This window comes from Microtus oregoni, unplaced genomic scaffold (genome assembly GCF_018167655.1).
Source record: "Microtus oregoni isolate MIOR12 unplaced genomic scaffold, Mior012 000022F_ref0000154, whole genome shotgun sequence".
Lineage (NCBI taxonomy): Eukaryota > Metazoa > Chordata > Mammalia > Rodentia > Cricetidae > Microtus > Microtus oregoni.
Window position 1 is genome coordinate 35,650,816 of NW_024543081.1, and position 72,089 is coordinate 35,722,904.

General features: G+C 39.4%; 1 protein-coding gene across 2 annotated transcripts; it reads right to left on the bottom strand.

Annotated features, from left to right (window-relative positions):
• Positions 1 to 7,727: 7,727 nt before the first annotated feature.
• On the bottom strand, positions 7,728 to 49,868 carry Colec10 (collectin subfamily member 10). Of its 2 annotated transcripts, XM_041672338.1 has the most exons (6): positions 49,621 to 49,868; positions 27,670 to 27,741; positions 23,384 to 23,455; positions 13,920 to 13,973; positions 12,452 to 12,547; positions 7,728 to 8,769 (listed from the first exon to the last, which is right to left on the bottom strand). In XM_041672338.1, the coding sequence occupies exons 1-6, from the start codon at positions 49,802 to 49,804 to the stop codon at positions 8,378 to 8,380; spliced, it is 870 nt and encodes a 289-aa protein (XP_041528272.1). In that variant the 5' UTR covers positions 49,805 to 49,868; the 3' UTR covers positions 7,728 to 8,377. The 2 variants fall into 2 exon arrangements, with proteins under 2 accessions (XP_041528272.1, XP_041528273.1); XM_041672339.1 differs by lacking the exon at positions 12,452 to 12,547.
• Between the last annotated feature and the right edge of the window lie 22,221 nt (positions 49,869 to 72,089).

Here is a 72,089-nt window from a genome sequence, read left to right on the forward strand (position 1 = left end):
TAGCCTACTGGCCAGTTTAAAGCCTTTTAGAGAGAACTTGTCTCAAAAACCGATGTGTTTGGCTTCTGAGGAACCATACCAAAGATTGTCCTCTGATTTCCATATGCATGTGCTCTCCCTCAACCCCACCCCACCCCTGTGCATGCACACACACACACAAGCACCAGTTTCCGAATGAGTGAAAATATTTCTAATTTGCTAACTCTACCCCTGCACATTGAGAATTTTTAAAAATACAAACAAAAAAATTAATAGGACCCCTTTTCCCCCAGATTATCAGTGTCATTGGGGCAGGGTTGGGCTTTAAACTACTAGGGAATCCTTAAAAGGGCTTTTCTTACATTTTATAAAATTTAAGAATTTGATTTGGCTGGGCAGGGATGGCAAATGCCAGCACTCGGGAGGCAGAAGCAGGCAGATCTCTCTAAGTCTGAGCCCAGCCTGGCCTACAGAGCGAGTTCCAGGACAGCCATTGCTATGAAGAGAAGCCCTGTCTCAAAAGCCCGAAGAAAATGAAAAACAAAAAGAATTAGGTTTTTACTAATATTTGGACTTTACCAATTCCCACACCACAAATTATCAAGATAATATTTGCACAGAGATATTCAGAAAGCAAGGTCTGTGTCCTCTGTAAGCAAGACCTCAGTTCTGAGTGGAGAGAAACCAATGTTTGTCTAGTTCCTGCTATTCGAAACCTCTGGCAGTCTTTGCAGCCAAATTCTTTGCATTCCTGAGTATTTTGTGAGCTTGGTGTTCTGAAGCATTCTTGCTTTGATCATAACTTTTCTTTGCCATTAATTCTTGGACACTCTCAGCCACACTGTTCGGAGTGTAATGAGCATGAACCTGTTGGGATAATAGGCATTTAGTTCCTTTAATCTTGAGGCAACCTCTTTCCTTGTTACCAATTGTGAAAAAGAATAAAGCGCATGCCTGCTAAGGCCTTTGGAAGTTGCCTCCTCCTTCCTCACTTAGTGTATAGCTTTGTGTGTTAAAGGACTTTAGTTTAAGCTTTTGAACTAATGAATCTCCTTCACCACAATTTCAATAAAGTCTACCTTAATTGGTTCACCCAAACCTGGATAGCAGGTACTTTAGCAAGTGTTTGTGTTTGGGGAGTCGTTTGTTTGGGAAGAAATCACATCTCACTTCCTTTTCAGACACCTTTGTCAAACTCCTCCTGGAAGAGCATGGCTGAAGCTTCTGGGTGTAAGGAAGAGTGGCAGGGAAACTACTCCATGCAGTAGTAGATGGCCGATGCCCTCGGGCACCCATGGGGTGTTAGAAGTCTTGGAAAATCATATCTTAAAGATTTTGCTAAATTTGATCCTTTTCTGTATCATAGTCTGTTTGTTCTTGGAAATTTGTTCAGAAACTTCGTGTTTGGCCAACTACGTCTCCATTTAAAATATCTAGTAGGCCCATGATCCTATCACCTACGTAAGTATCAGTTTGACATACATTCCCTTTTGATTTACTGATTGCTACAAGAATTTTTAGCTCCAGGTGATGGTGGGAGGCTGAGTAACCTGTTACTTCCTCCTGCTCTTGTCCCAGACACGAACCAAAGTTCAATTGCAATAAAGCTCATCCTGCGGAACCAAAGTTTCTCAGTGCTACAAGCTCAGGTGACCATAAACAGACACAAGATAGAATAGATATGGAGTATTTTATCTGAATTTGTCAAACGCAAATGGACTAGACATTGTTGATGTGTTTATTGCCTGTGTATATTGTATGTAGTTATTGCACTTATTGTATATAGATTATATTATATTAGTTATAGCCTTCTTTTTTATTTTAGACAAAAGGGGAAATGATGTGGGTTGCCCCTCTAAATGCTGTGAATATGTTTTATTACCATTGTATTAATAAAAAAGCTGCTTTGGGCTATAGAAGGGCAGAATATAGCAAGGCAGGAAATCCAAACAGAGAAAGGGGAGGGAAGAAGGCAGAGTCAGGGAGAGGAAAGAAGACATGTAGAAAATGAGGCAAATGAGGTAATACCACAGCCACATGGCAATACATAGAAGAATAGAAATGGGTTAATTTAAGATGTAAGAGTTAGCTAGAAAGCCACCTGAGATATTGACCAAACAGTGTTGTAATTAATATAGTTTCTGTGAGATTTTTCTGAGCAGCCAGGAAATGAAATACAGTCTCTGTCTATACCCTGGGATGTGTGCAGTAGAATAATCCCTCAACATCTAAGGATGTGCATGCTTGAAAAGACTAGAAAAGTCAAGGATAAACTCTCAGAAGGAATTTGAGGAAAAAGTTTTTAAACATTAACATTTCTAGAAATTGTCCATTTCCAAAACATATCATTTCTGCTGTCTCGCTTTCTCTAGGGTTCCATTATGTGCAGTGGTTTAGTAATAATTGTGTAAAGTTGTGGGCAGCCAGGAAAGAGCCTCTCATCCCTTAATTTCATACCACACAGACTACGCTTCTTACTTTAATATTTACAATCACTTTATTGAATTGAAAGTGAATGCTTCTTTATTTTCTCAAGACTTGGCTATGCTCCTGTGACTTCTTGTGTAACGTGAATGGTAAAAACCCAGAGACAGATATTGGGGTTCAATCTGAAAACCAGAAATGCAAAGCAGCCAAGCCACTAAAGAAGTCTTACCTCTTCCAAGACTGGGCAACTGCAGGCTAAGCAGACTAAGCTGAAAGAGTTGCTCTCCCCTCCCATTTTATATTCCCTCTAGTGTTGGGATTAAAAGTGTATGACTCCCTAGTACTGAGATTAAAGGTTTGGGGCACCACCACCTGGGTTTGTTTCGGCATTGATCTTGTATAGCACAGGGTGATCTTGAACTCACAGAGATCCATCTGCCTCTGCCTCCCAAATCCTGGAATCAGAGGTGTGTGTCAGCATACCTCTTCTAGAGGCTTAGCTTTTCCCTTCTGATCTTGAGGCAAACTTTATTTATTAAAACACAAATAAAATATCACTATAATCTTGGATATTTTACTCACCGTGGTTGAAATTTTGAGTATTCTTTCCATGACTAGAATTTTCTCAATACATAAAAAAGGGTGGACTGTGACCAGTCCCCATCTTCAACCCAGCTCCTGGAGGCACACTGACCAGATACACACAAAAAGCAGCAATTAACTATTGATAAATTCAGTTAAGATCCACAAGAACAACACACATGCCCAAGTGTTACATAATTTTAAATTGTACTGATGTATAGGAATCTTCTTTATTTCCCAAAACGAATTGCTAATAATATATTTGGTTAGCAACAATCACAGTTTAGTCAATTGTAAAATGATGGTATCGCCTCTCTCCCCACTTCATGTTGCACTAGAAAATGGACAGTCTGCAGCAAACCAGAGTTTTACCAACTGCATGGTATAGGTCATGAAAGGAATCCTATTAGCTTAGGACCCCCAAAGTTCTCAGCACAGAGGAGACTTTTTTGCCACAGAGGGACAGAGGGCAGGGATAAGGGATAAAGGCAGCAGATAGAGGAAGATAGAGAAAGGGAAGGGACCAAGGGAGAGGAAAGGAAAGGGACAAAGGAGAGGGGTAAGAGGCATTTGTCCCAGGGAGACAAAGGACTGTCTCTGGATAGAGAGGAAATAGACATGGCACATAGGAAAATATATAAACCCCTATAAAGGTAAAATGGCAAACTCTGTGTTCAGATAAGGTGTTTAACTTTAATTAGGCATGCTAATTAGGTGAACCAATGGGGGCTTTTGATTTCTGAACTTCAATACTTTGATGGTTGGACCTTGATAGTCAGTCTCAGGAGGAGAAAGTGGTCAAATAAGGGAACAGACCTTGGTGGCTAGCTTCAGAAATGTAATCTAACGGTTCTTTAGCAAGGCAGAAGGAATCAGGTAGAAGAGAAAGACCTGCCAGAGGTATGTTTGCCAGGCCCATGCTGGCTAGAGACCCTTCACGTCAGCAGAATGAATACTTGGCCCCTGTCAATATTCGTTCATGTACTAACACAAGGATAGTCTATCTTGTAAGGAAATAGTGTGGGTGGATGTATACAATGACATGGGAACTTCGTGTTCACATGAAAATGAGTGAGCCGAAATAGATGAATTAATATATTCAAACAAATGTGTCATTGTTACTCTTTGAGAAAGGGTGATGTAAATCCTCCTACAAAAATTCTTCAGCCAATTTATTTCAGTGTACTGAAGAAGAGATATTATATTATAACAACACGATGCAAAGGCAGCATGCCTTTATATAATCTTGGCAGTTCCTTCAGTCTTGAACCTCATTATCATAGGCTTGATGTACAAAGGATCTGAAGTCAGTTTTGTTCATGAGGCTGGAAATCTGAGCTTCCATGTCTTCTCCATGTCGTTTCCAGTTCTCACCTCAACACGATACCACCCGAAACATATTAGAATATGGTATGTATGATAGAGGCTGAACTTAATGAATCCTGCTGTTATCCTAAACACAGCCGTTCTTCATGGAAGCTTCAAGCTTTCCTGCACAAGGATTTTGATTTTGACTTCATTATCCCACTGCTCCCAGACACCTGTCCTTGACCCTTCCTGTGGGCTTTACAAGCCAAGAGAATTCAAGAACAATTGCAGTGGGTTTTTGATCCTACTGCACGTACTGGCTTTGTGGGAGCCTAGGCAGTTTGAATGCTCACCTTAAGAGACCTGGATAGAGGTGGGCAGTCCTTGGGCTTACCACAGGTCAGGGAACCCTGATTGCTCTTCGAGCAGATGAGGGAGGGGGACTTGATCGGGGGAGGGGGAGGGAAATGGGAAGCGGTTGTGGGGACGAGGCAGAAATCCTTAATAAATAAATAAATTTAAAAAATAAAAAATAAAAAAAGATAATGATAATAAACAAACAAATAAATAAATAAAAATAAAAAACAAAAAAAATAAAAAACAAAAAAAAACAAGCCAAGATGCTAAACCCATGTAACATACTCACTCCATCCATGAATAAACTACCCATGATTGAGATGTCACAATGATTGAGATGTTGATTACTACACATGCTTTCCATCTCTGCTCTTGTGACTCATGAACGCAACTTAAATTAATTGGTCATGTTGCACACTTTTTAGGATTTGAGACTGTTGTGATACCGGACATCATTTTGATGATGTTTGTCATGGCAAGGCCAGTTCTTTCTCTGGCATCTCCTTCCCTTAAGGGCTTGCTATTGATTCCCCAGCTGATCTCAGGATTTGACATCTCAATTATAAGCATCGAAACATAGGACAAGGGCAGTGGGTGCAAATTAGATGAAACGTATTTTAATTTTCTATAAGAGCTTTTTAAATTACTCAAACATTCAAATACAGACTGTCATCTGTTAGAGTTACAGTGAAACACATCCTTATGTTATATAAAGGTCTATGTATACAGGACCAATGGAAAATGGCTATTCTTCAATCACCATTCAAAATTATATAATAGATGCTTTCCCTCATATATGAAAGGATAATGCTGTAGTATGGAGGCATAATAATAGGAAGGCAATACAATGAATAGTTTTACCTTTAAAAACATTTTTTTTTTACTTTTAAAGTTATGTGCATGTATGTGTATCAGTGTGTGGGACTGTGAACAGGTGAGAGTGGGTGCCCAAGGAGTCCAGATAAAGGTGTCAGACTACTTAGAGTGTGAGTTACAGGCAAATTGTTAGCCACACATTATAGGTGCTGGGAACTTAGCTGCATGGGGTCTTAGCCACTGAGCTATCTCTTCAGACCCTAGTGATTTTACTTCTATCTTTTGAAACTCATATTCTATGTATTGCAATATAGATTCTCTATTTATAATATATCTCTCAAAATATTCTTTGTCTTGCTCATGTATCTCTTAGTGCATGTAGCTAACAGTAATGTCCAAGTCTTGTGGCATGCATATAGTGTGTCTAGATAGTACTTTTCTAAATACCTCACCATAATTCCCCTTTCGTTGTTATGGTTCTCTATGAGAGAAAATGATAAGGACACAGAGATAAAGAATATTTAAATTATCCCCATAGTGCGGCTAGGAAGGGTCACAGTCACTAAGGACATTTAGGTGGTCATGATGCCAGATCTCGAGTTTGAAATTTTGAGCAACGTTGTCACACACCTGTCACCCTAAATGAAACCACACTGCCACCTTACCAGCAGCAACAACACCTGCAAAAATGCAGTCCCTCTATAGACTATTCTCTGAGTGACGCTGCTCACTTAATTTCTCCCTGCCCAATACACACCCTGTCCTATTGCAAGCATGCCGTCTAGGGATCTATCAGCTTGGTCTGGCAGAATAGTAGCTTTCTTTTCTCTCAAGAGCACTGGCTTTGTTAATGTCTTTGATTTCTTGAGCTGCAGTATTTTCACTGGGAAAAAATGGCAGTAAAACTTCTTGCCTTTTGTAAGTCTCATATTTTAAGGATCAAACAAAGAAGGGCAAAGGCTTTTACAAAACAGAAAACACATCCCAATGGTGCGTTTTCAGCTGGGTATGGTGATGCACACCCGTTACCCAGCACCCAGGAGGCTGAGCCAGGAAGACTGAGAGTTCAAGGACAGCCTAGGTCATATACTGATGCTTTAACTTGAAAAAAAGTAAAAGGTACGTATGTTCATATAATTATGATCAAATATGTCATGTCTTAGGAGGTTCTTCCAGGCAAGGTTTCAGGATGGGTTCTATTCGTTGAAGCTGTCATCGACTCTTAGAAGTGTTTTCCAAACTAAAATGAGTTATTGAGAGAACTGTTAGCATTATAACATTTGTAATAGAAAGGATAGCATTTGCCATATGTTCAAAATATTCAGACTTCAGGAACACAGAGCAATTGCGAACATGGATCCAACAGGAGCCGCCCTAGGCTGTGTTTGCTCTTGGCTGCCTCTCTCGTCTCTCAGTCATTTCTTCACCTCTTTCTTTTCCTCTGTGTGTTTCTGGGTGTTCCCATTCTCTGAGATCTTGCCTGGCATTTGGCATAGTGCCCTAGTTTGTAATTGTATCAAACTGATCAGCTTTCCAAATACCCTATGTCACATTCTCAAAAGGGACTCTGACTAGTTTAATAACCTGGTAAGTGTCAAAGGTTTAACAAATTTCTCCTGTTGAGCTGAACTGAATAAGGCATCCACAAGAGACCTGCCTTTGATGTCATTATTTCCTAAGGACACCTGGCACAATTAGAACTTTCCCCAGAGATGGAAATCGAAAGTTCACAATTTGGCTAGCAGACATTTATAAGTCTAAAAAAAAAATCTAGGTTAGATATTGATTAATTGTCAACACTTAAGAATACAGAGTTATAAAGTTGCAGCTGTCTGACTTCTGTTCAAATGTCAGAACACTGGCTGGCAGCGGTGCCGGGTCCTGCGTGGCAGCAACGGCGGTAGCTAATGAGGGGCTGGTTCCTTCAAAGGGCAGGTTGTGCTTAGGGGCTACAGGGCCTCGGCCCTTCAAGTTCATCTATTTATGTCGCCTCTCTGGACTCGGTAGGACATGGGCTTGTGACTCGTGGTGAATTCACCAAACGAATGTCAGTAAATCCCATCTCTCATGCAGTTAGTCACGGGTGACGTCATGAGCAGATGGCTTGAGGAGAACATATGCCGCCAATCTGCTTCTCTTAGCTCACTAATGGCTTTGCCAGCATTTTAAACAATTGCGTCGTGTGTCACAACCTGTGAGTGGAGCATCAGTTTAGAAGGAGATAAGCTGGAGATTTGTTCAACTGTTTATTTTCAAATGCCAGACGAGAACGGCTTCGGGGTTTGATCTGCAGCTCGAGATAGCATGCTGCCAACTCGGTAACTGAGGAGTCTGTACACATTCCAAATGCTGTGCCTGGCATAGCCCTGTGATGTCAAAATAGCAGGAAGGGCGTCCCCAGCAACGTTAACTTACAGAGCGTGAAAGGCCTCCGTGAAATCTCTCCAGGAGTGACATATTCGTTGGAAGGGGCGGGGCCTTGTCGCACTTTAACACTTTTATAGAGTTTTCTGAAGGCTTCCCCCCACCCCTATTCTCTTTGCTGAAGGTGAGAAATGTCTCCTTGAATACATTTATAAAAAAAGATGAAGCCATTAATAGCAAGGGGGCAATTTCACAAAAGGACTATCTAACACATGCTCTTTAGGAATAACACTCCCTTTCCCCTTTGGAGTTCTAGAGTCTTCCTTCATTAAATCAGAGGGCTAAATAGAAGAAAGAGATAAAGATCCCCAACAATATCCCAAACAAACATTATGTACAGAATTGTCACAATTGACACAGAAGAAGCTGCTAGTGGATAAGGGATTCTTCGGTCATCTTAGCAAGGCAGTGTAGTTAGGGAGGCAGAGACGGATAGAACTGCTGGGAAGTCTAGGAAAAGAGCGACTGTGTAATGGGAGGGAAGTTATCTTTTCTTCTTGACAAACTCACAGACAAAATACATGGTAAGATGGCACTCGGTGTCATTCCACCTGCCCGAGCTCAGCATCTCCACACAGTCCTCATGGCCATAGGGGTCACTGGGCTCCCCCTCCTTCCAGTTGCTGTAGTTCTGCAGTGGGCTGTTGTCAGTGAACACGTGCTGTCCCTCCCTCTCAAGGTCATTCACGCCAATGAACACTCGGAAGAAGCCACTCTTGGCGACATAGTCTGCAATAAGTGTATTAACAGCCTCGTCCTTAGGCATGGCTAGCATCCCTCCCCGGATCCTGCAGTGGGTCAGGGATTCCCTGTAGTTCTTCTCCTCCTGCACGATGTAGTAAAATTTCTCCTCAGTTTCTCGGATCCCTGCTATAACTGAAAGGAGGAGAGGAAGAATATCATAATCAAGATAAGAAGATCTTAATGCATTTGCTCAGCTTCAAGAGCTGTTTTTGCAAGGTCATAATGAGGTAGTCACTTAGTTCATTTCTTCTGTGCCTTTCTGTTTATCAAATGAAAACAAAAGTCTACCATTTTGTCCCCTGTTTCCTTCATCCTTAGCTTCCCATACATCTCTGTCCAATAGCATCTCTGGTAACAAAGTTCAATTAACATGAGTTAATACCAGGAGCATCTCACATTTTTTTTTCAACCTAGTTTATGTTTCAGGTATATTTTGTCCCCCTTTCTTCTACATCCACACCTTTCATGTCTGGGAAGACCCTGATGATCATTTAGATCTCAGAGAAAATGAATTTTCCTACATAAAGTTTTTTCAATGCCCCCTGCTGGACATGGAGTCTTCTATGTTCCCATTGTCCCTTCCAATCTCATCTCTTTTATACAACTCAGAACTTTCTACTCTGCTTGCTTGTCTATTTCTTCCCTTGAACTGTGGATGTCTTGAGGTCAGTGTCCATATCTGATACTCTTCAGTCCAGTGCCTAGAACGGTCTAAGAAATGACAAATGCTTATTAAAAGTAAATTCAATGTACAATCTAGGAATGATAAAGTTTTTCCACTTTAGGTCAAGTTTCTAGGATATGGACACACACAATGACTGGGATTATCCACACAGCTGTAAGTGAAACTTAGCTACTGACTGAGTTTCAAGATACAATCAGGTATTGAAAATCATCTTCAACTCATAATATGATCTTTGTGCTTTTGGCTTCATTTTGGGATCTTTAACTTCACCATGAAATCTGTGGCCACTGAAATGTTGGTTCTGATGTGTTCAAGATACTTCTGACAGTCTGAGTTATGTAAGATATAGAATTTTATTTTTAAATTTGTGTGTGTGTGTGTGTGTGTGTGTGTATGTGTGTGTGTGCGTGTACAGGCCATGCTTTGTGTAGGTGCCCATGGAAATCAGGAGACGGTGTCAGATTCTCTGGAAGTAGAGTTACAGGCAGTTGTGAACTGTTTGACCTGAGGGCTAGGTACTGAAATTAGATCCTCTGAAAGAACAGTATAACCGCTGAGCCATCTCTCCAGCCCAAAGATACAGAATCTTATGTGTGGTTTACAACTAGAACTTAAAACCAATTAAGTTGCGTAGTTAAGCTTTAGTATTTCCTAGACCTCTGTCATGTTGCCTTTGAACACACGATGGCATTTATGTGCTTCTGTTAATGTACAACACATTCATCTAGATTACACTAAGTGAAAGTCCAGCCAGCTGAAATCAGTCATAGTAGTCTTTGCCTCAGTTTCTTCAATAAATCCGTCTCAGCAAAGGCCTTTCCAAGTTGAAGACGTTACTGCTTTTTAATGTGGAAAAGAATGGACAAGGGAAAAAAATGGCTTAGTTGAAAAATTTATAGAGACACATAGGACATGTACTGAATGTATTATTGGAAGAGGAGTCCAGAAAACCCTTCTCTGCTACCAGTATCCATATGCATGGCATTCTCCCAGCTTTGGTTGCCTCACAACACTTGCAACACAATAATAAAAAATACTAAATGCTATATTTCCAGTGGTTATGTGCTATTTCAAGGACTCTAATAAGTAGCTATTGCTGTTGTTCATCTTTTCTGAGATGCTGTTTCTCTTTGACCCTTGTCTTCTATTGATGCAATTTTAGGATATATGAATCATATTGTACTATAAATTTTTATCTCTGATCAAGATATATATATATATATAATTTGCATTTTGAGTCTATTGTCCTCATTTTCTGCATATTCGTTTAAAGATTGTTTAATTTTTTTTCATTTGAAGCCTTAGTCTTTAAGATCTAGAGGTATTAAGAATTACAGGTCAATAGTGCCAATGTTTGTCATACTTAGACTGGTCATGTTCTTTAGATGCATAGAGATTGTATTCTGCATAGACAGGTAATCTTCAAACATGTCAAAGAACTGTAGAATATGGCATTTAAATAACTTAGGATTCTGTTGACATGAGACACAATTGCTTCTGGCAGCACCCATCTATTCCTGGGAGAATGTTGGGCACTGAAGATATTCATTCCACTTGGAACTTGTTTCTTCTTGACAAAACTGGCCTTTGGGCAAAGAACTGTTCCTGCCTCAGCTACTGACAAAATCCATGGTGTCCAAACTGGATAAACAGGATACAAGCAAAAGCCAAACTTTGCCAAGACAAGGTAAGACAGATTTTCAAATTTTCCTGCCTTTGAAAATGGTCTGTCAGATACTATAGGCCTTAGCCGAAGTTGATTGCCCCAACATTGCAAATAAGACTTTGGGGGATTGCTCAAGTAGCCAGTTGTCTCTGTAATTTCTTGTGCCTTTTGGAAGTTGTTTGAATGCACTTCCTGTTTACTTAGGTAATATTATTTCCCTTCTCAGGCCTTTGAAGTAGTTAAAGACTAGATAGTCATAGTTACTTTCTTCTCATGACATAGTCAAGCCACTTGCAATATAAGACTTAAATTCCTTAGGTTAAGATAACTATTGAAACATTTAGCATAATTTATTGTTTGATGTTGTTCATTGTGGTTATAATTCTAACTTTTATGTATTTTTTTGCCTATTCTTTTCCCTGTATATTTGTTCTTATTGTATATAGTTTCATATTAGGTTTAGAACTCTCTTATTTAGATAAAAGCGGGAAGTGATGTGGAAACTCCTTCAACCAATAGCCTATAAGATATTGGACCACTTTGGGCATGGTCTCATGTACTATAAGTGCAGATGAAAACATGTGTGGGCTTTTTTATTTTTTTGACTGGATTTGGTCCCAGTTCCTAGCACATTCAAAGGACTGTGGACCGCTACCCTTACAGTGAGTTTATCCCCAAGTAAATAAACCTTCGTTATACTCCATTTCAGACTATTGTGGAGCTCTTTGATAACACTACAAAGGTGTCTCTTTATTCTTTTGGCACAAATTGCCCAATTCTGCTCTTTTCTCCTTTTCCTTGGTGGACCAGCCTGACTTCATTTTAAGATGCCTACTTGTTACAAGGTCAGAATAAGTTCATTCTTGTTTATATATATAACTTGGATTTGACCAGGTCTTGACTCATTTTCCAAAATTTAATGTGTTCAGCACCTTATACCCTAATCTCCACTCTGATAAGATACGATGTTCTGCCACCATTTAAATGCTGTTCTACATAGCTAAAAAAAAAAAAAAAAAAAAGCAAACAAACAAAAAACAAAACAAAACAAGAACAACAAAAACCTTGGAAATCCCCTAGCTTTGGAGTTTTAAGACTATAGAAGCCCTACTTTTTCCTACGTTTGATGCAATTTTCTCAAACCCATTTTATGAAGATAGTCCTGTGAGAAAAATTAAACTTGTTTATTTTGACCAAAAAAGTTAAGGAATGCTCTTTACTCTTGTTTGATGCTATTGACACCCTCTTTTAACAAAGATCCTTTCCCCACCAATATAACACACACACAACATTGAATCTGTGCAGTGAAGTGAAAAGTCCTGGAATTTGAGAGGATAATCAATATTTTGAGAGGCTTTTGAATTGTGATACTTGCTTGAGTCAGGTATTTCCTGCTAAAGAATGCAGTGTTGAAAGACCAGATTGAAAAATAGGAAACAGAGCAAAGAGATAACTGTGTTTACCATTCTTGATGAACTTCATAGATGTCTTGAGACGAGCGACACTAATATCTAGTTGTCCGACCACTTTCCGGTATCTCCCACAGTCGCAGATGGTGCCTTGTGAATGACAAGAGCTGGGAATTCACACTGAATCACACGAAGACCCACTGGAGAGAACTTTTCTTCTCTTCTCAATGTTCTCTAGAATTTTCTAGTTCGGTAGTATCTCTTTATGAGCCACCAAATGTTTAACTTTTCATTTAAAACAGGGTTTCTACTGTATCTTTAAGAATTCATAAAGTATCTCAAAAATATTTGAAATGAGTTAAGAAAAAAGCCAACCTTAAACGAGGGTTTCACAAGGAATGAATGAGACCAGCCTCTGTGCGCTGTGCACACACAACGGGCCATTTGCCATTTTTGTTGAGTACAGAAATGGTCGGCTCAACTTCAGAAGAATTTTTTTGCAGTGTCCTTAGAAGATATTTGCAGCCAGGCCTCTCGCCTGCTACTGCATTATTCACGAGCTCACACAGCTCTCCCAAGATAGAAGAAACTTTTCATGATTCAACCACATGTTAACTCTGATTATCCACGTAAAGTAAAGCTGTCAAGTTTCAAAGGCTACATCTAAATACTGTGAAGAGATGCAGTTTCAACTGTCTAGTTTACGGGGTAACTATTATTTTAACGTGTTATGTAGCTGCATTTATTCACCCAGTGTTCTAACTACGTTGTGTTTGAGCGAAGAGGAACAGAGTCCAAGAAAATGGTGGTCAACTCAGATGACTCTCTCTTTTATTTCTGTTTAACGGGTACTATGTGTAGTTTCCTATTTCTTTATTTCTTGGCAGTATGAGAAGTTAAACTAATCTTATTAGCCAAGTGGAGAAATAGCTCGTTCTTTAATTGATCCATGTATGCAGATAAACACAAGAAATATAAAACAATTCTCTAGGTCTTCACTAGCTCATTGTAAATAGACACAACTGGAATTTTCCCCAAGCAACCTGCTTTACTTCCTCATATCAAACATTACAAACTGAGTTCTGTCCTAGCTCACTCAGGGCAGGCTCTGTATCTAGGTAGCCTAAAGGAGAAGCATAAGAGGCAACTCACAAACTATTGTTTGGTTCAGATTCTTGGGACACAAGGCATGACTGCTGATGCAGCTTCCAGCGTGAACTTTTTCCTTGGACACAGACACTGAGCCCTACTCCCTGTTATGCTGGGCTTGCCTCTCACCATGAGCATGATGGGGATAGAATGTGTGACCTCATTTCCTTCCCTGGGGTTTGGAAAGTCACCAGTGAGAAGACAGGAGAGTTCTCATTCTCCAAATCCTCTATCCCATAGAAACAAGGATGAATGCATGGAAAAGGGTTCTGTTTTCTTCAAAAAACAGGGTAGTTTTGAGCTGGGTACATTTGGAGTGGTGTCATAAATCAACAACAGCAACAACAAACCAAAATGAGCATGCCATTCTTACCTGCCTTGCCTTTTTCTCCAGGAATGCCGAGCAGACCCTTTTCCCCTTTGTCACCTAAAGAAAAACAGCAAAAAAAAAAAAAAAAAAAAAAAAAAAAAAAAAAGCACAATAAATAAACAATGAGGAGTTTGAAGCTGACGAAGCACCCCGGGTCTCTAAACCCAAAGGAAATGGCCTCCAGTGTGTCATTTTCATCACCTCCAACTGATATCCTTTGGCTTTTTGTAACTGATTTGCTTTGGGTTGTTCATAGGCACAGACAATCAGGTGAGCCACAATTTATTAAGATTGATCACTGAAATTCTTGCAGGATATGTAAAGAACCTTTGAGTTTGTGGTGCCCGTCTAACCGCTAATATGGCCTTTGCCTTAGCAACAAGGCCAATACAACGCGCAGCCTAATTTTAACTTTGAAAATACAATTGCCTTGCAAATCTGTATTCACGAGTTACAACACTGAGCCGCCTGTAGTTACTATTTTTCAAGCCATTCTATGTGACTTTGACCTTGGTTTAAAAAGAAAAAGCACAGATTTTTTTTTCAGATAAATTCCACAAATATTTGTCGTTTACTTTGTGCAAGACTAATGGCTAGGCACTTGGAGAAAATGCACAGAAGGACAAGATTAAACCACCGACTTCAAAGCATTCGCAGTTTTTAGTCAAGAAGCGACACATGCAAGTATCTGCCCTGCAAAGTCATTTCGCATTAGACTGAAATGTCAACCCTGGTAATTTTTCTTTCTGTTCTTCTTCCCAGGGGACCATTATCTTACTCATTCAGAGGCTTCCAAAAAATAATTCTCAAAGAAGAAGGCTTTTTGAAACAGAGAGAAAGAAACAAAAAAACAAATGCTTTCTTTCAACTTCAAAATAACTCCTGAAGTCCACATCAGACGCTGTAATTGACAGGAAAAAGCTTTTGATTTACGAGAGAAAATGTTTGGCTGAGGTTCTTGAGGATCAAAAGAGAAGACATTGAGAGGAGTGAAATAAAGTTTCATGCTTCAGTGGTGATCTGGCCGTATAAGAAAAAAAAATTATGAAGGATAAACACAGGCTGAAGGTCACCCAGGCTCAAGGAGTAGGAGTAGAAGTCCTACATGGATAAGAAGTAAGGGAAGGCAGGAGGCTGGGTGTACGATCCAATAGAGCAACGTAAAAGACAATGACATTCTGCTTGATGTCATCCTTCACAAGGCCACTCTAAAGCTCACAGGGTCCCTTATGTCACTTGCTCCCAGGGTGTCACCCATTATTCTCACCACAGGCTGTTGGATGCTTCTCACTAAGAGCTTCTTATATGTTGAAGAAAGTACGTACATTAGGATCCCACGGTTTTTCCAAGCCTTTCTAAACTGATCTGTGCAGACATGTTCTTCACAGTGATATCAGACATCGGGGTGCTTGCCTAACAGAAAGAAAGAGGATCTTGACCTCCTGAGTGCTGCTTAAGTGTGAAAGCAGAAGTCTCAGAACCTGATGTGGATGGTGCTGAACTCTGTGATCACATAGCATGGTAAGTCTGAGAGAGATACCTCAAACAAAGATAACATAGTTAAGAGGGAGTGAGAACAGATAGGACAGTAGGAGTAGGAAAGATGGAGTCCTGTGCGTGTAAGCCTGGCTATCAGTAGCTTCAGCAGCTGTAGATAAAAGAGCTTGGGCAACAAAGAGCGTGTGAGAAACCGGTGTGAAAAGATATCAACTGCTCACATCTTAGCTGTTTTCTAAAGATTCTATTATTTCCTCGAAAATCACTTAGAGAAGAGACTATGTTAGCAGAAGAATGGGAGCACGCATTTACTAAACATAAATAAGTTGCCCACGATTCTGCATACTTCGTTGGTATTATATTAAATCCCACAAGGTGGGTGTACTGATTGCCTCTGTTTTACAGCTGAAGGAACTGGGGTTCATGGAGCCAAGTGAAATGCTCAGCGGTTTGAATGGCTTTGCTGATATCCCAATCCAACTATTTCTGACTCCCCAGTTCATAACGCCTCACAGGTAAGTTGGCCCATGTTTTGATATAGGAAAGTGAAAATGTTATCAAAGAGAAGGAGGCGAGGTACTGAAAGAAAAAGACCCCGTGATCTCACTTATAGAAGAAACTGAAGTCAGGCTTGTCATGATCTCACTTATAATAAGAGACTGAAAAAAATCAGGCTTGTAGATGTAGACAGTGGGATAGTGATTAGCAGCTGATGGAGAGGGTAGGATCAAGGAGAAGTTGGGGAAAGGCTGGTCCAGGAGGATGAAGTTAGCATTAGTAGGAACAAGCACTGGTGTTCTGTTGCACGACCAGCTGATTGTTGTTAGTAATGTGTTCTCTCCTTCCAAATGGCTAGAGGAGATCTTGACTGTTTCACCACAAAAGAAACAGTAAGTGTTGGAGGTGACAGACATGTTATGTGCATATGTATCAAAGTATCACATCACACCCCTTAATTCTGTATAATGGCAGGTAAAAATAAAACAAGAAAAATTTCTGAAAGACAATAGCAGTCTTTGTCATAAAAATATTCAGTTAAAAGATCATGAATATGTATTTATGAAATTCAAAGGTATATCAGTTAGCACAATACTTCTAAAAATGTGCATTTAATACTTCAATGTCTTACAATTAATACTTTGTTTGCACTTAAATCTCTTTCAAATTGATATGGATTAAACGTGGATTCTAATTCTGTTATAGTGCCTCTCCTGAGTAAGTCTTATAGCAGACATAAAATAAATACAGAGAACAACAATCTCCTCTAACTGGCTGTTTTGATTTCCATAGTCCCCCGAGATCAATCAAAGCCCCAAATTATTAAATGGAAACTCCAGAAATAAACAATTCATGAGTTTTAAATTATACACCATTCTGAGTAGCATAAAATAATCTCATTTTATTTTCCAGAATGAATCTTGCAGTTACATTATATCCACTCTGTATATACCACCCAAACATTAGCTAATTGTTACCTCAGTAATCAGATGGAATGCCACATTAAAATATTTTTGAATGATGCTTATTTAAGCATTATGATCCTTTGTTACAATGCCTGTGTATTTGTCTCTCTTAGCTCATGTGTGGCAACACATCTTCTTATATTCCCACAAAAAGGACCCCCTTCCAGTGCGATATTTTTTAGATAAAAATCATTTGAGATAAATTTAAGATATTTTGAGAAAAAAATAGAGCCGACATTCACACAAACTTTCTCATAAAATATTGCAACCATCTTTCCCAATTAAATTACTGTTGCTAATCTCTTATTATTTTACGTGATTTATATATTAAATTCCATCGTAAGAATGTATGAGTTGGGAACAAATTCATAGTAAATAAAGGTTCTGAGTTATTATTTGCAGCTTCAGTGTCCATTGCAAATCTTGGCTGTTTCTGTCAGGATGAAGAGTGATGGGCTTTTAAGGAAATAAAAACAGAACAGAGAACAAAAAGACACGCACTGTGATGTACTAACATTTCAAAATAAACCAAATAAGCCTAGTAGGTGGTCAGAACAGGAAATACCTCTGTGGATTGCAGCAGTAAAGACAGTGTGGAAGCACCCATCTGGCCTGATCGTCATGTGGAAATGGCTTCCTAAGTGAATAGGTGTCTTTTCTTTGAGGAAACTGTAGCCCTGTGACTGCTTCTTTGGTGTTTCGACATGAAGTCCTTTCCTTTTGTGACAAATTGAGAGACAAAGCACTGGAAGTCCAAGGCTCTTGAATTTCCTTAAGTCTACATTTCTTCATCTCCTAAACAGGAATAGTGGTACCTAATAAGATGAAGTCATTAGGGGAGTAAATGAAGCCATCCCATTTTATAATGGAATCCACACTAGCTTCCATTCAGAGGATGCTGAGCCAACCTAAGCCACAGGTCAGCAAAATGCTGCAAGCTGTGTCCTTAGCTCGCTTACAGAGGATTTGGGTTTAGAATCTATCTTTCCAAAACTAATTGTGATTTCAAGTCACCCACAAAACTTCATTTGGGCCTGTGAATGGGAATATGTCTATAACAAGTGTCTTGAGTAAAGAATTGGAGGTCACATTCGGAGGAACAAAAGAAATCAGAATGCTTTCAGTGGGAAAGGATTATTGGTCTTAAGTAAAAACATTTATTTTGCCATGAGATTGGATTTACCTACACTAAATCATTCTTATTTCTTATTCCGAAAATGAAATATTGACATCTGGAAAGCTACCTTAACCATGCAGGTGACAGCATTAAGGTCAGCCTAGAAAGAAAGTTGACATTAATCCAAGTCAATGAAAAACGTCGCAGGGCCATGGCCAAATGAGGATAATACATTTCCAAGTGCTGATTGAAAATGAAATTAACCCAGGTGAGCCAAAACACTGTGTCTCCATTTTTCTTAAGACTTGCTCATAAATTTTGATGGCACGTCTCTATAGGGAAAGAAAATCTCAGCAGTCAATGGTGGAACTGCTTGTGTAGAAAAGTGGTACTTAAGGGAATAAAGAGTAGAAAAATAAGGCTACCCTGTTGGAAATCAAATGTTGTATCATTCTAATGGTTTTTACCCATTTCTATGTATACCTGTGAATACCTAAGTGTGGGTAAAAGTGTGTATTTCTGGGTCTGAAACCCAGACTTTGTGTTTACTAGGCAAGCTTGCTATCTTTGAGCTACATCCACAGAGCCCAGTTTTCTGTATTTTTTATAAAACAAATTACTAGAAAGTTTTTACTATGTTGTAGACATAAATGTAAAATTCTAGTCCTCAGTTGATTTACAGATGTACACACACAGAGAAACTTTGTGGGTGTATGTGTATTTATGTGTGTGAGTATGGTGCACGTATACCTGTTTGTGTGGGTGTACATGTCTGTGTACTGTGTAGATGTGTGTGCTTTCAGAAGCCAGAAAAGGACATTGTGTGTCCTGTTCTATCATTCTTTGCTGTGTTCTTCCTTTTAGACTGGGAATTCCTCACTAGTCCTGGAGCCTTACGGTGACCAGCAAGCCCCAGTAATCCTCCTGTTTCCACTTTCTCTTCTCGTCATGACACCGTCTTTGAAAATTGGACTTTAGGATTTGATCCCTGGTCCTGGGCTTCTCCAGCAAGTGGCATTAACTATCATGTTGTCTTTCCAGTATCTTGTCTATATGCTTCGAGTCAAAAGACCCAGTAAGTATTCATGTTTTAGTCCCAAAAAGCAATTCTCGGGGGCGAATAAGAAGATGTGGCCTGGGAGTGAGTGCAATGATGGAGGTGCACGCTGAACACTGCAGACCGGAGGGTGAAGGGGAATTGGTCTGAAGGAAAGCTTCATTAGCACATCATTTCCGAACTTGATCATCAAACATTTCTGGAAGTCCATCCTCTTTGGGGCGTAGTCATACTGAAGATCCGTCACTTTTTTTTTTCTCGCTGTCGTTTACAGCTGGGTTTCTTAAATCGTGGGTGGTGAACACATTTGGGGTTACATGAGCAAATGTAGGTGTCGTACAAAACGTGACAAGAGAAAAAGGTTTCCGAAAATGCCAAGAGCAAAAGCTACTTCTGTCATATAAAGAATCTGATGTGTTTGTGGCCGTGCTTACCCATATTGCACCCCGTGACGTCACTGCAGCCTTGATTCTGAGCACACAGTAGGTACACTCTGCACAGTGTGTTGTCATATTCTGAAATACCTTGCTTCAGACTCAAAAGGACTGCAAGTTATGGGTTTCAGTGTTTTTATTGTATATAAAAAGTTATATAAACATAATGTTTCAGGTGTGGAAAACAAAGAGCACATTTTCCTATTGTCATTCCTTAGCAACAAAATATTAACTTAGTATTGCTTTTGCTTGTATAGTGTTAGAAGGTTTGATATTTAAAATTACTGTTTGAATTGTTGACTTGAGTTTCACAAAATATCATTAAGTGAAGTTTGGCTTGGAATTTGGGCAAACTTCTCAACAATTCCTGAAATGACTCTAGACATAATTCCACCATTTGTACTGTATATTTATGCAAAACAGCAAGCGCCTTTTCACACGAGCCAACTCAGAGGCTCAATTATTACTTTTAAAACATAAATATCCAACTAACCCAGTACTATTTAGTGTTAGGTTGCAGGTTTTCCATTGAAAATCTGTATCAACCTTGCATAAACCATTTGGATGTTTTTGGATTCTATTCATTTCCATTGGTTTCTTTATTTTAATATTATATCAACACTATAATTTTCCAGTAAGTATTTTAATTTAGTGATTTGTGTCTTCAAACACTTTTTTTATTATAAGACTGTCTTGAATATTCTTAATACTTTTCATTTATGCATATATTTTGCATTGGTTTACTGGTTTTCAAAAGAATATTTCTAAGATTTTGATCAAAAAGCTATTGAATACAAATATCATATCTCCAGACACTAACATATAAACAATATAGAGTTTTGTAATCTGTGATTTTGCTTCCATTTCCTCAGGTAACCTTTAATTTCATTACCATTGCATTGTGTTTGCTATGAAGAGTTTATATAAGTTTTACTAGATTTATTCCTAAGTACACAATAACTTTGATACTATGATAAATGGTATTATTTTAATTTCATCATTTATCATACAGAAATTAAATTGATTTTTATTTGTCTTTCTAAAAATCTTATCTATACAAATAACTTATCTTCAGCTTATTAAAATTTTCTGGTTATGCAATAAATCATCTACATAGAGTGAATCTTAGTCTGTGTTCTCCTCATGTGTTTCCTGGCTCTTTTTCTTGACTTTGTACTCTTGCTAGAAGCTCAAGAGAAATGTTGGTCAGAGTTGATGATGGGGGCCTATACTAATCTTGCTACCAATCTCAAGAGAGACATTTTCATTTTTTTTTATTATTGAACATTTTTAAATAATTTTTTCTTATTGATATTGTCTTTTTGACCAAAGTATTTTCTTATATTCTTGGTTTGCTATGTTAAAAAAGCACAAATTGGTAAATGTCTAATTAAATGTTTTTCAGATTTTCTGGAGTTTTAATTAAAAATATGGAACATTTTCCTGGACTTCCTTCCATTCTTTAGCAATCCTTACGAAACAACCGATTCTGAGCAACTCTCTATTTACACATCAGATTCTTGGCACTTCTTTCCCCTGGAAAATACCCTAGGAAGAAAGTCGTACAGGATGCTCAACTTAACTTTAGTGGGACCCCTTCTGCTCTAGAGCATGGCTGTCATGCTCCTATTAATTTGGGCATTTTTTTTCTCACCTTCAAATGTGTGTCTGTTTATTTTTTAAATCTAGTCAGTTATAATTTTCAGAATGTAACCTGATGCAGGCTGTAAAGTCTTGCCCAGGATTTTTGCTTCATTATTAATTATATTAGTGTGCTTCCATCCTTGCAACTTGTTATTGCCAAGATAAGCATGTTCAGATTATCAGCAAGTTTGAGAACACAATCGGGTAAATCCTTTGTCTTGTGTACCTGAGATGTCTGGTTTGGAATACTCCCAAATATCTCTGCCCCTATGTCTGTCAAACATTTTTTTTTTTCCTAGTCTGTGTCTCCACATTTCTTGTGCTGGATGTCCCTGGGCACAGTCAGTACTTTTGTTTCATGACTCATATTGGCCTGCGCAGTAGGGGGCTGGAGTATTCTTGGAGGCCATCCCTACATTGTACTTGTTAGTAATAACTTAGCTGATTATGGAAGTAACTTCAAACTACATAAACGTATGACCTTAGGTCCAAACTAAATGTTTTTCTTCATTTAAGACTTAGTTCACTCCCTGAATACTTGTGTCCACTCCCAAACCATCCAATACAAGAAGGAAATTAGATAGAGGAAAATTAGAGCTGGAGACAGCAGTCTCAACCTGTGCTCTGTCAGTGATAACATATCAATCACTTCAGGAATGCAAATGCCTTAGGGGTTGAAAAAAAGCAAATATATATGTATATATAATTCACACACATATGATATTATTAAATATTTTATATATAAATACATAATATGTAAACCCATTTATATTTTATATATAAATATGCATATATTTATATAAATATAAACAAGGAATGTACATATTTATATAGGATATACTTATTGGAGAGGCATTCATTTGAAAATTTTAAAAATAGGGTATCACTATTTCAGATATGTCTGACAGATAAAATGTCTTAATTTACAATTTTTTTATTTATTTATTTTTGCCAAGACATATGGTCATGTAAACCTATGCTAGGCCTCCCCTCAAGGTTTGGGGACGGGCCTGCTCAAATGAAGAGTTCTGAAGCCAACACCTCTCAGTTTTTGATAAAACCATGGAACTAAGGTAGCTTTCTCCAGCTGTGAGGATGCCAGCCAGTGGTGAATGTATAAGAGACACTCCCGTCCATGTCTTCAAAGGCAGCTGAAGGAAGCTCCTTAAGGAATCAAGTGTGGAAAACTGAGGTGAGAGAGACAAGAAGAAGTACAGAGCCTCCAGGTGAGACCAAAGGCCACAGCCTCAGCTCAGATGCCACTTGGGCAACCTGCCTTGAAGAATCCAGTGCTGAGCACAATGAGGCACTTGCTAAATTCTTCAAGGGCTCAAGTGTTTATGAATGATGGGGAACACATAGGGGATGCATTGTCATAATATTCATGGCACTGAGCTTCTTCCGATCCGAGCCTTTGTAGAATTATTTCTTCCATTTTCTCTCAAATGTCTTTTCCCGGTGCATATAAACATGTGGCCATTCCTTAAGACCCATTTCAGCTTCTCCCCACCTCCATCTTGTTTTCTTTTCTCATTTGGAGACTCTAGTGTGCATGCTGTTCAAGATTAGAATTCTTCTTGAGACAATCTTATCTTTCTGAACGATCTCCGACCTGCTGGCAATGCATGTTGATTCTCCTTCAGCTTTGTATTCCCAAGCAAGTGGAACAATGCCTGCATATGAGTTACTGAACAAAAGAACAACTGGGACTTGTTCCCATTGTGAGGATTTATGAGAAGAGTGCAGGGAAGGAGAGATTAGGTAATAAAAAGCCACTATCTCTTTTCTAATATTGAGGCTGCACTTAGAGCAGAATATGTCCGAAGAGGTGCGCATTTTTGTATATACTTCCGTTTCCTATCTTGCTAATAGATTATGGAGACAGTATTATTCACTTCTCTCCTTTATACTCATTTATACACTGTGTTTTGGGAAAAATCATGACAGTATTTAAACCATGGTATCCTTGGGCCTTAGCAAGAGTTCATAGCTAACAATAGATCCAGGGAGAGAGTTCAATACAGAGCCTACCGGAAGTTCATGCTTGATTCTGTTTTGAAGTCTTGTTTAATTTTGCTTCATATATTTCTGTCTGAGCTATGAGAGTTTACTTATACAGGACTCAAGTTGGGGAGACAGAACAGACGCTGCTTAAAAGAAAGAAAAGCCACCATTGTCATGACATAAAATGTTTAAAATGTGCTCACCGTGTGCTCCCTTGCTTTAATTTGCACTGAAAAGTAGCATGGCCTTACCTTTCTTGCCAATGGGGCCAGACTTGCCAATATTGCCCTGGGGTCCCATATCACCCAGATCTCCTTTAACTCCTGAAAAGGAAAGCAATTCATTCTTAGAGCATGAGGCCTTTCCTTTAAGGATGTGACTAATATGATATTTAATTCAAGAAAACAGCAATATATATATATATATATATATATATATATATATATGTATATTTATATTCTACCTAAGATACCTCATAGTGGTGGTTAGTCTTCTCAACACCTAGGCTGACCTGTGGGCATATCTGTGTGGGGTTGTCTTGGCTCTGTTCACTGAGTTGGGAAGACCCATTCATTCATTGTGGGTGGCAGTATTTCCTGGGTTTGGGTCTTAAACTATAAACACACATAAGGAAAAGAAGGAGCCAGGCATACACACACTAGCACTCTTTGCTTTCTGCTCCTGACTATGGTTGCAATGTGTAAGGACCCCTCCCCCCAAACATCAGCTGCTGTCGCTTCCTGTCTAGGATGGACTGTAACACCGCACCCAAAGCTCTTCCCCCTTCAAGTTGCTCTTTCCCTTCAGAGTATTCAATCACAGTACCAGGAAGTGAAAGCAAGACACTAAATTGTATCCTGCGCTATGTGTGTTATATTTAAACAGACTTAGATGGTATCTTTTAATTGAAATGTTAGGGATTCTGAAAATCCCGAGTTTGTTGGTATTAAAATATTTACTCCAGCAATCTTCTCAAATGCCCATAGCAGGAGGGGTCGTAAAATAAAGGGTAGGTAAGCAGCGGGGTTTGTTTTAGATGTGTTCACTTCTAGGTACATTTCTGGCTTTGCTCTAGGATTGATTTCTCTCTCTCTCTGCTTTCAAACAAGATTTGACAGTTTTAGCTACTTCAGAAGAGGAAAGAGAATGTGGAGCCATAAAATCTGGTGATGAATGAGATCCCTGAAATTGTCTTGCTGAAGTTCTGTTGCTGGTTTTTGTCTTTTGAGACAGCATCTCGCCCTGTAGCCCAGATGGTCTTGGAGTTCCCCATGAGTGCCAGTCTGACCTCAAATACAGCAGTTCCGTCTCAAGCCTCATGGATGCTGGGACTGCAGATGTGATAAACCACAGCTCTCTTTACTGCTGATCTTGTAATCCTAAGACTTATCATCAGAGACCCCTACAATATTCTAAAGTCATTTCTTGCCTTAGAAAATGAAAGTAATGAAAATATGGCCAAAAGACACTTGAGGTCATGCTCAACCTCCTTAGCGATCAGGGAAATGCAAATCAAAACAACTTTGAGATATCATCTTACACCTGTCAGAATGGCTAAAATAAAAAACTCCAATGATAGCCTTTGCTGGAGAGGCTGTGGAGGAAGGGGTACCCTCATCCATTGCTGGTGGGAATGCAATCTTGTGCAACCACTTTGGAAATCGGTGTTTCGGTTTCTCAGGAAATTCGGGATCAACCTACCCCTGGACCCAGCAATACCACTCCTGGGAATATACCCAAGAGATGCCCGATCATATGACAAGAGCATTTGTTCAACTATGTTCATAGCAAAGCAAAGGACACTGTCACTAAGACACAAAGGCAACCTACTGACTGGGAGAAGATCTTCACCAACCCCGCAACAGACAAAGGTCTGATCTCCAAAATATATAGAGAACTCAAGAAACTAGACTTTAAAATGCTAATTAACCCAATTAAAAAATGGGGCACTGATCTGAACAGAGAATTCTCAACAGAAGAAGTTCAAATGGCCAAAAGACACTTAAGGTCATGCTCAACTTCCTTAGCAATCAGGGAAATGCAAATCAAAACAACTTTGAGATATCATCTTACACCTGTGAGAATGGCTAAAGTCAAAAACACCAACGATAACCTTTGCTGGAGAGGTTGTGGAGGAAGGGGTACCCTCATCCATTGCTGGTGGGAATGCAATCTTGTGCAACCACTATGGAAGTCAGTGTTTCGGTTTCTTAGGAAATTCGGGATCAACCTACCCCTGGACCCAGCAATACCACTCTTGGGAATATACCCAAGAAATGCCCTATCATATGACAAAAGCATTTGTTCAACTATGTTCATAGCAGTATTATTTGTAATAGCCAGAACCTGGAAACAACCTAGATGCCCTTCAATGGAAGAATGGATGAAGAAAGTATGGAATATATACACACTAGAGTACTACGCTGCGGTAAAAAACAATGACTTCTCAAATTTTGCATGCAAATGGATGGAAATAGAAAACCCTATCCTGAGTGAGGTAACCCAGACCCAAAAAGATGAACATGGGATGTACTCACTCATAATTGGTTTCTAGCCATAAACAAGGGTCACGGAGTCTACAATTGGTGATCCCAAAGAAGCTAAGTAAGAAGGTGAACCAAAGGAAAAACATATAGTTGTCCTCTTGGCTATGGGAAGTAGACAAAATGGCCGGAGAGAAAATTGAGATCTTGGGGATGGGGTGGGATGGGGGTAAGGGGAGATGGGGAGAGAGGGGGGAGAAGGGGAGAATGGGGGGAACTTGGGGAAAAAGGAGGATTGGGATAAAGGAAGGTTGGATAGGGGAGCACGGAAGCACAATTCTTAGTTAAGGGAGCCACCTTAGAGTTGGCAAGAGACTTGAACCTAGAGTGGCTCCCAGATGCCCAAGCCAAGGTCCCCAGTCAGTTTCTTGGGCAGCTGAGGATAGGGAACCTGAAATGACCCTATCCTATAGCAATACTGACGAATATCTTGCATATCATCATAGAACCTTCATCTGGTGATGGATGGAGATAGAGACAGAGACCCACACTGGAGCACTGGACTGAGCTCCCAAGGTCCAAATGAGGAGCAGAAGGAGAGAACATGAGCAAAGAAGTCGGGACCACGAGGGGTGCACCCACCCACTGAGACAGTGGAGCTGATCTATTGGGAGCTCACCAAGGCCAGCTGGACTGTGACTGAAAAAGCATGGGATAAAACTGGACTCTCTGAGCATGGCGAACAATGAGGGCTGATGAGAAGCCAAGGACAATGGCACGGGGTTTTGAACCTACATAATGTGCTGGCTTTGTGGGAGCCTAGCCAGTTTGGATGTTCACCTTCCTAGAAATGGATGGAGAGGGGAGGACCTAGGACTTACCACAGGGCAGGGAACCCTGACTGCTCTTTGGACTGGAGAGGGAGGGGGAGAGGAGTGGGGGGAGGGGGAGAAGGGTGGGAGGAGGGGGAGAAGGGTGGGAGGAGGGGGAGGGAAATGGGAGGCTGGGAGGAGGTGGAAACTTGTTTTTTTTTTTCTCCTTTTCTCAATAAAAAAAATGGAAAAAAAAAGAAAATATGGTTTAAAAATGGGTATGGTGGCACACACATTTAATGCCAGTACTCAGAAGACAGAGGCAGACAGATCTCTATGAGTTAAATGCCAGCCTGGTCAACACAGCAGATTTCAAACCAGTCAAGGCTTCACAGTGAGACCTCTCATTAAAAAAAAAAAAAAAAAAGTAAAACAAAACAAAACCCTCACGAACTAATAAGTAAGAAAAAATGATAATATAAAACCATTTACTATTTACAAATTGGTTTTTTGATAATAACATAGCAACTGACATAAGACTTAAGTCAGTCTTTCTCAGATTGAGGGTCTAAGGGCTTCAGGGTCTTTTCAGCTCTTTAAATTATTCAAAAATTTAAAATGTGCGACCCATGGGAACCGTTTGGTGAGGGGTGGAGCAATTCAGGTGTTTAGACAATACATGGCGGCGGCCCAGGAGCCTTTTCTTTATTTAGCTTTGGTAATGTTTACTTTTAGTTTTATTCGTAAGAACATCCAAATAGCTTTTGTGTTACACTTGTCTGCTTTGCTTCCACTCCCTCCAGAACCCTCTACTGCCTGATTACATTGTTTTTGTTTGTTTGTTTTGTTTTTTTTTCTTTTTTTGTTATAAGGAAATAGAAGCAAAGAAATACAGAGATTGGGAAAAGATGAGCACTTCAAAGGACCAAGCAGCTTTTTCTACAAACACAGCTAAGTTTCTAATAACTCACCATCCTATCTTTTCCCAGGACTGCTACTCTCTAAACCACAGAGTCTGAACTGCTCAGACCAGCCTTAATGATATGGCTTGAGAAATATGACAAAGTCTAGCCATCAGGCAAGCTCATAGGTGCGTGGGCTGGTCTTGGAACTCACATCTGAAGCACTATATATATATATATAGGCCAGAGAGCACTGTGAAACTGCTAATTTCCAAGACAAGGGACAGGGGAGAATGAATGTTTGCACATTAGAATGGCCATTTCAGACAGGTTGGCCTACCTTTTGGTCCCCTGCGTCCCATTTTGCCATCCTTGCCTTCTTCTCCTGTGTCTCCTTTTTCACCATCTTTTCCTTTTAAAACAAGACAAGAGAGAATTGTAGATCATCTTAAATAAGGACTAAGCACATTGTCTCCACAGAAGGAGATGATGCTCAAATGCCATTGCAGCTTGGATGTGAGGATATACTTAGGCCCCAGGGGTTGCACAACTGCAAAAACGGACTTCCGCTGCAATCATCGGTGTCGCTGCAGTTTCCTGCACTGAGAGCTCACAAGACCAACTGTCGCAATTTGTCAAGGATGGGAGAAGGGCTCATGGGTCCCTGTCCCTAATTGCTGAACTCTTGGCTATTGGTAGTTGCTGGGAGTGGCTCATTTTCTTTGCCTTTGAACCCATTGTTGATCCCACAAGACTTTAATAGAGAGTCCCAAACTCATGGTCACCTAGAAGAGAGTTCCAAATCATGCCTCTATGGAAGGCATTGGTTAGACTCAGTGGGTCACAGAACACAAGAAATAGATATGGATATAAGAAATAGGTTTTGTTTTTTTTTTGTGGAAGAAGAGAGGTAGATGGGGTGGGAGGGAGTTAAGAGATGGTAGGATATTAGAGGAGTCATCATGTAATCTACCTATGAAGTTGTCAAATTAATTAATTAATAAATTGATAAAAGAGAAGGGTGCAGTCTATTTTATCCTTTTACTTTTCTCCTACCAGCATTAGAGGAACCTTACATTTGAGACATGGACTGGAAAGCTAAGAATAGGAGCCTAGGGGTAGTAGTGAGCTGACAAGCAGCTGTATGTGGTGGTGACTCTAAGCTCCAGATGAGTGTAGTGTCAGCACCTTGAACCATTCTAACTGGCTGAAGGAAAGGCTTAATGAGAGGTGGAGGTGGAGAGGCATCTTGGACTATGAGTTAGAAGTTGTCGATTATAATATGGTGTTAGGGGCTAGTAGTTTGAGAAATTCTTTGATAAGTCAGTGATAGAGATTTTTGATTTTGGAGGAAGACAGGTGCAGACTTGAGTCCCAGCCCCTGCACTACATATCTAGAGGAATGTGAACATATGGCCTTCTTTCCTGAGGCTCGCATTTTTTTTTCCTGAAAATGAAATAGTAACACCTACTTGAATGGACTCCTAAGAAGTTTACACAGGCTAATATACACAGAAGCTTGGGGCACAACTGGTATGTAATGATAGCGGCTAACGTTATTCTCTCCTACATTCTGTGTTCCCACTTCCTTCTTGTGGGATATTCCCTTCCCTCCCTGACTTGACAGTTGTTTTAGAATCAACAAGGTAAGAATGTGAATGTGCTTTGGAAATAAAGAGAAAACACATGCTATGTTGTGACTAGATACCCACATTATCACCACGGCCATCTCAGGACCGCGGAAGCTTGAGGAATGATGGGAAAATTAGATTCCAGGCTGTGAAGTTATCCAAGCATCTGGCTCTTTTACAAGAGTATCTACAGGATCCTTCTGAAGCTGGCTTTTACGGCGATGCTTAGAAGATCTCTGGTCAGACTGGAGGAGTTAAGGTAGACTGGAGTGCGTTTTCCAGTGGATGTTTATTTAGCGAGGTTAATATGTGTTGTGCAGTCGATTTTGACATGGAATTGTCACAATTTCAGGAGATAGAAACTATTTTTGCTCTATTTCATAAGTAAAAACAAAAACAAAAAACAAGACACCCCCCATTAAGATCCTGTGTCGGTAGGTACTTTGAATGATCATAGAACTTCTGCGTATTCCAGTGAGGACTCTCCCATGTCTATTTCTGCCCTCCTAATGTAAACTTGGCACATCCATTGTAGTCATTTGTGACTTCTAGCAGATGGTGGAGTTTAGGAAAGTTGGCACTTTGTCAAAGTTTTCAGAGAGAAAAGTGAAGTTACAAGGAAAATAATTTGACAATTAGGATTACCTTCTAAACAAGAAAGATAGTAGGAATTATATTAGTATCCCAATGACTTGATTCGTATTGAATGTATCTTTGAGGTAGATTTGTTGAGACTTGGGTTTGCCACTCACTACTAGTTGAGGAATTCCACCTCCTGGAAACCCCTTTATATTTCTGAGTATTGTTTTACTCAGTGATAGAATGGATAAAGAATTTTTTATTTGTGTGCATGTATGTGTGATGGGGGATTTCCCCTCTGTATGCTGTGAATGTGTTTGGTTAATTAATAAAGAAACTGGCTTTGCCTGGTAGGGTAGAACAGAGCTAGGTGGGGAAAACGAAACCAAATGCTCAAAAAGAAGGGCAGAGTCAGGGAGAAGCCAGAGACAGACGTGCTGAAACTTTGCTGGTGGACCACGACCTCGTGGTGATGCACAGATTAATGGAGATGGGTTAATTAAGATGTAAGAGTTAGCCATTAAGAAGCTAGAGCTAATGGGCTAAGTAGTGATTTAAATAATATAGTTTCTGTGTGATCATTTCAGGTCTGAGCTGCTGGGCAGCCGGGAAACAAACAAGCGGCCTTCTTATAGCGTATGTGTTTTCCAGGAGATTATTTTTGTTCCTTTATCTCTTCCTTTCTTTTTTCCATCATTCCTGCCCCTTAAGTGAGATTGTATAGAAAACAGTGCCTTCTCTACCATTGCCAGGTTGAGTTAAATTCTTTTGATTAGCTTTGTTGTTTAAAATACCTCTTTATATTCAATGTGTCAGCTCGTTTCTGTTTAGAAATCCAGTCTTCTGTGAGTTAAGGGATAGGCTGCCATCCTAAAAAAATTTTTTTTGCTTATACATAGAGAATTTAGCATTGCCTGATACTTGAAATGTAATGGAATTTTCTATACTTTGTCTAAAGCATATGACACTTTACAAATGTTGTGATAGTGTTATTGAATATTATGAGCCAAAGTGTCCATACTAGTTGGCATGTACTCTGTCATTTGATTCCCATGACAACCTTTCAGAAGGATGCTGTTCTCAGCTCCAATTTACGGATGAGGGAACAAGGTCAATTCGAGGTCATGTAACATCTGCCTGGCTGAAGCGTGTGTAAATGGTAACTTGGGATGAAAAATTTACCATTTTAATGGATTTCTTTCTTCAAATCCCATGTTCTGCCCAAGGGCGGTGATTTTGGGTGAAGTCTTCTCCCACTCTTGGGACCTGGATCGCTGATCCAAAGGGACTAAAGAGACACAGCTTGCTAAGTAAAGGGCAAGATCGTAAAGCCACATGGATGTGAATATTGGTACCGTTATTGTTTCTTTTCCCTGTTTCCTTCCCTGTGGTCTTTCCTATTCAGTTCAATGCAACTGTCTCACTGGAGGAGGCAAGGTGAGTGACTTAGTCATGTGCTGCTCCCTGGTGGCTCCTGACAGGAGATCCTGGAGGGCAGAAACCGGGCTATGGTTCTTGTGATCTGTATGACTGTACCCAGCTGTCCTGCTAGAGCTGAAGTAAACAGCTTGTGTTTTTGCCTTACACTTGGGTCCTGCTTATTTAATTAATGAAATCAGAGGGAGACATAAAAACAAGCACTAGGAAGGACTCCCACATCTCACTGTTGTCTTTTAGCCTCTTGAAAATATTTCACTGGATTGCCGGGAATATTTAGACCTCCATTCTTTCATTAAAAAAAAATAATCACTTGCATGCAAAAATCCGAGGAAAAGCCAAGCTGTAATAAACTGATTCAGAGTTTCTAGAACTCATCTGTTTGCTCCTCCAGGCCATCAGCATGCTGTAGTAATCTTTCCAGCAGAATTTCACTAGAGCAGACAGTTAACCATATTTCCTTAGGTAGAAATTTATTTGAAATTAAACAGCGGAACTCAAGTCTGAACCATGAATGCACGTGGAGTTAAGTATGAAAAAAAATTCTTACATTCAGTTTGGAAACGCTAAATAAAGTCACTGGAAACTGTGTCCTTCCCATGGTTAGAGTAATCTGAGCGGCAGGAGAGGCGTCAGAAATCTGATCACTGTTCAAATTGAGTGGTCCACGCAGCCCGAGCTCCCCAAAGCTGAGTTCAGTCCTAAAGCAACCTCCTTGTCATGCCTTGCATTCTGTTTTCAAATTTGCCAGCTCTGTCTCCTGTTTTGTGGCTTTCAGTGGAGGGACTGATTATTCTGCGATGCTTCTTGCACCTCCCGGAATAAGACTGTCGTAATGGACCCTCACTGCTCCTTCTCCAGGCATTTGGCTGAAATACTTACTCCTTCGTGAGACCTGAAGCTTTTCTCCTTGCTCACCTTGTCTGTTTACCATTCCCTTAGTGCTTTAATCCCCCCCCCCCCCCCCCCCCGCCAGTCTGCTGTTGTTTCAATTCAGTCCCTCTACACAGCTCTCCCTAAGGCAGAGGGACCACACAGGATTGTTGAAAGTTGTTTCAACTCTCTGAGTCTTAGTGTTCTTATATGTAAAAGTGAGAAAAATCAGGCCTACCCCATAAGATGGTTTCAAGTGAAAGGTATCAGAGCCAGTTGGTTGAAGAGAATTTGCTACTCATTTGGTGTGCTCCTCTGTTGGTGTTTTAATAAGAAGTCAAAAGTGATCATCGCTCTGTATTTACTGCCCCAGCCAGTACCCTGTAATCTTTATTACATTTTGCTTGATTACATGGTCTTTTTGTTTTCACGATAAAAATTTTCACTGGAAGATGAAAGACAGATACGCCAGCACTGAGACATGACCACTAACTTGATGCTTCTGCTTCAGCTATTTTTTTTTCTGATTAGAAAAAGACAATTACAGACATGACTATATATTATCCTTAAACACTTCAACAAATGTTTCTAAAAAGTAGGAACAGCCTCCTGTGTAAACACATCCCTATTACAACAATATTGCTTTTTGTGCAAGTACTTGTTCAGATCAGCCTCATAGAATACTGTGAATACTCCGTTATCCTGAGTCTGTATTGTTATGCTCTTGAAGTCTAATCTAGTTAGAAGGAGAAACGAACTTCTAACCGTTTATTTCTCCTTCTTACTAGATTAGTAAGAAGCCAGAGTTCACAGGTGTGAACTTAACTCGTTTGAGAACAAATCACGAACAAGGCCATTTTTTTTTTTTTTCTGCTGAAAGAGTTGCTGATAAACCAAAGGAGGCTTGCGGGAAGACAAATTCCTACTGGTTAGTTATAGAAAGAAATAGTCCTTAGGAGGTTGAATATAAACTGAGGCAGTCCATAGGCTCTAATCTTACACATCACAAGTTCAAGGTCTCATCATATCAATTACCAGCTGTGATAATTTGGATGGAGAGTGATCTCCGGCAGTCCTTGTCTTATTAGAGTACTATGCTGCGGTAAAAAACAATGACTTCTCAAATTTTGCATGCAAATGGATGGAAATAGAAAACACTATCCTGAGTGAGGTAACCCAGACCCAAAAAGATGAACATGGGATGTACTCACTCATAATTGGTTTCTAGCCATAAACAAGGGTCACGGAGTCTACAATTGGTGATCCCAAAGAAGCTAAGTAAGAAGGTGAACCAAAGGAAAAACATATAGTTGTCCTCTTGTCTATGGGAAGTAGACAAAATGGCCGGGGAGAAAATTGAGATCTTGGGGGTGGGGTGGGATGGGGGTAAGGGGAGATGGGGAGAGTGGGGGGATAGGGGGAGAATGGGGGCAGCTTGGGGAGGGGGGAGGATTGGGATGAAGGAAGGTTAGATGGGGGAGCACAGAAGCACGATTCTTAGTTAAGGGAGCCACCTTAGGGTTGGCAAGAGACTTGAACCTAGAGTGGCTCCCAGATGCCCAAGCCGAGGTCCCCAGATAGTTCCTTGGGCAGCTGAGGATGGGGAACCTGAAATGACCCTATCCTATAGCAATACTGACGAATATCTTGCATATCATCATAGAACCTTCATCTGGTGATGGATGGAGATAGAGACAGAGACCCACACTGGAGCACTGGACTGAGCTCCCAAGGTCCAAATGAGGAGCAGAAGGAGGGAGAACATGAGCAAAGAAGTCGGGACCACGAGGGGAGCACCCACCCACTGAGACAGTGGAGCTGATCTATTGGGAGCTCACCAAGGCCAGCTGAACTGTGACTGAAAAAGCAGGGGATAAAACTGGACTCTCTGAACATGGCGAACAATGAGGGCTGATGAGAACCCAAGGACAATGGCACGGGGTTTTGAACCTACGTAATGTGCTGGCTTTGTGGGAGCCTAGCCAGTTTGGATGTTCACCTTCCTAGAAATGGACGGAGGGGGGAGGACCTAGGACTTACCACAGGGCAGGGAAATCTTACTGCTCTTTGGGCTGGAGAGGGAGAGGGAGCGGAGTGGGGGGAGGGGGAGAAGGGTGGGAGGAGGGGGAGGGAAATGGGAGGCTGGGAAGAGGAGGAAATTTGTTTTTTTTTCTTTTCTCAATAAAAAAAAATAAAAAAAATAGAACATTCTGTAGGATTGGATTTGTAAATAAACAAAATTAAATTATTGTTTAAAAAAAAAAGACTTGAGAAGTGGTGAAGCCATTAGCAGGTGGGGCCTGGTATGAAGTTATTTAGTCTTTGAGGACTTTCTCTCACATGAAATTTAGGACTCTAGCTCCTCCTTCTTCTGTTGCTTCTTGTTTATGAACTAAGAAATGTGCCCTTCCATGGACTCTGCCATTGTCGTGTATGTCACCACTCGTGTCCTGAAAGTAATGGATTGGCTCTAAAGCTGAACATTAAAGCAAACCTTTGTTATGGTTATGAAAAGTTGACTAATACTCAGATTTTTTTTCGGCTTATGTGTGCTACTTAACTTTCCAATGTCTTTGTTTTTTGCCCATTGGTAATTTAAATTGCTAGAGTGTCTACCCATGTTAGACTTTTCCATACTGAGGGCAATTTCCTTCATCCACAACATATCACTCCTTCAATAACTTTGAATAGCTCTGGGATGGAAATTGGCAGCAGAGGAAGAAACCAGTTAATCAGTCTTCTACTTATGGCTGAATGTAGTGGGGAGTAAGGGCTGTCCTTTCTGCATTGCTACCACTGATTGTCTCCAGGAGGGCTCCATCAGCTGTCTAAATAGCCATGCACTTTAGCAGCGTACCATCATTTAGTTAATGGGAGTCAAGATAGTAAGGCGATGTGTAATGGAAAGTAGATCTTAAAACCAGGAAACGGGGATTTTTCTGTCCTCCAGAGGGAGCAGTGGGTTACTCTGTGGTGATTATGGGACCATGGTGACGTTTTTATCACAGTTCTGTCTAGCATGACACACCCAGGGGAAGTTGTCCTAACATTTGACTTCAGCAAATTCTAAAAGGAAAGCAGCTAGATCAATAAAGGAAGCGTGCATTGCAGGAATTAGATGTCTGCTCTCAGTATCTCTGCATGGCAGAAATACTGTAAAAAATACCGTGTAGGAAAGGGGAAGCCAAGCCTTGGTTACTTAAGAACAACAAACAACAATGTGTTGCCCGGAAACAGAACCACAGTTTACCTGGCGGTGGGGCAGGAGATGTCTGGGAATTTTCCCAAGAGTCTCGTCTCTAACTTGCAGTTACATCATCGTACTGAATGTGCATGGATGCATGGTTCTACTCATGTGGACCCATTCCTGAAGAGTTTTCCTAACACAGCTAAAGTGGTCCAAAAATAATGATTCTTCTAGGCCTACAGAACAGAAGAACCAACCTCATCTCAACTAACTGGGACGCTTGCCCCTAATTAGAAAGGCTGTTCCAGGGAGAATTTTATAAGATAAATAGCAACACTTTAAAAAGATGTGACTTAGCACTACCAATTCATGAAAAGCTATGGTCTTGGCATGGGCAATGACAAATTAAAGATATTGATGAGCTCTGAAAAATGTCAATTTACTGACTTAGGTATCAGAGAAGAATAGAACCATGTTAGTGACACACACTTGCACAACTTGTTATGAAATCAGTGTTCTTGCCTTGGCTTTGTTCTCCTCTATAATTAGATTGATGATCCATTGAAGATGCTTAGTGTTTTGTAGAACTGCATATTTAACCAATTTTAATTTTCTATGTGCAAAATAATCATATCCATATTAAAATGATATAATTTTCTAAGGGCTCCAGCATTGGGAAGAACATATTTTTAAGTGCTGGGTAAGATTCAAATCTATACATATTAATGTACATATATGTATATACACTTTGGATATTCATATATTATATGTACATATACAGACAGGCTCAAATCTTGAATTTCCCAAATAACGGCTAGTTAACCATATGTTAAATAATGTATGCTTCCACTTTATCAAATCATTGCATTTAATAAATAATTGAATCATAATGCTAATAAATGACTTGTCAAGTTCTTTAATCAATTGTTCCAAGTTAAATGAAATCTTATACTAAAGAATTTACTTCTCAAAGTTTTTCATTGAAAAAGATGATAGTGCCTTTCTTATGGAGCTACTTGAAAATTATATGAGATTGTGGGTGCTAACATTCACAGCGGAGTCCTTGACTCAAATGTGCTCCATTTGTAAGGATTGTGTACATTGGGAATGGGCATTCACCAATTTTACTTTTTTTGTATGCTTTTATCCTGTAATTTTGGGAACAGCTTCATAATGTTCTGTAGAAAACCACACTCTCATTAGGATATGGTTTGGAGAGCAAATTGGGACGTGACCCACTAAGAAACCAAGCGTCTCAGTGTAAGGATTCTTAATTAGAACTTTCAAAAATGAGAGGGGGATCAATCTGTCTTTAGGGGATGCAGAGATTCTGAATATAACCTCACAGCCTGAGGAAGAACAGACTTTACACTGAAGTAATTAACGGGAAGAATCATACCCAGACAAGAAGAGTGAGTCTAGAACAAGTTGCTCATGTGTGTGGCTCTAGCCTAGCTCAATTCTTTCCTGATACTCGAGTCTTTTTTTTTTTTTAATTTATTTATTTATTAAGGATTTCTGCCTCGTCCCCACAACCGCTTCCCATTTCCCTCCCCCTCCCCCGATCAAGTCCCCCCCCCTCATCTGCTCGAAGAGCAATCAGGGTTCCCTGACCTGTGGGAAGCCCAAGGACTGCCCACCTCTATCCAGGTCTCGTAAGGTGAGCATTCAAACTGCCTAGGCTCCCACAAAGCCAGTACGTGCAGTAGGATCAAAAACCCACTGCAATTGTTCTTGAATTCTCAGTATTCCTCATTGTCCGCTATGTTCAGCTAGTCCGGATTTATCCCATGCTTTTTCAGACCTAGGCCAGCTGGCCTTGGTGAGATCCCAATAGAACATCCCCATTGTCTTAGTGTGTGGGTGCACCCCTCGTGTCCTGAGTTCCTTGCTCGTGCTCCGTCTCCTTCTGCTCCTGATTTGGACCTTGAGATTTCTGTCCGGTGCTCCCGTGTGGGTCTCTGTCTCTGTCTCCTTTCATCGCCTGATGAAGGTTAATATTCCTGAGGATGCCTATGTGTTTGTCTTTGGATTCACCTTATTTAGCTTCTCTAGGAACATGAATTATAGGCTCAATGTCCTTTATTTATGGCTAGAAACCAAATATGAGTGAGTACATCCCATGTTCCTCTTTTTGGGTCTGGCTTACCTCACTCAGGATAGTGTTTTCTATTTCCATCCATTTGTATGCAAAATTCAAGAAGTCCTTGTTTTTTACTGCTGAGTAATACTCTAATATGTATATATTCCATACTTTCTTCATCCATTCTTCCGTTGAAGGGCATCTAGGTTGTTTCCAGGTTCTGGCTATTACAAACAATGCTGCCATGAACATAGTTGAGCATATACTTTTGTTGTATGATAGGGCCTCTCTTGGGACCCTGACATTAACCCACAAACCTATGAACACCTGATCTTCGATAAAGGAGCTAAAAGTATACAATGGAAAAAAGAGAGCATCTTCAACAAATGGTGCTGGCAAAACTGGATGTCAATCTGTAGAAGAATGAAAATTGATCCATATCTATCACCATGCACAAAACTCAAATCCAAATGGATTAAAGACCTCAATATCAGTCCGAACACACTGAACCTGATAGAAGAGAAAGTGGGAAGTACTCTACAGCACATGGGCACAGGAGACCACTTCCTATGTATAACCCCAGCAGCACAGACACTAAGGGCATCATTGAATAAATGGGACTTCCTGAGGCTGAGAAGCTTCTGTAAAGCAAAGGACACTGTCACTAAGACAAAAAGACAACCCACTGACTGGGAGAAGATCTTCACCAACCCTGCAACTGACAAAGGTTTGATCTCCAAAATATATAAAGAACTCAAGAAACTAGACCGTAAAAGGCTAATCAACCCAATTATAAAATGGGGCACTGATCTGAACAGAGAATTCTCAACAGAAGAACTTCAAATGGCCAAAAGACACTTAAGGTCATGCTCAACTTCCTTAGCGATCAGGGAAATGCAAATCAAGACAACTTTAAGATACCACCTTACACCTGTCAGAATGGCTAAAATAAAAAACACCAATGATAGCCTTTGCTGGAGAGGTTGTGGAGAAAGGGGTACACTCACCCATTGCTGGTGGGAATGCAAACTTGTGCAACCACTCTGGAAATCAGTGTTTCGGTTTCTCAGGAAATTCGGGATCAACCTACCCCTGGATCCAGCGATACTCGAGTCTTTAAATTAGCTTTCTCCCCTCTGTTTGCTGTTTTGGCTTGTGTTAGAGTCTTTCACTTGCTAATACAAGTTTCCTAATAATGTAATTGCTAGACGATGATTAAGACAGCAACACCCTTCTCCATGGCAAGGGCAGAGCTGCAGGAAGCCAATAATTATTGTAACAAATGCTAAAAGAATCTGTTACAGGAGCAGAGAAGAACCACCTGCCTCCGTCTGCCCACATCAGCTCTTCCTTCTCTTCGTTAGGAAATAGGAGCATCTCCGAGAGAACTTCAACAGAATAGATTTACATCTAAGACCGAAATGAACTAGAAGACAAATTTGTCAGTATATTAAGCACCAACATGTGCTAAAACGTTCTCATGAATAAAAACTCGTGAGGTTTTATGTTCATTTGGGTGATATGTTCTTCACAGATCCAGGTCAAGAGTCATCTAGGTACAGGCATTCCGAGATCAGGTGTACTGCACTTCAGCAGAGAGAATTAATGGTGCTCCCTGCGGGGTGTTCCTCTAGCACTTTATAGCTTCCTGCCATAAGGTGTCACCCAGATTGCGTAGATCTGAAACAACATTCTGGTTTCCTTGTATTCCTGGCACTTGGTACCAAGTCCGAGCTGCAGTAGGTGCCGCTCAATAAATGATCTTGAAATAAAAGAAGTAACATCCCGAAAGACAAGATGGATAAATGTGAGCTTAATGACAATGCAGTCAAATGAATTTGTGATAGATTGAAATGTCATTCTCAATACTGTCTGATTAATGAATTGGCCTCAGTCTGTAGTAACAGCCTATAAAGCAATAAGGCAGCCCAGGAAAACACACAAAACACCGGCCTTGCTACTGCCCTGCAGCGTCTTTCTTTCTTCTTCTAGTTTATTTTCTCTCCCAATATTTCCATCATGCTCAAATTTCCCAGGTTCAATAGTCAAGCCCATTTTAAAATTTATCCTTTCTCAGACCCATGGGGAGTCTTGCTTTTTCTGATTTTCTGCCTTAGTTTTTTTCTCTTGTTCCTGTTACCCCTGTCTTACTTATCCCTTCTTCATGCCCCTGATCACCAAATAGGTGATTCTTATTTGGTCTTCATGGTGCTTAATTAATTGATGCATCGAGCACAATTACAATAGTTTCTGTTCAACAAACAGTGGAAATATGGTTTACATCAATCTAAATTTTGCTTTATCAAATCATCTTACAAGGGAATCCTGAAAACCACATTTTTTACTATGACTGCCTCATCCAAAATGCTCCAAAAAGTTATCTGTTCAGAGGCTAATGCCACAAACATCTGTTTAGTCTAGTAGATGGCCTTTCGTGCTGACATCACTAGAATTTTCCCTTGTTATTTTCTGGTCTTGACCTGTATAATCTTGTCCAAGTTGTTTGTTCCCTGGTCATCAAATACCCTTCAACTCTTGCTATCATTAAATGGCACATATATTTTTTTATGTGAAATTTGTCCACATTAAGAGGAACCCAAAAGCTGGAAAAGATAGGCCAAACATATTGACCTGATGAGAGTTTAAGCAAATATACATAAATTTACAAGGTTTATAAAGAAATAAATGGCAAAAGGAAAAGTGAATATTAGACATCAGAAACAACTATTGTCATAATATACAAAGAACTTGGGAAACTTCCTTTGCCAAATGGCAATGAATGATTTTAAATACAACACAGTTTTATGCTGGAAGTAACAATGATGGACTAGAGAGAGTGATCTGTCTTTGAGTGTATGTAGCACATCTCCTGGGGAGTGTAGTATGGCAATATTTAGAATAAGGAAGATAAATTGAATGAATACCTAGGAAAACCTCAGTGAGTGAAATGGTTCCAGAAATAGAAAATATCTGTAAAATAAAAAACCATTAGCTTTTCTTACACATCATCACTTTGAAATGATCTCACAATTTGAAAAATATGCCAAAAAATAATGTAAAAAAATCTAAACCCTTTCTCTTCCTGTGTAAATCCTACCTATATATTCTGTCTTAAGTTAATTCCTACATTATTCGAGTTTGTTTATAGCATTGTTTCCGTGGTAAGTCACCATCTGGTTCCTTGTTACTACTCTCTAATTGCTGCTTTGACATTTTATTTAAGTAATGCACTTGTAATTTACTTCATATTAATGTCAACTACTTAATTTGACTAGACTATTTCTGTGAAACACTTGGATATCAAGTGTCATTCACAGCCTCAATTTTGCTTTCAGATTCATTGAACAAATATCTCTTTCATTTCTGCTTACTTGGATGTAAAATACTGTGTTAGGCCCTAAGAAATTGAACATTGTCCTAAACAAAACTAGAACTGTGCCTGAGACATTGGTGAAGGACCTCTGAACAATGTCTGGCAATGCTGTTTAACAAATGAACCATTGCAAAGATCAAAGACCCTGGAGGTAAGATACTTCTTTTTTTTTTTTTTGGAGTTCAGTGTAGTTGATCTCCTTTCCAAGTTCACCCCTCACCCTACACTCATATTTCTTGCCATACTCCTAGAGTATAAAACAAGAGGACATTGAAGAATATGCAATGATAGGATGAATTTGGAGCGACTCAGCTCCAGTAAATAAAGACATGTAGACAGACACAGAGAGTCTGTGAATGCTGTACGTTAGTTGTGTATATACTCATGTGTTCAGGATTAATTATTATTAATAATTAGGTAATCAGAATAAATGGCAACAGAAAGTTACATGCTAGTGCAGTAGGGACAATAATATCAGAATTTCTCACCTGATAATAAAAAGGTAAGAAAAATGCCATAAAAGTGATCAAACTAAGAGTTCATCTTTTTTGTCCATTTTATTTTATTGAAAATAATTTTTCCATATAATACATTCTGATTACAATTTCTCCTTCCTTAACTCCTCCTGGACCCTTCCGGTTTTTCCACCCCTCTAAATCCACAGACATTTTGTTTCTCCTGAAAAAACTAAGTAGCTTCTCTAGCAAGGGAAGTGGGTAATCTAGCTGCAGCTCTTCAGTTCTGCTTCAGCTCCTCCCAAACCAGTACCCCAGTTTCTCCAGCAGCTCTCCTCGAGCAGAGCACCTGCCGCAGCCTTCCTGCCTCCCAGCTTGCCCCATATGCAATGGATCACATAGAACTTGCCCTCCTAAACCAGATTCCCTTCCGCCCCTGCTCCTTCAATCACATATTGACCCACATGCTGATAGTGGGAGACTTCAATACCCCATTCTAGCCAACAGACAGGCCAATCAGGCAAAAACTAAACAGAAATTCTGGAGCTAACTGACGTTATGAACTAAAGGGAACTAGCAAGTTTTTATAGAAGAGTTCACCCCAATACAAAACAATTTGTCTTCTTTTCAGGATCTCGTGGAACTTTCTTTAAAATTGACCACATACACAAAGCAAGTCTCAACATATATGCGAAAATGGAAATAACTCCCTGCATCCCATCTGACCACCACAGAATAAAGCTGGATATCCACAACAATAGAAATCTTACAGACTCATGGAAATTGAACACCTCTCTACTCAGTGAAAAATGGGTCAAGACAGAAATGAAGAAAGAAATGGAAAACTGTCTAGAATTGAATAAAAATAAACACATATACAATATACCCAAATTTATGGGCTGCAGCGAAGGAAGTTCTAAAAGGCTCTAAGAGTTCATATCACTAAGTACCTACATAAAATTACTGGAGAGATCTCTTACTAGTAAATTAACAGCACACGTAAATGCTATAGAGCAAAAAGATGAAGGTATACCCAAAAGGAGTAGATGACATGAAAAAAAGCAAGATCAAACTGAAAAATAAAAGAATTGCTGGAGATCCTACTATCCCTGATTTTAAGTTGTACTACAGAACTATACAATAGTAATAGAAACAGCATGGTACCGGCACAAGAACAGGCATGTTGATCAGTGGAATAGAATTTAAGACCCATACATAAATCCACACACCTACGGTCACCTGATTTTTAAAAAAGAAGCCAGAAATACACATTGGAAAACAAACTTCAACAAATGGTGCTGGTCAAACTAGATGGCTACATGAAAGAGCATCCAAATAGATCTATACTCATCACCCTGCACAAAACTCAAGTCCAAATGGATCAAAGACCTTAACATAAAACCATATACACTAATTTGATAGAAGAGAAAGTAGAAAGTAGCCTTGAACTGATTGACATAGGAAAAGACATTCTGAATAGAACAACTTTAGCACAGGTACTAATTTTAGCAATTGATGAATGTGAGTACCTCATGAAACTGGAAAGTTTCCATAAAGCAAAGGAGATCATCATTTAGACAAAGCAGCAGCCTGTAGTATGGCAGAAGATTTTTATCAACTTCACATCTGATAGAAGGCTAATACCCCAAATATATAAAGAACCCCAAAACTGGACACCAAGAAACAAATAATCCAATTCAAAATGGGGTACAGATATAAACAGAGAGTTCTCAAAAGAGGAAACACTAAAGGCTAAAGTACACCTAAAGAAAGGTTTAGCATCCTTAGCCATCAGAGAAATGTAAACCAAAATCCTTTCAGAAATTATTGTATACCAATCAGAATGACCAAGTTAAATAAAATCAAAGACAAATCATGCTGATGAGGATGTAGAATAAAATTCATCATCCATTGTTCGTGGAAGTGCAAACTTGTACCACCACTATGGAAATCAGTGTGGCAGTTCCTCAGAAAGATGGAAATCAATCTACCTCAAGACCCAGTCACAATACTTTTGGCACAAGCCCAAAGTATGCTTCATCCTACTACAGAGACACTTGCTCAGCATGTCAATTGCTGCTTTATGCATAATAACCAGAATTTGGAAACAAGATAGATGTCCTTTAACAGAAGAAGGAATAAGTAAACATGTGGTACTTTTTCACAATGGAATGATAAAAAAATGAAATTGTGGAATTTGTAGGTAAATGGATGAAACTAAAAAAGAGTCATCCTGAGTGAGGTAACCAAGACCAGAAAAGACACATATAGTTGCTAGCTTCCTGCCAGGGATTTGGTCTGTGTGTCTTGCACTGATTTTGCTGCACAATTCCTCCAAGTCTGTCTGTCTTGTTCCTTGAGGATGACCTCAGTAAAAAGCTGACACTGATGAATTAATAGTTCCAGAAGTCTCCTTTCTGAGGGGACTTTCAGTTTGGACGTATTGCTACGTCCACCTCATTCCATCTCTTAACTTGGCATAGATTTATGAGTCTCCTATCTTCCATTGCTTTGTCACCTGATGACCCAGCACATGATTCAGGGACACAGAAATGACTTTGTTTCAGTTTTTGTCTCCATACACCTTTGTTTCCCCGAGATACTTGTTCATCGTAGGACAATCAAAACACCATTATTGAAAATACAGTTTCACTTCATCAAATATTATAGGTCTTGAGTGCAAAGCACAGTACATATAACTTCTTCAAAGACGTTGGAACCAGGGGTCCATCTACTCTTCCTTCTTAGGGAAGGGATAGTTCTTATAATGTAAAAATGATTCAGTTAATACCTAGTTGGTCTAAGGTATCAGTGATGGTTACATGAGCAAAATGGGTCACTGTGTTGAGTAGTAGTTCATGGAGAACCATAGCAAGAGCAGTGTGTCTAAATTTTCTTCTTTTCAAAAAATGGGAATTGAACCCTATACATGACAACAGAGCTAAAAATGAAGTAATGAATGAGCCTTTTATAAACTCTAAAGTGATGTGCGTGTAATTTGCTAAAAAGATACAAGTATTGCCAAGAAGCCTCAAGAGACATAAAATGATGCTTATCGAGTTCTCAAATCAAGCACAATCCCAGTAAATAAAACAGAAATATTAAATTATTTAGATGCCATTTCACTTGAATATCTGCAGTCCAGAATTTTACTGCATCTATTTACAATTAATCCTTAAAAGAGTGAAGATAACTATAAAATATAATTTAACAGACGTTTATGCAATGGCAGGAGACTGCAGATCAAACAATTGATACATAAAAGCAGGTAGGCTTGTTAGGAATAAAATGGCATGAGCTATGAGGATTGATGAAGGCATTTTAATAGAGTTCCCAGGTTATACAAAGAGGGTTTTATAGGCTAAACTAAGAAGAGAAAAAGATGGATAAGTTGTTCTTTGGCTTATATCTCCCAACAACTGGAGGTCAACAGAATGTGTTGCCTAGGATAGATGAGAGATAATGTGGCTTTCTTTCTTTTTTTTTTTGGATTTTCGAGACAGGGTTTCTCCGTAGCATTTTGGTTCCTGTCCTGGAACTAGCTCTTGTAGACCAGGCTGGCCTCGAACTCACAGAGATCCGCCTGCCTCTGCCTCCCGAGTGCTGGGATTAAAGCCTGCACCACCACCGCCCGGCTTGTGTGTTTCTTAAAGAAGCAAAAAAGAACCAAAAAAGAACCAAAACTGTAAGAACCAGGCTCATTCTCCTCCAGCTCTTGCTAAACCTTTTCTACTTGTAACTTGGCCACTAAAGTCCATGAGACTGGCGTGCCAATATTGTACCTCACCAGACATCAAATTCACAAACCAAAGATCATTGAGAGTTACCTGGCAAGTGATACGCCTTTAAATTTGAATGTGAGGGATTCTGATACCTTCAGGGCGTATCCAGATTTACTTATGAGGACATCACAGAAGCATTCGTCTTATTGGACACTGAGAATTATTTGGAGAATCGTGTCAGTTCTGCAATATCAAATCATGCCAAGTAATAAAGAAGATGACCAAATATATGTCCCTTTTCTTATGGTTAATAAAGCTTTCCGGAGAAAAGCTTTTTCCTCCCAGTAGGGGTGATCTCCTCCAGTCTTCCCTCACAGAATGACCTCTCTTACTTAAAAAGAACAGTGCCACACAAACTCCTGTTGCTCTGTGCTCTGATCCCTGCCTGTGTTTCCCCCATGAATTAGTTCTATGGGGACCAATGGAGTTTTCAAGCAAAACCCAAAGCAGCTAATTTCCTGCTCTGCACAGTACTATGCCACACTCCCCATGGCCCTAAGGAGAGCATCCAGCAGACTAACTGCAACAGAGAATGCGAATGGAACTGTGTTGAACCCAAGTCCAGTTGGTTCTTTCCAACTCAGTGACACTCGGCTAGTGACACTCTAGCTACGAACCGCAGTTTCCTTATATGGCAGATGGAAATTATATATCTTTGGCAAAGTTTATTGCAATAATTAAAGTGCAAAGTGGTGGAGGAGCAGAAGGAGGGAGAACATGAGCAAAGAAGTCGGGAACACGAGGGGTGCACCACCCACTGAGACAGTGGAGCTGATCTATTGGGAGCTCACCAAGGCCAGCTGGACTGTGACTGAAAAAGCATGGGATAAAACTGGACTCTCTAAGTATGGCGAACAATGAGGGCTGATGAGAAGCCAGGGACAATGGCACGGGGTTTTGAACCTACGTAATGTGCTGGCTTTGTGGGAGCCTAGCCAGTTTGGATGTTCACCTTCCTAGAAATGGATGGAGAGGGGAGGACCTAGGACTTACCACAGGGCAGGGAACCCTGACTGCTCTTTGGACTGGAGAGGGATGGGGAGAGGAGTGGGGGGAGGGGGAGAAGGGTGGGAGGAGGGGGAGAAGGGTGGGAGGAGGGGGAGGGAAATGGGAGGCTGGGAGGAGGTGGAAACTTGTTTTTTTTTTCTCCTTTTCTCAATAAAAAAAAGTGGTGGAAAATTCATTACATAGGTGCAAGTGGCAATATTTTATTTAACATGTGTTAGACTAAAATAGTGCATGAAACACCAGTTTTAGTAGTATGCATCATTTTAGCATACTTTAGTGTCCAATACAACCAATGAGCTGAGTGGGCATGAGTTCAATGTCCTGAGATAATGAACAGCCGGTTATTATCACCAGAAGGTAGCTAGTGGCTGCATTTTTAAGCATAGTATATGACTAATGCAAACTGGTGTATGACATGGAACGAGTGGACCCGGACAAGAGAGTAGGAGGCCACTTTCAAGACTAACTAACTGTGGCTCTGACTGAGTTGGGAAGCCCACTTGGCCTTTCTAAGATTATTTCCTCATGAAAATGCTTAGGTTCTTGATAATAGATATGGATGCTGTGAAAATTAAACAAGGTGATGTACTCAACGTTTCTCACAGTTTGTCAAGCCTTCTCCAAATATCCCATTCAGATGTTAAGTCTTTATTTTTTCTCATCCATGTTGTTTTCCACTAAAGCCACCAGAGGTCAGAATTTCACATAAGTTGCTGAAAGAAACTGCCATGGTAGGGATAAAAATCAAAAGGGAACATTTCCTGCTAAGAAGTTGAAAACAAACATTTCAAGGACAGAAAGAAATATAATGGGGACTTCCAGTAAAGACATCTGGAGTAACTAGGATTCTTAACCCCAAAACTGTTACTTGATGCAGCTGAGAAGCAGGCAAAAGAAAGAGAAGCAAAATTTGTTAAATATAATTAATGATGTCTGTTCAATATTAATTTATGGTGATTTATTTCATATTAAAAATAAGAAGTATGTATGATGAATGTCCATTTTTCACATAAATAAGCTGAGGCGTAAGTAGATCCAATAGAATCTCCTGTTTTTCTGCTGTTAGGTTGTGCTTTGGAAAGGATGCCGACAAGTGGGTCTGTCTGCTGTACAGCATATTCTATAACTGGATAATATTATTGGCGTTTCATCTGCAAGCCTGAATAATTTATTTAGTTTCCTCTCTCCCAAACGAATTTAGAGTTAAGTTCCTTTAATTGTCTGTTTCTCAGAGTATCTGGAAATTTCTGAGCAGAGTACTGCTGTGCTGGTAAACACAGAAATGAGATGATTAGCCATGGGAAAAAGCACCACGCTCTGGTTTGATTGTAACAGAAAAGATACGGAAGAAAATAAACCTATAATTTGGTTCTTTAAAATGCCTACTTGGCCATCAAAATTTTTTGTTTTCCTTGTGAGGAACCCAGTATCCAGGCCTGCTTTCTTTGGAGTCGGGGAGGAGCTTTTGTAATTCTTACAAGGAAAGAGATGTAGTTTACATTCAAGAGAAGGTCCCATGCATTTCTTGTGCATCCATCTCTAATACTCTGCCTGGGAAGGAAGAAAGACAGCAGTAACCATGCTAAGGTTGCTGCAGTGTGAAGGCAGGTCATGAAGATTCAGATCAAGGAAGAGTTCAGCCTCAGAACTTGAATCCCAAGCTTGCTACTTAGAGACAAGTCCTAAGATGGGTTCCTTATCTTAGCTTCCAACCCAAGTCGTTTGACATGGTGCCTGGACTTGGGAAGTATGGTACCTTCCAGAGTCATAGAAACTCATTACTGAGAAGTGGATTACAAAGCCTTTGGTGCAAAGACCATATGTCTCAGATGAGAAACTCTTATCCGTATCTCGAAGATGAGAAGTTCTGAGACACAGTGTTCCACAGCTCCTCTCTCAGTTTCTCCTTCAAGGTGCAACCCCATTTCTCCACATTAGCTTATGACCTGCTCCAATTCTCCCTGGGCTGAGGAAGAGAGTTAAGCATCAACAGATGGAAACAGTACCTGAGTTTCTAGAGACAAGACTCAAGTTTTGTACTAGGGGGAGAAATGACTAAAGGAGACATGTGGGCACTGCTGGTTTTCAATAAACACTTTGTATAGATCAAAGTGATAAAATGAAATAATGTGGTTTAAGTTTTTAAAAGGTAGGTGTCTTGTTTTTCCTTCTAAAGACTTTCTACTTTCTTTCTTTCTTTCTTTTTTTATCTTAATTCTATGTCTACAGTAGACAAGGATGACCCTGAACTTGTTCAACCTCCTGAATGCTGTGGTACCTGACTGATTTTGAAAAGATTTAAGATTTGATTACATATTGCATTCAGCCTTTGATGAGCGCTTTTCTCAAGCTTCTCCTGTGGGCTTGCTCTTGTTTACACAAATGCTGTCCTCCTTTGTTCTACAGAGTCACGCCATCTCAGAAAATCTACGCAAAACAATTTATCTCTTTATTGTTTATGACACTAACATTTTATTTAGTGTACTGTTGTGCCTAAACAGGGCCTAACAGGAAACAATTAATGTTCACTAGTTGAATTGCAGGAGACATGGTTGTTTGATGGAGATGTGCTATGTTTAGAGCATTTAATTAAGTTTCTTGTGTGTTCTTATTCCATTGTGAAAACTGTCACTTTTTCTTCTAGAGGAATAAAAAACGTAGCAATGTTATTCTTGAGTAGATTCTCTCAGTTGCCCAACAGAGGAAGCCTTCAATATTCAGTCTTTCTGACACCACAGGGAAAACACAGTTTCCTTGTAGTCCGTGAAGAGTCCAGTAATGGATTTTAGTAAATACTTTATTTCTAACCCAAACCTTCTTTTCTGAATATTTGTCCTTACATTATTTATTTATTCACCAAGAAATTATTTGGAAGCCCCAAGGTCTGCCTGTAACAGCCCGCATTTATTTTATGGTATCAAAGGTTAGAATCTGGATTGCGATCGTAGGAGAAAATTAATTCACTGATTAAGAAAAATGCACTTTAAGCAATACAAATTTAAATAGCTGACAATAATTAAGTCATGTTTCTTTTCTTTCTTTCTCTTCTTTTTTTAATTCTTTTTTTTTTTTTTTTTTTTTTTCCTGCTTGAGATTTTAAGCAGCTACCATTCTTCCACACAATAGCCCCGGGGAAGCACAGCATGAATTACTAATAGAAGCAGCCTGCAGTGCAGTGACCACTTTCAGAACAAAAGGGGAAGAACTGAAACCAGGAAAATGGATTTATTAAAAACAAACAAAACAACAACAACAAAACCCAACCAGTGCCAAAAGCAAATCCAAACCTTAAACTTCGACTCTGTTTGGGGGGAGAAGGGGGGCAATATTCGACCATTCTCCAGCTGAAGGTAGTTGACCTCAGAGAACCCACTTTCAAATAAAGAAATCCTCCTTTATACACTACTTTTGGTCCTTAATTAAAACATAATCTTCCTCACTGGAACACAAGGGCCCATTAATTACAAATGAAACACTTCAGAATACACTCTTATCTTTGACCTCCTAGACAAATTTCTCTTTTGAATCAGTCTGAGGGGGAGAAAGGGAGGAAGAAAAGTAGCTCTAAAATGAAGGGAGGTGTTTAATTAAAGTTACCATGATCCTCATCTCCCATTGGGTACATGGAAGGGATTCTCACAGCCCTCGGTGATTGCCATCAGACTCACATCCCCGTGTTCCACCCCCCTTCTCACCTCCTCTTACCTTCCACCTAGGGAAGCCTGCAAAAGTAGTTAAAAGTCAACTGGTCTCCAAAATAGACAGGAAGGCAAAGGAAACTAGAGAGGAGAGGGAGTGAAGTCACCAAGCAGCTAGGGAGGATTTGAGGTGAGGGAAAGAGATTATAAACAGTATTACATGAAATCTGAGGGTTCTTCCTCACCTTTGGGTCCTGGTGAAATGGCGTGAGTGGCACAGACTTCTGCAGCAGGTCGACTATCAATATCCAGACCCAGACTCTGAACCTGCAGGAGCAATAGCAGCAGCAGGATGAATTGGTTGCTGCGAAGCAGGACGTTAAAGCCATTCATGACTGCGGTTTCTTCAAAAGAGGGTCTCCAAGACATGCTAAATAAACAGCATTATTTTTAAGTAAAATCTGCCACAGAGAGAAAAAAAAAAAGAAGTAACTGAAAAGAAAGTACATTCCAGAAATGGCTGCAAAGGCAAACAGGAGCGGGGGGGGGGGGGGGGGGCGGCATTCCCTTGGTTGTTTATTTTCTCAGGATCCCAAATGGGCCATACGTTGTCCAGACTGTTTCTTTTCAAGTGACAACAGTTTATTGAAAATTATCTCTAAACTAAACACTCGGATGTGCAGGTCACTGGAACCCTCCCCATGAGTGCAGAGACTAGAGATGATTGCAGCTTAGCCCTCCAGCTGGCTTCTTCGTTTGCACTGAGCTTAAACACCACATTCCAGGGGTGGAGGAGGTTGAGATCTGAGACTCCTGCACATTTTGCAAGCGCCCGGTCTGCCTTTGAGCTCTTCACAATGTGATGGTCATTATTGAATGTGGCAGTTGATCACAGATGCTCTCAATATTCCCTAAGACACAGCTCTTTCTCTTAAGACCAAAGATTACCTTGGGAGTAAGCCCCCAGTGAATGAATAACCAGATTTTCTGAAAATCAATGTGGTAATAAGTATGAAAGCTATTAAAAATATGACAATTTGGACTTGATAATTGCCCTTCTAGCACACAATCTCAAGGAAATAGTGTGAAGATAGCTTTATTTGAAAAATGTAACAAAATGGGAAGGGAGATGCTTTGCCTATTCACACAGCAGTAGTTGACAAATTTAGGTGAAAGAGAAATATGTGGGTATGATTTTTGTTGTAACTTCTTTACTTAATAGGGGAGAAAGAGTCCAATTATAGCTCTTAAAAGACAAGATTTTTCTATAGACTGTATTGATTTGATATAGGCATGTGGACAGTATTGTAGGGTCTGAGGTCTCTGTATTTCTCTGGTATCTTTATTCTCAGCCCGCTGTCTATTTCACTATGAACAGTCTAGACTTAACTATACATTTATTGGAAAATTAGAATATAAGTCATTTACATTGGACTCCTAATATTCTCTTTTATTTGCTCCCTGTCTCTGTATCTCTGACTCTGTCTTTCTCTGTGTGTATGTGTGTGTGTGAAGGCCAGGGGTCAGCATTATGTGTCAATTGCTCTCCACCTTTTTTATTTATTTTTATCTTTTTAACATTTTGATATTTTATTTTAATGAAATATAGAAATATTTTACAAATATTAATATTTCACAAAATATAGAACATATGTTAATGAGAAAAGAGTCCCAAATCCCCTACAGATTTCTTTTTTTTTTTTGAGGGGTGGGGAGGAAGGGGTTTATTTGGCTTACATTTAAGCATTGCTGTTTATCACTGAAGGAAGTCAGGATAGGAACTCAAACAGGGCAGGATCCTGGAGACAGGAACTGATGCAGAGGCCATGAAGGGGAGCTGCTGATTGGTTTGTTTCCCCTGGCTTGCTTAGCCCATCTGCTTACAGAACCCAGGGTCAGCAGCTCAGGGATGACACTTCCCTCTATGGACTGGACCCTCCCCCATGGATCACTAAATGAGAAAATGCCTTACAGCTGGATCTCAAGAAGCCCTCAGCTGAGGCTCCTCCCCTGATGATTCTCTATCACGTGTCAAGTTGACACACAAACACATCACTATTAAGCCACAACCCTTCCTTTCTTATTCATCCCCACAATCTTAAATAACGTTAAAAGTCCCACAGCCTTTACAAGTTCAAACACATTAAACTATCAGTTCCTTAAAAATAGTCAGTTTCTTTAAAAACCCAAAGTCTTTTACAATTCAAGTCTCTCAACTATGGACTCCAGTAAAATACTTTCTCACTTCAAGAGGGAAAACCCAGGGCACAGTCACAATGAAAGCAAAACAAAATTCCACCCATCCAATATCTGGGATCCATTCCCAATCTTCTGGACTCCTCTAAAGCACTTGGGTCGCTCTCTGGCTCTGCCCTCTGAAGCACACACAGCTTGTCTTCCAGGCACCGTCTGGTTCAGCTCCATTGCTGCTACTGTTCTTGGTGGTCTTTGCATGATGCTGGCATCTCCATATGCTTGGATCCCTTGCTGCATCTGGGCTGCGCTTTCATAGGCTCTCTTCATGGTGCCAAGCCTCAACTTATTTCTATGACCCCTTTAGTCCTGGACCTTCAGTTGTCACTGAGGATGCACCTTCATCAGTGACCTTTCCTGGCCTCCCATAGTACCACGCCTCAACTGCTCTCCGTGACACCTTTTATGCCTTCATAACTGTTACCACCTGGGTGACTCTTTTTTTTTTTTACATTGGAATTATATGTCTATAGCAGCATTTATTTTCCACTTTCTCCCCTCCACCCATTTCCCTCCCACTCCCCCACTCCTCCTCCTCTCTCCCCCTCCAGTCTTAAGAGAGGGCAGGGTACCCTGCCCTGTGGGAAGTCCAACTCCCTCGCCCACTCCATCCAGGCCTAGGAAGGTGTGCATCCAAACAGTCTAGGGTCCCAAAAAGCCAGTACATGCAGTAGAAACAAATCCCAGTGCCATTATCATTGGCTTCTCAGTCAGCCCTCATTGTCAACCACATTGAAAGAGGCTGGTTTGATCACATGCTCGTTCAGTCCCAGGTCAGCTGGCTTTGGTGAGCTCCCATTAGATCAGGCACACTTTCTCAGTGGGTGGACCAACCCCTCCCAGTCCTGACTTTCTTGCTCATCTTCTTCCTCTTTCTGCTCTGCAACTGGACCTTGAGAGCTCAGTCCAGTGCTCTGATGTGGGTCTCTGTCTCTATCTCCATCCATTGCTGGATGAAAGTTCTATGGTGATATTCAAGATATTCATCAGTGTGACTATGGGACCAGGCCAGTACAGGTACCCTCTCCTCTACTGCCCAAGGGCCTAGCTGAGGACATCCTCATGGACACCTGGGAACCCCTCTAGGGCCAAGTCTCTTGCCAACCCTAAAATGGCTCCCTTAATTAACATGTCTTCTTCCCTGCTGCCATATCCGCCCTTCCTCCATCTCAACCATCCCACTCCCCCAAAATCTCCCTAATCTTTCCCTTCTCCCTTCTCTCTCCCTCTCTCCTCTTCCCCCAACTCCTTCCCCCATCCCCATGCTCCCAACTTTTGCCCAGAAATCTTGTCTGCCTCCAATTTCCAGGAGGATCTATATATGTTTTTCTTTGGGTTCATCTTATTATTTAGCTTCTCTAGGATCACGAACTATAGGCTCAGTGTCCTTTATTTATGACTGAAGTCCACTAATGAGAGAGAACATTCCCTATTCGTCTTTTTGGGTCTGGATTATCTCACTCAGGACAGTGTTTTCTATTTCCATCCTTTTGCATGCAAAATTCAAGATGTCATTGTTTTTGTACCACTGAGTAAAACTCTAAAGTATATATGTGCCACACTTTCTTTATCCATTCTTCCATTGAGGGGCATATAGGTCGTTTCCAGGTTCTGGCTATTACCCAATCATACTACAAAAGCATTTGTTCTCCACCTGTTTTTTGTGATGATGTTTCTCCCTGTTCCCAAACTTGCCAATTTTGCTCGGGTAACTTCCAGGATCCTCTTCTTTCCACTCCATGAGTACTGGGTTTCAGATTTGGCCACTGTGCTTGGCTTCTTTGTATGGATGTTGCGTATGAAAATCAGGTCCCCATGCTTGTGTGGCAAGCATTTTACCAACTGATTTATCTTCCCAGACCCTTATATTCTTTATTATTGAACTATTATATTGTGAGATATGCTATCTAGAGTTGGCTGAAAGACATTTCCAACCATTCTTTTTCAGTTTGAAAGTGAAAGTCTGCTTATAGGTGTGACTACAAATTAATTCTTCAGAGATTTCATTACAAGTAAAGACCAATCTAAAAATAATGTACGTTTGCTAATTTTGTAGTGCTGGCATAACAAAGCACGTAAAATTGAGGGCTTAAGTAACAGAAATTTGTATTGACATACTTTCTGGGTGAGAGGCGAACAATTCTTCTCAGTAACAACAGGCTTATAGATTGAGTTAACTATTCACAGAATACGGGGATGCGGAAGGAAGGAAACTGACATTGATGAAAGCATCATAATATACAAGGGATGACTAATCTCAATGTTAACCTTGTTTTAGTCTCAGGTCCGCCCTGTGGAACAGAGAGTAAGCAATCCATTTTGCAGACAAAGCAGCTAATGCTCAGAAAGGGTAAGCAGTCTGTCCAAAAGCAACCATTGAAGAAGCCAAATACAAAAGATCAAACATAAGTTACTTCCCCAAATCCTTGGTCTTAAAATACAATTTACTTTCCATAAAGGTGGATGCTCACGAGTTTTGAAGATGCATTGATTTTCAGTCACTTAGGATGTCCAGAGTGGATGTAGTTATCAGGTTGACAGTGACGGGAAGATAGTGAGGGCAACCACAGTGATGCTAGAAGCTTCGAATTCCTCGTCTGTCACTAGGAGATACACAGCAGCGAAAATGACTCAATTTCAATTGCCATGCAGCACATAAAGTCGGCTTTGACTTCAGATCTAATGCTCTTTGGAAATCGATGCCCTTTAAATTATTTGGCTCAATCTGAATCTATTTCACTTCGTTTGTTTCTTTTCATGGATTCCCAGGAACCCAGCAAAAGTAGACTTGTTAAATTTATACACAGGGAAGCACTGGTTAGCAATCTGAAGGAAAGGTTAGTCCTTAGTATCTTTACTCAGCATAGTTTCTTAGTGAAATAACAATCTGAAGTGGGAACCAAAAGACAAGAGCGTTTTAGACATACCCTCCATGTCAACCAAATCCTAGAAGCATGAGATGAAGGCTGAGCAGAAGCTATGGGACTTAGGAGTCAGAAATTTACTAAGATAACTTATAAATGTAGTAGATCAATAAGTGGAATGATTTAGACAAGAGAAGTGGCAGAGAACACTTTAGGCCTGGGAAAGTCGTTATTCATCACTGATGATGGTAACGAAACTAATAATTAGAACACTTATTATTACTGAATTTTGTCATATGCCTGGAACTGTGATAACTTAAGGAACGAAAAATCTAATGTTTAATACTATTTTTTAAGGAAAGCAAAGTATATACTTACATGTGTGCATACATACACATACAGACCACACACAAATATCACAATATTATAAAACAAAAGAAAATTGGTAAGAAATGTTGTTTAGAGCACAAATAAACAAAGGTGGACGTCTTTGAAGGTTCCCAAGTCTCGTTAACTTTATTACCTACTCTCACCATCTAGAAACCAAGGATTATTTCTTCTTGGCAGTGTTTAAATAAGAACACAGTTAAACCTAAGCAACACGACAAACGAGTCAATGGGATCAGCACTAATTTCTTAACAAGTTGATGGATGAATAAAACAATTAATACTAGAAAGTGTTGATAGGAGTCCTCATGTGACTCATTTAAGGCAGCAGGTACGTACATGAAAATTATAGGCATGGTGCCAACATTTTGCAAAAGCCTTACCCAAACTCCTTGATGTTTCAATAAATATGGGATGACAGAGCTTTTAGAACAGGAAAATTTTGAAATTGTCAAATTATGTTAAATTTGTTTCCTTTAGTGTGCTAAAAATAGGTCCTGCTGCCCAGGGAGACTTCGGCTGGCATTTCTAAGACTTCACTTTCATTTATTCCTCAAACCAAAGCAACTGAGAAATTCAAGTCAACATTGGTTAGTCAGAACAATGTGGTGAAACAGACAACAAGCCCAACAAGTTTATAGCTACAATCAAATTGGAAGATTGTTAAAGTTAAATCCCCAAAGAGAAGAATTCATGGCTGGCTTTCAAATCTGTCTCCAAAATTCCACATTTTCTTGACTCCAATCTTGTTCCATTCTCCAGGACAACACATTTCAACCTTAGAAGTGCCCAAGTATAGCATATTACTATAGTGGATAGCACATGACTTTTCTTCCTGTTATGCTCCTACTCATTTTTAATGGGTTGAGTGTGAGGGGCAGCTTCCTAGAGCTGTATCTGTTTCCTGACCCTAAATCTGTGAGTTGGACCTTAGCAGGCAGAAGTGTTTCACAGATATAATGAAGCAAGATGTTTTAAAATGAGATCATGGATTATCTGGATTGGCTTTAAGTCCAGTGGCACGAGTCCCTTTAGGAGACATCCAAACACAGAGACAAATACAAGAGCAGAAACACATGCGAAGACAGAAGCAGGGCCTGGAATTAGGCAACCATAAGCTAAGCATTAGCCTTGCATCTACGAGAAGATGTAAAAGGCTATGAGTCTCCCATGAGCTGAGAGTGAGCTCAGCCTTGCTGACACCTTGAGCTTGGATCTTTGGCCTTAAGAAACATGAGGTAATAAGGTCCTGCTGTTTCAGGCCACCGAGTTTGCTTTAATTTGTTACAGCAGTCCTAGGAATCTGGAACGTCATTCTCGCGATTGCCGTGCATAGTTACTGGAAGAGATGACACATGAAAACATTTGCTCCGTGCCTGACAGAGACCTAGAAACATCTGTTCTTGTGCATTTTAGTCATCACGCATCCAGCTTCGATGGTATCTGGAGGGAAAAGCAAATCCAAGGTATGAAATGAGCAAATATATCCTAAGGCAGAAGTGTTTGACCAGCAAAAACAAGTGGAACAACCACCTTCTCTCTCCAAGGTGTTCCTAACGCATTGACAGAACTTGACATTGGAGTTTTGGACTCTTGGTTCTGTCCAATCTTGTATATGCCTTATTGGATGTGGATTTTCCCTTGTGGGTTGATTAAATTTGATGTAGTTTGGAAGCAATGGAATTCAGTAGAATGGCTTTTCCAGTGCATATTGAGAAGACATCGTGCAAATATACCCATCATTATTTTACTTTTTACATTTCAAGTTAAGTACAGATGAAAGCATAATTTTAAAATTCAAATGGTGTTGGCAGACTCAGGAAAGAAAAGCAGAAGCTTACTGCTCCTTGCTTTCCACTCTTGATTATTAGTCCCACAAGGAAGCTATTCTAACAGTTTTAGTGTTTGTTGATTTATCTTCTCTGCATTTTAAGTAACAAATAGATAATTGTGATATTTTTAAAAATGTAGATACTTATTGGTTTCTTAATATAGAAGATAAAAAATTCTTTTCCTCTTTTGACCTCCATCAGCCCTATACATATTTCTGCTATTTTATCTTTGTAATTTAATAATAGTATAAGTTGGAACAATATTCAATGCTTATGTTATGATAACTCCATGAAAATTACTCTTAATCAAGTCACAAATGCATTGCAATAGCATTTTGTTTCTTGTACAATTTTTTGAGCTTTTTATGCATAGATTTGTATGTACCAGTCCTAAGAAACACATGAAATCTTTCAGATTTATCACTTCTATGGAAATGTAAGATTTTCAATTAGTTTTTACTGTTCTTCTTAGATATAATTCCTCTGGAATCCTTTGACTTATTGCTTTATTTAGACTGGCATGCGTGTTACAGATCAGTTAAGCTGCAATTTCTCTTTGTCATTGTCGAGGGATCTGTCCCTTTTCTGATATGCACATATTTTTCTCTATATTTCATCACTCACTTTTGTGCAATATGCTCAATAGTTGCTTGCTGGGACAAAGTAAACTGTAGATTAAATTTAGAAACAATATATTTCTGAAGATATAATAATTTTACAGCATGTATCAGTTTTGCTGGGTATAGACTCCCAGGATGAAAATAACCTTTACCCTGTTGTGTAAAGACATTGCTCTGGTCTTGCAATTAAGAAATTTGATGTCATTCGTGTTCTCTATATTTTGTAGAGAGTATTCTGTTCTCTTCTTTGAAAGTTTTTAAGAGTTTCTTTTTATATTGCATATTCTGTAAAGTTAGCAAAGTGACCTTGATGTTTGCCTTTGCATTTCCTTTATAAGGTTATCTGTAGTCTGTTGAGTCTTGAAATAACTGTTTATTAGTGTTACAAGCTTTCTAGTGCTTATTTTGAACACATTTCTTGTCTTCGTTGTCAGTCAACTCAATATTTTCAATATTTATTTTTCATCTTTCCATACTTTCATAAATATATTTAATAAGTTAAACACACTCTAATTAATAGTTCTCAACCTCTACCTTTTAATCTTATGGCATTTAAAGGATTTAATTTATTCAGTAAATGTTTATTGTGTACTTGATTACTTACTACATATCAGTCATGCCATTTTTTTTTTTACTTCGTAGTAGGTCCTACTTTGTCCTGTATAAGTGATTGATAACAGAGTCTTATGAATACCAGGGAACTATTCCTTCACTGAGCTATATCCCCAGCCTTCTTTTTACCTGTTCCTTTGAGAGAATATGCCGCTCAGTTTCTCTGGATAATCTTGCGCTTTTTCTGTAACTCAGACAGACCTTAAATTTGTGATCCTCATGCCTTAGTCTCTTAAATTACAAGGATTTCAGGTTTGTGCCACTAGTGTTGGGCATTACGCCCGTCTTTGTTTCAAGAATCTATCACCTTAGCTTTCTTCAGTCTTCAGAGAAATATTTTTTCTGTTCCTTAGATTGTGCCTATTCGTACTTAGGACAAATTTCTTAATTTATGTTTGTTTTAATTTATGTATTTCTTATCACTTTTTTTCTGTTAAAATGTCTAGTTACTCCACACTAATCCATTCATAGTTATTCATAGCTATTAAATGTTCTGAGGAAGCTCTATGTCTATCAGTAGACTTAGCTGACAGGATTGGGATGATTAGTTTTAATTGTCAATGCAATTATAATCACCTGAGAATCGAGTGTTAGTGAGTGATTGTCTAGACTAGGTTAGCATATGGGCATGTCTGCAGGGGAATGGCTTATGTTTATTGAGATAGGAATGCTTATCCAACTGTGGGTGGCACCATTCCCTGGGTTTGTGTCCTGGGCTTTACAAGAGGGGAAAAATGTTCTGAGTGGTAAGCATGTATGCATTCATCCATTCTGCTTTTGGCTATAAATATGATACAACCAGCTGTTTTAAATTCTTGCTGCTTTAACATTCATGTTAAACTATAACTGGAAATGTAAGCTAGACCTTTCTACTGTAAGTTGCCTCTTAGCAAGGTATTTTATCACACCAAAAGAATTGAAACCAGGACACTAACAGACTGTAACTACAGTAATGTAGGGAAAAATAATAGTAATGCCCTAACTTATAAAGAACTGTCTATCCTCATCATTTTTAGATATTTTTCCTGACCTAGACAATTCATTTAGGGTACTCTGTTCTTTTGCCCAGTGTGACACACGCCTCCATAACTGCATTTGATTATGGGTAGGGTTTACATCTCTCTAGGTTCAGTTTAACTTTCTCTTGGTCTTCTGTGGCTCACTTTAGTTATCCCCAATGTTCCTTAACACAGACTCTCTAGTTCAGTCTCTCTGTATAACAGAATGTTAGTGCTAAGCTCAAGTTTATGACGAGCATCGTTCTAAACATTTAGAATGGGCTATGAAGCCCAGAGCAGAAATTACCTTTTAAAGACTTCCCATATCTTCTAATTTAGCCCCATTTTGCCAGAAAAATTAAAAAAAATGCATCTTGTAGCTTCAATATCAGAGCCTTCTGGATAACTGTTGTGTTGCTAACTTAGATCTTTCTGTCACTCTTGGTGACAGGTAATTTTCATATCTCACTGGTCTGTTTAGATTGTATTTTCAAAACAACATAGTACCTTTCTCAATGTCTCTCTCCTTTTTTGCTTTCTGTCATTGAGGAATGTTTTATTCTATGATGCTATTTTGGGGACATTCTGCAGGGAGCAGGGAATAAACATGTAGATTCAATCTGCCATATGGACACAGATGTTCCAAAATTACTTTGTGATATAATTTGACGGAACTCCTGTGGGAAAGTGTTCTGAAATGAGGTTAAACAACATATTTTTCCCCATAAAAATCAGAACCAGGGAGAACATTCCAACAATGGCTATGTAAAGTGTTCAGAACATTCTTACCACAAGCATCCACAACACTACATGACATTATAAAAAACAATCATCTCAGGGCTGTACACACTGGCTAGAGAGGCAGGCTTGTTTGTATTCATTCTTGCAAAGCTGACACAGATTTGTGTTAGAACAGTGCTGCATTTTTTCTTTTTCTTTTTCCAAGAAAAGTGTTGTTTAAAGCCTTTTTGTATAAAGGAAGTCAACCACTGTGAGCATCTCAGTTGGGGTTCAATGAACAGAGATGGCCGGAATGTACAGAATTATTTTTTTCTGCAGAATAAACTCAAGATAAAGTATGGTTTGAAAACAGAACCGTGGTTTTCATAAGCAACTTGTAAGTATGGAAATAAACACTCATTTCAAAAATTAATTACTTGTTTCTGAAATACCTTCTGTGACTTGAATGGAAAGCATTCCCAGACTCATGTGTTTGAGTATCTGGTCCCCAGTTGGTGATGAGGTTATAGGATTGGTGGAATGGAAGGCCTTGCTGGAGGATGTGAAACACTGAGGCCTGAGAAGATCAAAGATATAGGCCTGAGGATTCTGCTCCTTCTCTGCCACTCTGAGAAGATAGGTGCCACTGTCAGTGATGGAGCTGTTCCAGTTACGACACTACCCACCATATCAGAGTGAACCCAAACCAAACACTTTTCCAACAGATAGTTGGTGTGGGAGGTCCTTCTGTATATGTATTGCTTCTATTGGTTAATGAATAAAGCTGTTTTGGCCAGTGGTTTAGTAAAATAGAGCCAGGTGGGAATTACAAACAGATAAAGGAAGGCAGAGTCAGAGAGAAACTATGTTGCCTCTGCAGGAGACAGAAGCTGGACACTGGATGGAACTGATAGGCCACAACCACATGGCTATATATAGATTAATAGAAATGGGTTAATATAAGATGTAAGAGCTAGCTAGAAATATTTCAGTGAAATATTTGTACAGACTTGTCAACAAAAATAAATAGCTAGTATACATATGTATATATATATATATATACACATATGTATATAACATATCCCTTCATTAAATTCCAAAGAAAGATTATTATGAATAGACATCTTCAAAATTAATTGGATATTTCTCAGTGTTGGGAAGGGTGAGATATCCTGAAGAAATCATTGATTGATTGTTGTGATGTATAGTGATAGAGTTCCTTTGGAAATCAATTAGTTAGCTTTTTAAGAAAGGTAAATGTTAACTTCACACACCGATCCAAGCAATTCAGCTACTAACAATCTACTTAAGAGAAAGAAAGCTACACTAGTTCTTGTTGATAAAGGTTCCTGATAGCATTAACAATAATAATACTTGGCCAGTATTGCAAGGATACATCAATCAGTGAGTAGATTAAAAATGTGCAATTTCTTTACAGTAGAATATGGATGAACAGTTATGTAGGCTGGTTAGTAATGACTACAAACAAGGATGATAACTCTCCAAACTGCTAAGTAAGGAACGACACAAGTAGACCTTATATGATTTCTTTAAAGATGAAATTTGTTTGAAAAGTAAGGGTGTATGACTGCCTTGAATCTAGAGAGGGAGCAGGAGTTGATCGACGAACACAACTTTTAGAGTTGAGGGCTCTATCATAAAACTGGATTACTGCAGTGCATACACAACTATATAAATGTACTAAAATCAAACTCTTCACTGAAAATCAGTTAATTGTAAAATGTATAATTCATACCACGATAAAACTGTAAAATAATTGTCATGAAGATTGCATTTAATTCTGTTGGCATGATTGTGAGCTTCTAGTAGGGCTTATTAGCCCAGAATCAGTCAACTAGACAACTCCCTACTTTTGTGAAATGTCCTGGTAAAGTTAGTAGTAAAGAACCTTAAATTTGTTTTCAGTTCCCTAAGACCTGATTCAGTTTACCCAAAACTTGTCTATAAAGAATTTTGCTGTCAAGCAAATTGATATGAAATAGATAAAAGGCAAACATTAACTCGCAACTCAAAATTTGTGATTTATATTTAATTATGATATAAATTACAAATTAATTATATTAATGATCATAGGAATCCCAGCCAGATTTACTTACAAAGGGATCAATATCTTCTTCTGATGCTGATGAAGTTGGAGGTAAGTCATTGATTTTAATTACTGTTGTATAGTGATTAATTACATAGCACTATTTTGACATATATTGGTTAAATTAGCATACATTATTATATGGACACATAATGAGAGTTTGATTTTGAATGATAGTTATTTGTAACGATAATGCCTTCATCCACCCACATAATATTACTTATTAGGTACCATGATAAGTTATGTGGATTTTATTTACAACAGTGAATGAAGGAGTTCTTTCCATTAGAGATTTATCTTCATCTTATTGCACACCCAGAGATAAATGCAATATAGAAGCAATGATAAAAGAATGATGGGGATGCTCCTATCATGGGGGAAATAAAGGGAAGATGAAAGGAACATGTGTTGTCTTAGTTGTGGGATAGAAAGAAGTATGGGGTAACTGGTGGTACTTCATTAAAGCTAGAGTTGGGAACTTGATAGGGTCAATGGGTACAAGGTCCAAGTCAGGAGAAGATGCTGGAGGGTGCTGTCCATGATGCTAAGGATTCAGAGTGTCCTAAGAGCAAAGGAAACCTGTGCAATATTTTAAGACAAAAAACGTCACTGTTAGAAGCGAAATGGAGATTGTGGATGATGGACCAGAGGTGGAGCTAGTTAGAGTTTGGTGTAGAGCAATTGCTTCATATACCCAAAGCCTCTACTTAGGTCTCTAGCACCACAAAGAAAGAAAGGATACTTAGAAGGTATGCCTAGGTGGGTTGATGAACTTAGAGGTATTTTATTTGCTTATGTTTAGTATTGTTTGCCTTTCCCTCAGATTTTATTAGTCCTTTGAGAATTGTGTATAATGGATTTTGATAATATTCACCCCAACATCAGTTCCTTCTAAATCCATCCCCATTTCTCTATCCACTCAACTTTGCATTCTCTTTTGTTGTTTTAATTAGAAGTGTGATTCCCATACAATCTGGGATGTGTGGCTTTCCACAGGAGCATGGTCAAATAACTAGGGATCATGCCTTGAAGAAAACTGACTGTGCCCTTTCTAACAGCTCCCAGTAGCTCCTTGCTAGGAATGGGTCTGGGACTTCATGTACACCTCCCTTTTCCATGCTGGGATTGTGTTTGCCTTAAGCTAGTTCCAGTCTTGGACATGCTGTCACAAACGCTGTGAGTTCATTTGTGCAATTGCCCTACTGGGTCTGGGAAGCAAGGTTTCCTGTAGTCATTAACCACTTCTGGCTCTTAAAATCTTTCCACCCTGCTGGGTGGTGGTGCACGCCTTTAATCTCAGCACTTGGGAGGCAGAGGTAGGCGGATCTCTGTGAGTTCAAGGATAGCCTGTCTACAAGAGCTAGTTCCAGGACAGGTGCCAAAGCTACACAGAGAAATCATGTCTTGAAAAACAACAAAACAAACAAACAAACAGAAAACAACAAAAACTTTCCACCCCTTTTTTACTGTAGATTCCTGAATCTCAAGAGGATAGGGTATGAGTTAGATGTCCCGTTTAGGATGGAACATCCCACAGTCTCTCATTCTCATTCCCTGTGCCTTTAGGAGTTGTGGGTCTCTGTATTGATCATCATCTCCTGCAAAAGGAAGACTCTCTGATGATGGTTGAGAGATGAGTTAATGTGTGTACATAAAGGTAAGACCTTAGAAGTTGGTTTGATACTGTGCCATTTATCAGAGTAATATTAGAAACTTCTTCTCTGGCACCTTTGAACTTTGACCATAGGTTCTTGGCATTGGTGATGTTCCATGTATGGGTTTCAGCTTGTGGGATGGGGCTCAGATCCATTCAGAAAGTGATTGCTTACTTTCATGGCATCCATGATACTACTACACCAGTGTGCTTGTCTGGCCAGGTGGGTCATTATTGGAGCTCACAGCGTTCACAGCTGAGTAAGACTCAGGATGACGTTTATCCTTTGGTAGCATGCATGACACCTTCTAGCACCAGGAAATCAAGGAACCAAATCCATGTTTTATAACTGAAAATTCTTTGAAGCTCTGGGCAACATGAAAAGCAAATTGATGCTTTACAACAGGTTTTATTTTTCACATCTTTGAAGACTTTTTTTTTTTATTCTTTGTTCTCAGCTTCAGTCCATGGTAACTTCTAAATTACTTTTTACTCTCCAGGACAAAAAGATGATTAAATTGAATGTGTTTAAAAGAAACTATGTTTAACAGTAGATGTGATGACATTACAGAGGCCTGGGCCTAGTTTTCAATTCGGTTACAAAGTTTGATTCTTGGATGGTTATTGTTCAATCATTATTTTCCTGTCCTACTTCTAATTCTTCCTAACCTCTTCTTCAAGTTTCTCCTTTTATTCTTCAGGAGCCTTGAAGTGATAAAGAAATTACAAGAGTTGTTTCTCATTGGTCAAGAGCACATTACTAGGGCAAACAATAGGGAGTTGAGCCATCGCCATGGCAACACAAGGGTCCAAGGTTGCAAAAATGAAACCATGACCAGAGGGCCGGGGAGAGGGGGGAAAGGAGGTACAGTGAGACAAGTTTAGAGACAGAGGTCTTTTGTTAACAGACTGGCAAGCAAAGAATTGGCATGCTTCCAACCTTGGTTTGGACATCTGTGCCTCTGACCTTGTCCATAGCAGTAAGGTTTCTAACTATTTGCAAAAACGCTTTAGTGTAGTTTGAACTTTCTCTGAGGTAAAAGTGAGCTAATTGTGTGCAGTTTGTATGAACAAAATAACAAAGCAGGCTTTTAAATGTCTACAGTCCTCAAAGGACAAATAGATCCAGTTACAAAGCATGTCCCAGTATATATTCTATATGTCAAACTATATAGCAAAATAAAAAGTCACCTTCCTTACCACCCACAGATATGTGTGCCCACAAGATTAATATGTAATCATGAGATTACATGTGCACATCACATGAGATTACACACTACAGTGCAGGTATTGGGGAGACACCAAGCTGCTTTAGCAAAAGCGAGTAACATTTTCCAAAGTTGATGGTCCTACAGACCTTGTCTGGACAGAATTAACCTCCATCAGGTAACCATTCCTCTGGTGGGTTGACATTTGACTACTAGTTGTCACCTGCTGTAATTCTCATGGCCCCTGACATTTTTGGATGGTTGTTTACTTATTCTACATCTTATCTTTCCATCCTGCTTATAAATATAAAGACTGAGGACGATGCTCTCCCTACTGAGAGTAGAAACAAAGGTTCTTTGTGCTAGACTCAGGACAAATGGGCAGACAAAAGCTAAATGCTAATGAGTACCTTTGCCTTTTTACTAGCTGTGCATGGGGTCAGGGATAAGTGTCCTTCCAGACAGTAGTTGTTATGCTCTCTTTTCGTATTGTTTCTGAAAAGCAACAGACAGTTGGACTTCCACACATTCCAGACAGTGCGAGGCTGCCACGCTCTGTTTGATATTCAACACGGTGGAGTAAAGAGGCCATCATGCATTTTTTTTTGAGCTGATAAAATGCAGAGTATAACTGATTCCTGGGAAAATATTTTCTGTGTTAAGGAGATAAATATTTATCTCAGCTCTTCTGGGAAGCATGCTTTTAATAAATGATGTTTCTTTTTCTAATGGTCTGTTTATTTTTTGGAGACTTCACATCACAAATTAGAGTATATTTCATTATATATAACTCTCAAAATGTATTTTTTTGTGAAATATTTTCAAGAAGATTGGAATTTACTTATCAAGAAAGCATTCTTCAGTTTCCAAGTTCCCACAAATGACTCAAATTTGACTTCACAGCAGGCCTAGACACTAGTATCTTTTGCTCAAATGTTTCAAATGACCTAAAATCTTTCACGGGCATATTGCAATTATTTTTTTAATACCAAAGGGCTGATTTTATTTTAAAATTGAGCATTTTGTTGCAAAAGCCTTATTTTTTTGTTTCTTTTCAGGATTGAAGATTGAACCCAGAGACTCACACACAATAGGCAAGTATTACGTACGTATCCTGAGACCCCTCCCTTCTGTGCTATGTTTTAATTTTTGGGAGATAGAAACTCAATTCATTTCCCCAAACTGGACATAAATTCACTACCCAGGTGAATTTGTACTTGAAATCTTCCTGCTTCAGCCTCCTAAATCAGTGGGAGGAAAGCTGAGTCACCCGACCTGGCTACAAAAGAATTTTTAATACCTTTTATACATGCCAACTTCCAAAGAAAGAATATAGCCCAAGAAAAAACAGAAGCTAGTAACTAGGAACACTAAGCAAAGACCCTGAGCGGTGCTATGCAGACCTATACTTTAGGATTATCACACTGAGTTGAACTCAGTTTGGATATTGGGTTCCATTCTTTGAATGGATCCCAGAGAGATGCATGCTGTCTTGCTAAGTAACTCTGTCCCACCCTTGCTGCACAAACACCCTCGGTTCTCACCGTCAAAATACAGAGCATCTTGCCTGCCCTGTGTGCAACTTGCTGACATGGAATAGTCTCCCTGGTGAACAATGACATCCACAAGTTGCACCCTTGAAATAAATCCTTTCAATTAAATTAATTAGTTTTCCACAGAAAGCCTAGGTGTCGCTTGGTAAATTCTGCTGTGTGCAAGCCATCATACTAGGGGCTTTTGTTTCCATTTTTATGGCCTGCAATCCTGCCAGGCAGGTGTTATCTGCCTTTTACAGGTGGGGAACTGACTTTCCAAGGGTGCAGTAACTTCCTTACTGCTCCAGGAGAAGGGGAACCCCTGGATTAGCACTCACTTCTATGTTGCATAGCACCTGTTCAGAGCAATTGCCTACCCCCTTCAACAAAGCTCTTCACGATACAGATGGCTGATGCCGATGGGGTCTCACGTTTCAAGATTTCCTCTTTGTCGAACCGCCATGCTTGCATGCTTGTTCGTGCCTCGCTAAAGTTGTTTTGAGACTTCCTGCCTCAAACATGACTAGCCCCGTGTCTGTTGTCCTGAGGATTGTCGGTCTGGTGATCAACCTTATTGCTTGCTGCTGTACCTTGTTTCAAGCCTCTTGTCCATTGGTTCTCAACTTTCTTAATGCTGTGACTTTTTAACAGTTACTCAAGGTTTTAGTAACCTCAAACCATAAAGTTATTTTCATTGCTACTTCATAATTTTGCTACTGTTATGAATAGCAATGTAATATATGATATGCAGATGTTTTTAGGCTACCCCTGTGAAAAGGTCACAACCCACAGGTTGAGAATGCTGCTCTACTCTTTGTCTTCCTGCAGTTCTTTTTGGCTCTCCCGGTTGCTCTCAGGTAGAGCTCACTCCTTGTCTACATTTTCTCAACAACATCTCCCATACTGGGAAGTTAAATATAACTTGTTTTCTTCTTTCACCGAGGCGCTGGGAATAGCAGAAAGGGACGATTTGAGATCATATCTAAATATATAAAACTGAGGTTTTGACCCTCCCACCTGCAAAGTTCCCAAGTTGGGAGCTTCTGATGTTCATCTTCTCACAAGTTTTCTCTCCCCACTTTTACTTTAGAATTTATCCTCTTCCTCACTCCTCTTGACTGACAGATCTCTGGACTGTCTCTCTCTCCTGAGCAATCAAAGCAGCTATGACATTGCTGTTCTATTTGTTTTCACAAAAACGTAAGTTTTCTTCCTTTTGACTTCTATTAATTTTGCCTAATAACTTCAGATTCAAAAACCTCTTACCCTAACATAAACATTTTACCATGAACATATCTTCGAATTAAAAGGTGATAATACCCATTTTTTTGCCTCTCCTAAAAGATAGAACAACATAAAATCACAAACAAAAACTAAGCATGGGAGGCAGCACTGTCTTGATTTTCTGTGTATGCTTTGTGCCTCTGGGATTGCTTTCACCTGAGACTTTCATTTGCTCCACAAACAAATGGAGACTTGGGCACTATAAAGGGCATAGCTAAATTTGTATAACCAATAAAGTCCATAACCAGAAATTGAATTGGGGTCTTCAGAATTAGGTCAGCAATGAGAGCAGTGACAATTTTAGAAAATAGATGAGTGAAATCTTGGGATAATGAAAGAGGCTGCCATGATTTGTAAGCTTTAAATACTTGTCCCACAGACAGAACTTGCAATTCATTGTTACCAAGAGACACTGTCACTAGCATTAATCTTGTCCTTGTGAGAGGACAGTATATACAAAGATGTGGCTCAGCTACTGTTCTTTAAAATGTGGGTAGCATTTGACCTCCTATAAAAGACATAAATAAAATGTTTGGTGCATTTATATGTATGGCACCTATATATGGCAATAAGACATGGCACAGCAAGGGCTATGGGATGCTACAGAAACACATTAGCAAGAGGTTTTGCACTTACCACCTCAGAAATGTTGCTTGATTTTTGGAGAGCATCAGTTGTTTCTTCTGATGCTTATTGAATCACAATGAAACACTCAGGTAACCGTCCTATGAATAAACTGAGGCACAGCAGCTTGCCAGTTTCTGTCAGAGGTCAAAGTACAGATGTAGGATTCAAGGTATCGGTCTCTACCAAGAATCAGTGTGATCCTCTTTATGCATGTTCTGCCAATAGCTGCAGAGAGTTTAGTCACCATTTTCCATGTTATGCCATTGTCTGAAACAGCATGAAAGCTATATAGTCAGGAAGTCAGCCTGTTAATATTTTCATATTCATTTAAACAATAGTTGTTTCATATATATGTATATAATGTGTATATATATGTACACACACACACACACACACACACACACACATATATATATATATATATATAGAGAGAGAGAGAGAGAGAGGGAGAGAGAGAGAGAAACATAAAGGAACTAAGTAATATTTTTTGTTTGTTTTGAGAGAGAGGGTTTCGTTGTGTAACAGCCCTAGCTGTCCTGGAACTCGCTCTGTAGACCAGGCTGGCTCAAACTCACAGAGATCCACCTGCCTCTGTCTCACAAGTATTGGGATTAAAGGCATGCACCACCACTGCCCAGCATAAAAAAAAATAATTTTTTCAAAGTTATTTATTACCTGTCTTGGATAAGGGTCTCTGACCTGCATTTTTTGCCTTCTAAGCATGGTCAGCATTGTAGCTGAAGTTTCAAACTCAAAGCCTTATTGGCCCTTCTTGCAGTGACTAATTTGGAAATAGAAATACTGTATTAAGTGAAAAGGGAGGAAAGTTGAGCTTTTAGATGATTGAAGTCTTTGATCAAGACAGAGATAGCCTGGGGTGAGAGAAACCATACCTGAGGGGACATATATTTTTGTTAGAACCATCCATTCAATCTGCCGCAGATGGTGGGAGTTTTCTCAGGGATTATCAGTGCTTTTTAAGTCATGCTTTGTCAATGCGAGAAAACAACCTGGGTGAATCAACGTCAAGAGGAAAGGTTTATATTGGCTCACAGTTTCAGAAGTCAGTTCACAGCTGGCCAGTTCCATTGTTGTTTCCACAGCTGGAATTCCCTTGTGGTTTCCACAGCTGGACAGTTCCATTGTTTTAGGCCTGTGGCAAGGCAGAAACATCACATAGAGGAAGGGTACTTACTTTATGGCTACCAGGCAGAAGAAACAATTAAAGAAGAAGGGGTCAGGGGTATACTTGTCTACAACGTGTTCTCCTTCGCACGGTGTTCAATCGTACCACAAGGACATGTGCTCAACTATGTTCATAGCAGCATTATTTGTCATAGCCAGATCCTGGAAACAACCTAAATGCCCCTCGACCAAAGAATGGATAAGGAAACTGTGGTACATTTACACAATGGAGTACTACCCAGCAGAAAGCAATAATGGCATCTTGAAATTTGCTGGCAAATGGATAGAGCTAGAAAACATCATATTAAATGAGGTAACCCAGACCCAGAAAGACAATTATCATATGTACTCATAAGTTGTTTTGAAACACAAAGCAAAAAAAAAAAAAAAAGCAGCTTACAAATCACAATCCCAGAGAACCTAAACAACAATGAAGACTCTAAGAGAGGCGGACATGGATCTAATCTACATGGGAAGTAGAAAAAGACAAGATCTCCTGAGTAAATTGGAAGCATGGGGACCATGAGAGAGGATTGAATGGGAGGGGAGAGGTAGGGAGGGAAGCAGAGATAAATGTATAGCTCAATAAAATAAAAAAAGAAAATCGATTTTATAATATCCATGAGAAAAGCTTATTTTATTAGGATCACTAAACAAAATAAGGCAGCTCAAACTTCATTTGTTTTTATTATTGCTGAAAGTTGTGGTTTTATTAATTAGTTTTTTTAACAGTAATTGATATGACACCCTTGAAAATAACACTCAAAACATTTGTTTCATCCTATTAGTTTTTAGTTCCTTTTTTACAGTAACAGGAGGAATTGAAAGACTTTATAATAGAAAAAATACTTCTGAGATAGTGGACAGAATGAAATAGTTTATATTTGCACATAAATATTTTCCAGAGAGGAAATACATTCTTTCAACAGATGGAAAAGGGGTTTTGTAAAATGTTACACACATGCACACACACACACACACACACACACACACACACACACACACACAAGTTTTAGTTCTAAATGATGACAAAATTGAATAGTCAGCTATGAAGAGCATAAAAGTGAAACACCCTAGCCGGGCGGTGGTGGCGCACGCCTTTAATCCCAGCACTCTGGAGGCAGAGGTAGGCGGATCTCTGTGAGTTCAAGGCCAGCCTGGTCTACAAGAGCTTGTTCCAGGACAGGAAAAATCCAAAAAAAAAAAAAAAAGTGAAACACCCAAATTGATCTCTTAAGTCTCTCTGTGCTTCTAATTTCTCTGATACAACAAAGGCAAAGAGTCCTTCAATTTTTCTGGAAGGAGAATAGCTGGATGTGGCATAGTATATGTTGTCATTTACCCTTTTTTACTGGGTACATACAGACAGTTGGGTGCTGCCATGCTTTCAGCTTGGTGTTGTGCCCTAAATTTGTACAGCTGAAGTGAGTCCATGATCTTCTGATGCCTGATCAATTATCTCTGTGGCAAGAGAGAGAACGTGGTAACCCATTTCCACCATGGTTCTATTATACTCAAGTTTTTTTTTTTTTCTCTTGCACATGGATGCAAACATACTTTTATTTGAAAGTGTCTTCTCCCTCATGAATGGCGTATTATGGTTTGGAGATGGTACCCAGTTTTATCAATTTGTCCATATTTCAACAATATTGATAATGATAAATTTTGAATAATGTTGAAGGTTAAAATGCTTAATTACTTAGGAGAGATAAGCTAGCATGCAAGGGTTTTCAGAAGGTCTGCATTTCCCAAGACTTCGTAACTTTTTAAGCTGAGTTCTTTGCATGAACATTCATTTCACATGAAAGCGAAAACTATTTGATTCCTAATTAGACAGTAGTATGCTGATATCCATTTTTGTTTTGGCCTTCTATCTATTAACCAAAGCACATGTCGTATTTTCAACAAATCATAAGATATTAAGATAAAGGTGACAGTCATTTAGATATGTGTGTCATCTTTTTTTCCCATTTAAAAAATTTCTGACATTTCTAGCTTCAGCATAGAGAGTAGATGTACAGCCTGTAACATTCAAACTTTGTAATGTTTCTTTAAGAGGCAACACAGGAGGAGTTAGCTTGGGAGCAATAAAATATGGGCAGAGCAAGTGTGGAAAATACTTATTTGGATGATAAATTTTTGTCAAGAATTTCCAATTTACTGTATGTCTATGGGCTTAGGATCCACAGCATTAATCATGGCCTTCTTACAAGCGCCCATAATAACCTACACAGCATCACCAATGTGACTGAAGCAAGGCACAAGGACAGGTTGCTAGGATGAAGGGTGTACATCCCAAACAAAGATGACTGACACATGTTGGGTAGGATAAATCTACAAATAGCCTAGAGCCAGACATCAGACATTATTTAAGGTGACAAACTTCACAATAACTAAAAGAGACAGAAAAAAAAAAGATGGAGACAGACATGTAGCTAAATAGTGTACGGCTGCATGATTCATTTCAGGATAAATCAATGTTGAGATGACATTTTTCCTTCTTCAGAACCAATAATGAGTCTCCTGTAATTAAGCAAACTTTCTCTCTCCTATCAAAACAAACTGTTAAACCACAGTGAAGTCTCTGACACATCTACCCCTCAACCAAAGTTATAGTATTTTAATCTAACTACAATGCAAGGATGCGTGAGTCACCCTACTGTAAATTTCAGCAAATAGTATGTGTCATTGGAAATAACTTCAGCTTTTCCAAAGACCATAGATTTATTCTGTAGGAGTTCAGACACAAGCAACAATAATTTTAGCTAAAGCAATTCCCCATGTTCACTAAACCATAACCATCTGAAACTGGTTATTTCTAGAATTAC

Excerpts from the sequence above, each read along its gene's own strand:
- Colec10 (XM_041672338.1), bottom strand. The coding sequence starts at position 49,804 with ATGTCTTGGAGACCCTCTTTTGAAGAAACCGCAGTCATGAATGGCTTT. Across the intron at positions 23,456-27,669 it reads GGGACGCAGGGGACCAAAAG|GAGTTAAAGGAGATCTGGGT; the intron begins GTAGGCCAACCT and ends TTTCCTTTTCAG. Across the intron at positions 8,770-12,451 it reads TATGAAGTTCATCAAGAATG|TTATAGCAGGGATCCGAGAA; the intron begins GTAAACACAGTT and ends TCCTCCTTTCAG.